The sequence below is a fragment of the Procambarus clarkii genome, chromosome 30, assembly GCF_040958095.1.
Source record: "Procambarus clarkii isolate CNS0578487 chromosome 30, FALCON_Pclarkii_2.0, whole genome shotgun sequence".
Lineage (NCBI taxonomy): Eukaryota > Metazoa > Arthropoda > Malacostraca > Decapoda > Cambaridae > Procambarus > Procambarus clarkii.
Window position 1 is genome coordinate 9,131,676 of NC_091179.1, and position 72,089 is coordinate 9,203,764.

General features: G+C 40.5%; 4 protein-coding genes across 9 annotated transcripts in view; 2 read left to right on the forward strand and 2 right to left on the reverse strand.

Moving 5' to 3' along the window:
- The window catches only part of LOC123765595 (nucleoprotein TPR), an 83,028-nt gene extending 65,944 nt beyond the window's left edge, over positions 1 to 17,084 (forward strand). Inside the window, exons 39-40 of one of the 2 annotated variants that reach the window (XM_069333858.1) lie at positions 13,988 to 14,203; positions 16,330 to 17,084. In XM_069333858.1, the coding sequence (XP_069189959.1) occupies positions 13,988 to 14,203; positions 16,330 to 16,502 (389 nt within the window). In that variant the 3' untranslated portion in view covers positions 16,503 to 17,084. Of the gene's footprint in view, positions 1 to 1,206; positions 1,405 to 13,987; positions 14,204 to 16,329 lie in introns of those variants that run through there. The other variant, XM_069333859.1, reaches the window with a different exon arrangement.
- A 14,120-nt stretch (positions 17,085 to 31,204) lies between these two features.
- Positions 31,205 to 45,469, reverse strand: LOC123765523 (beta-1,3-galactosyltransferase brn). Of its 2 annotated transcripts, XM_045754170.2 has the most exons (3): positions 44,825 to 45,469; positions 44,262 to 44,368; positions 31,205 to 35,189 (listed from the first exon to the last, which is right to left on the reverse strand). In XM_045754170.2, the coding sequence occupies exon 3, from the start codon at positions 35,167 to 35,169 to the stop codon at positions 34,141 to 34,143; it is 1,029 nt and encodes a 342-aa protein (XP_045610126.2). In that variant the 5' UTR covers positions 35,170 to 35,189; positions 44,262 to 44,368; positions 44,825 to 45,469; the 3' UTR covers positions 31,205 to 34,140. The 2 variants fall into 2 exon arrangements, with proteins under 2 accessions (XP_045610126.2, XP_045610125.2); XM_045754169.2 differs by lacking the exon at positions 44,262 to 44,368 and having other exon boundaries at positions 44,825 to 45,467.
- Positions 45,470 to 52,976: 7,507 nt separating this feature from the next.
- LOC138370073 (reactive oxygen species modulator 1) lies at positions 52,977 to 56,875 on the forward strand. Its single transcript, XM_069333861.1, has 3 exons — positions 52,977 to 53,130; positions 55,550 to 55,700; positions 56,298 to 56,875. The coding sequence occupies exons 1-3, from the start codon at positions 53,019 to 53,021 to the stop codon at positions 56,404 to 56,406; spliced, it is 372 nt and encodes a 123-aa protein (XP_069189962.1). The 5' UTR covers positions 52,977 to 53,018; the 3' UTR covers positions 56,407 to 56,875.
- A 6,334-nt stretch (positions 56,876 to 63,209) lies between these two features.
- Positions 63,210 to 72,089, reverse strand: part of LOC123765525 (uncharacterized) — a 9,776-nt gene continuing 896 nt past the window's right edge. Inside the window, exons 1-6 of one of the 4 annotated variants that reach the window (XM_045754171.2) lie at positions 71,482 to 71,888; positions 69,119 to 69,199; positions 68,610 to 68,745; positions 67,733 to 67,815; positions 64,064 to 64,264; positions 63,210 to 63,516 (exon numbers count right to left, since the gene is read on the reverse strand). In XM_045754171.2, the coding sequence (XP_045610127.2) occupies positions 63,454 to 63,516; positions 64,064 to 64,264; positions 67,733 to 67,815; positions 68,610 to 68,745; positions 69,119 to 69,199; positions 71,482 to 71,568 (651 nt within the window). In that variant the 5' untranslated portion in view covers positions 71,569 to 71,888 and the 3' untranslated portion in view covers positions 63,210 to 63,453. Of the gene's footprint in view, positions 64,265 to 67,732; positions 67,816 to 68,609; positions 68,746 to 69,118; positions 69,200 to 71,421; positions 71,889 to 72,089 lie in introns of those variants that run through there. The other 3 variants (XM_045754172.2, XM_045754174.2, XM_045754173.2) reach the window with 3 other exon arrangements.

The window sequence follows — 72,089 nt, forward strand, 5'->3', positions numbered from 1 at the left end:
GTGCTCCATCAACTATAATCTTCAAGTTATTTAGATAGAAAAAGTGGTGGTGGATGATGATAGTGTTGGGCTGACTGAAGTGGAGATTAATGGCAATCAGGTAATATCAGCAGATTGCTTTTTATCATGTACTCGAATGTACCTAATGCCATGGCTGAGTTGAAAGCTTCTGAGACATCCATTAGTGTATGAACACTGCTCAAGTGGTGCTGTGTGCAGTCACTGGGCAAACTTGTTCCAGCTTTATTGCAGTTTTATTTAGACTGCCTGTCCCACCAGATATTCAAACGTTTTTTATCTGAACCAAACCTCCCATCAAATAACAGGCAATTTCGTATAACAGGCTTTTGTAAAGCACGTGGCTGACTGTATTCAACTTCTGTGACAAAATTATAGAAGCATTAGAAGAAAAGCAAAATGCAGGTGTGGACTTTGCAAAGCACAGACTTTGCAAAGGCATTTGATAGATGTTATCATGTTGTTATAGCCCATAATTTGAGATCAATAGGATTAACAAGTAAAGTAGGGCAATAGATATTCAATTTCCTCCCAAACAAAACACAAAGAGGAACAATCTAACAAAATCAAGTCCTAGCACAGTTAGAAACTCTGTACCAGGGCACACACCACTATTTTTCCTTGTTCTCATATCGGATATAGAAAAAATACAAATCACGTCTTCATGTCATCACTCCACTTTTTCAAGCTTTTTTAAGCAAGCTCCTCTTTTTCAAGAACTCCGCGACTGATGGGTCGAAGTTGTATCGCACTTAATCAGTGTGTTAGCTAGCCTTTGGGGCTCACCCAGAAACTGGCATTTCATTACATCAACACTTGAGTTTTTTCCTCTTGTCTGTTGGCTTTGTGGTGGAGTCTTCACTGTTTAGAACCAGCCTTTTTTAGAGCCAGCTTGTGCATGTGTAGATTTAATGGGCATTGTACAGTGTTTTCCAGCTCAGATGAGCATTCGTGTGGGTTTCACTCTGGATATGTGTGATATATGTTGTTGCTGGCTTTGGCTCTAGCCAAGTCTCAACTTGGAGTGCATGGCAGGAGACTGGTATAACAGAGGCTAGATAGGGTGAAAATTAAAGCAGCAATGAGTAGGTTAAAGAGTGGTGGGTTTCCTGGTAAAGAGGGAATAACTGTAGATATGTTGAGGCATGGGTGTGAGGTGATGGTGTACATACGTAAAATGTTTTTCAGACAGCATGGTTGAGATGGCTGATGATTCAACCCATCCTCGGACCAAGTCCATTCTATCCAGCGGTCAACCCAAAAGACGCATACATCAATTTTAAAATTCTGTTCATTCAATAAAGAACTTTTCTCATATGTAAATTAATATTGTTATATATATTTGCATATTGTGCATATTTAGGCACTGCTTAGTTTAGGTTCTATTGGCAATTATCTCTATTTGTAGTACTTGGGTGAAGCATTTACAGCATTGTGGTTTGAATATAATTCGTCAGTGGAGCACTTGTTCCGGAAATGTTCGGACGTCATCAGTTGAGAGTCGTGTGTAAACCGATTTTCATTCATAAATGGGGTTTGGCGGGTACATGGAATGGACTTTGGGTCTTTGTTTGGAAGACGGGCTGGATGATTTCATTGTGGTATCTGTTTTTTAAGAAAAATTGTAGTAGGGGAATATTGTTAGAATAGTGCATGCAAAAGTGCAAATAGAAATAGACAACAGAAAGGATAGAGGAGGAATAATGTGGGTTTAGGAAAGGTAGGGGCTGTACAGATCAGATTGTTGGTGAATAGTTTATAGAAAAGGCAAGAAAATGTTATGTTACTTTTATGGATTGTTTGACTGGATTGATTGTCAAGCATTGTGAGAGGTTTTATTGATCTATGGAGTTTAACAGTGGTACTCCTTATTTATGAATAACAGATTAGGTTCAAGAGTAGGGGAGAAAAGTAACTGGTTTTTAATGTTTGGGTGGGCAGAAAACTGGTTTGTATAATGTCTCCATGGGTTTATTTTTAATATATGGATGAGTTAGTGCAAGAAATAAAGTCAAGAACACTTGAAATGTGAGCGTGAGTGAAAATGGATTGTGATAAAGATAAATTAATTGTTTTTATTGATGTGTCTTTGCAAGTGAAGTGGAATTTCAAAAGATTGTGATTGAGTTTGATAATGTGTGCAAGAGATGAAACTTTAAGATCAGCATTGACAAATGCAAGGTTTTTGTATTTGAGAGAAGGAATAAGGACACAGGAAATGGGCAAAATGCTAAAGAGTACAAGCATTGGAAATTGTAACATTAACTCTGTTAATGTTTGTGCTTCACTCACAGACATTAACAGAGTTAATGGAGAGAGTGAAGCACACACAATACACTGAGGCAGAATGTAAATGTTAATAAAATACTGAGAATTGTTAAGTAGTGTCCAAAGATGAAATATGGTAGAGGCAGATGACCAATACCTTGGGAATTGGAACAGTATATTAAAGTTATGAGGAAGCAGAGGGGGTAAGAAAGTTTGAAAGTTTGGTGGTGATAGAACCTCTTGGAGAACCTTCAGCTGTGGCCTGAAACGTGGATAAAGATTCTTTGTTCCTACATATACTTATTAGTACTTACCTATCAATAGTTATGGAGGAGAGAGATCTGGCTTTTTATGCTCTGCTGTCTAGATTTTAGGTGGTCAAGATTATGTGGTAACGGGATTGCATCTGGGCGTTTGTCTAGCACAAAAGTAATCCTATGGACTAATAAGAATCTTGGTTTTGGGTTTAACTTAATTTTTTGCCTATATAATTTATATTTTATTTTACTGTATTTATAAATACTATACAGGTATTTGTAGTTTATAATATTAATGAAGTATTAGCCATGATGGTAATACATCTGTCAACCTATTACAGGTGAGCACCCTTAACACTTTCGCGCTCCCTGGGAATAGGCTGACCGTAAGCCCCAAGTGGGCCGTTCGTGTCAGCCTACTGCGCGTCAGCACTAAAATGTTTATAATCTTTTCGGGGTGGGGAGCTTAATTTTGGCGGTATGTATTTAAATTTGGTATCATTGTGTTCGCGAGAGAATGCTCTAGAGGAATATATATATAAAATGTCACCAAAGACAACATGAGAACCACACCGAATAACAAACTGTGGCGTTCGTTAGCGGTGAGCGTAAAACCGGGCATCAATGTTTACGATGTTTTTATGTTTTCGAACCCCAGAATTGTTATTCGTGGTTTATTTTGGTATCATTGTGACCGCAATAAAATTCCCTACACGTACATATAAATATACACAATAAATAATGGTGTCGCCCCACCCACAGGAATGTGGGAAGTTGGCTTAGGGTTACCCGCTCCAGCGCGCCCAGCTGCACATGCGCTCAACCACAACTGAAAAGTTTATACTCTCCTCATGTCTGTGACCCTCATTTTCGATGTACGTGTTTTTTTTTGGTATCACTGTGTAGCTAATGAAATGTTCTATAAGAACATATGTATAACATTTCACCAAAGCTAACATTACGCGACCAGCAACCAAAGAACTGCGTGCTTTGTTTCGCGCTCACGCTAAACTCCGCTAAACTCTCCCTATATGTTGCTACTCTGATTGTGTTTATCAAGTCAAAACTTGTTGCATATGGTTTTGTTTGGTATCACGGTGATCGCAATAAAATTGCCTACACAGACATATGCATAAAAGTGGGTTACACGTGCGCGCCTCACCCCCAAACACCCCCAAACGCGTCGATGCCTCACCCGCCCAAACACCCGTTTCCACACCCGCTACACCCAATACACCCGACAAACAAAAATATTGTTCCAATGGAAGTTTTTGTGCTACATTGTTCATTTTGGTGTCAAAATACTCGCAATAAGATGCACTATGTAGACATACCAATCTGAGCACTAAGAACCGGAATATATATAGAGCTACCCACAGCAAAGTATGAAGAAGTAATAACCTCAAAATGTGTAATATAAATTATGTGTACTTACCCACGATGTGATGAAGGAAGGTCAACAAGTTGAGCATTTGATTATCCACTCCACCGGCTTCAGGAAAATGTCCCTGAAGTTGCTCAACAGATGTTACGTTAGGTGGAGTGGAAGCTTGCAGAAGAGTTATTTCTTTGCTTTCCAAAATATCCTCTTGCGGTGATATTTTGTGTAGCATGGTGTGGCACATAGAGCAACTCCACATGTCCTGCACTGCACATGTCTTTTCTAATTCCCGACTTCATACAAACTTGGCACCGTTTCCGTTTAGCAATTTTCACTAATGCATGAGTCAACTTCCTGTTTAGCCTGTCCTCTGAATCAACAATGCGTGGGTTTTTCACAGGTGGAGGAGTAGCTTCAGCTTGAGGTGCAGGCGTTTCAGTTTCAGGTTCAGTGTCTGATGAGGATGAGGCATGTGGTTGGCGTGGAAGACGATGAAATAAAGGACGCCTCGCTCCAGATGGGCCAGGTGTTGCCAAATCATGAGAAGGATCCTGGTAATCATCAGCATGTGGGAGAGGGCTTTCAGTAGCAGGCCACTCATCCATGTCCCACCTCAACAGGGCCCATATTGCTACTTCATGAAACTGGAGTAGGGTCAGTTTCTTGGCATCAGTTGTGTACATCTTGTACAACACATAGGCATTGTGTATAGCCATCTGAAGGAAGTAAAATGTGATCTTCTTAGTCCACTTATGCGACTTCCTGGTGAACCTGTAATATTTGACCATTTGGTCGAAGTGATCAACTCCCTTCATGTTGTTGTTGTAGTCGCAAATGGCTGTTGGTTTGTTTACAGTTACAATCTGAACAGATGATGTTCCGTCACGTTTCTTCACTCTCTTCCTTCTCTGTACTTCCTGTGTGTCAGCATTATGGCAGTTTGTGATCACTGACACCACTCTCTTGTCTTTCCAAAGGATAACAAAAGTGTTATCCTTGCGCCTGAAAATAGTCTGATCAACAGCGAATTTACCTTTGGCAAGTTGTTGCAGCTCTTTAGGGGCACCACGCTGCAATCTGAGTGTTCCACAAGTGTACACACCATTTTCCCTTAGCAATTCTGTGAGATGGACAGAGTTATAATAATTGTCCATATAAAGATGATAACCCTTGTTCAACAAGGGTCGCATAAGGCTGTTGAAGACGTCCTGCACGCCTCCTTACAGGTGCCTTGGGGCGGCCCACATCCGCTGCCTCATCCTCAATCCCCTCGCTACTCTCCTCACTCGATGATGAATCAAACTTATCAGACGACGCTGTCCCCTCATTATCACTACTGAAATCACTCTGACGCTCTTCCCCTTCAGCATCTGCCTCCACATCTGACAAACGATCCAACAAATCAGGAATTTTACTATGGGTAAGCTTCACATTGCTGAACCTTTTGTACAGCGCACTCAACTTATCTTCCGTGGTCATTTCACTATCCTTCTTGGGGGTAGAGGTGCTCTGTCCTTTACCACGATCCATGTTTGCAAGTAATAATGCGTTGTACAGAGACAGGAACGAATAAACACTGCTACACAGGGCAGAGAGTGGCACAGGTTCTGGACGCGGGAGCGCGGTAGTCCGGTCACGAGAGACTTAAACAAAGGACTACGCCGACCGCATGGCGTGACCCAGAATCCCATGCGGCCTACGGAGGATGGTGGGAAAACAATGGCGCTCATTTAAAAAAAAAAAAATTGAAGATCGCATAGAAACTTTTTTTTTTACAAATTTTTATATCAAGTGACGCACCGATGCGTCACTGGAACACATTCAGTAGAAAAATGAGTGACGAGATATTAAGTCTGTGGAACGCGAAAGTGTTAAGATGATCAGTTTCTTTGTGTTATTCTAGAGTCTATTTGCCATCATGAATTTTCTACAATATTAAAAAGCTCATCAGCTGTGCTTCAAAGATACACATAGGGTACATGGTGTCAGATAGCAGTAACTTTAAAGTATAAAACCATTAATGTTAAGGAGCAACACTCAACTAATGTGGGGAAATACATTCCTGCAAAAAAAAAAAAAACACCTCGATGAACAACTGCACAAATCAAACTTTCCAAAATCTTCCTAAAGTTGACTTTTCCACTCTCAACTCAATAAAATACTTCTTATTGTAAATATTTAATGGTTTCCATTTATTTGCCACAAATTAGGTAAATAATGAAGTCCATAAAGTTTGGTATATGCAATGATGCAGAAATGTAACCCCAAAAAGTTCATGAAATACAAAAGTATAGGGTGTGTGGGAACCAAATATTTTACAAACATAAGATATATCCCAGGATCAGCATGGATTATCCAAGTTAACTTATTCCCAACCAGCACACAGTATTGAAATTCACGCAGGTGCTTGATATAAATGTGCTTTACCATATAACTTTGAGTCTGTGTAATCCAGTATCACACAAATTGCTGGCTGCCTCTGTTGTATTTATAATTGAGTCTAATACATAATGCTCAAGTATGATATCTTTACAACAAGCACACGAAGTTGCCAATATCTACGCTTAGCACAGTAAGTAAAAAATATAATTTTGTATAACTTTTTATGATAATTTTTGTAATGTACTGCATTTGCCATTATATACAAAATAATTTTTGAGATTGGTGTGTAACACTGAAATCGCAAAATATAGCAATCTTCTAGATATCCATCCCTCAATTATGTGAACCTTTAGATTAACTGACTGGTGACTGGTTCAAATTAGGTCTCCTGATTATACAACCACCAGTTGGATAAACAGATCATAGCGAAAAACAAGGTCTATTTTCCAACCAGCAATTGTACAACAGAAGTAGACCAGAAAATCTTTAGACTGACTGACTGGAGGTCGTTTCCAATTAGTGGTTTGGATAAATGGGAAATCATAAATATGCTAAAATTTGCTGTGATACTATAGCAATAATGCATTATTTTTTATGCATTGAGCTTATTGCCTCTTGTAGAACAATTTCTTACCTTTAGACATGTTAAGTGGCATCAAATGCTGGTTTGGCAGTCACACATAAGGCATTTTTATTTTATTTGCATTAAAAAACAAGATAATGTGAAAAGAAAGAGCGTTTTGTAAACAGAAAATCACTGTATGGGGATACAAGTGAGATGTAAGATAATTTTATCAAAACTTGCAGGAAATCAGGAAATAGACAGACAGAAAAGCACATATATATGAAAAAAAACAGAACCTAAAAATGAGGACAAAATTAGTACACAGTGAGAAAGTGTAAGCCAGATTACAAGTGGTGGAGGTAGTAGCAAAAGGTTTGCTGGAGAAGGGAACCAAAAACATATACCTAGAGAGGGTCTTGGGAGTTGTTCTACTCCCTGAGCCCGGCCTGAGGCCAGGCTCGTATACAGAGACCCACTTTACATTTCCGACCCTGGTCAGTGGATCTGATGATAATTATAATATTAATAACGGTAACAATACCTTAGTACTAATATTTATGATATTCCAAGTTAATAATAAGCAAATACTGTATATTTTTTCAAAATTTGTTTTCATGTTCAGCTACACACAAATTTACAACCTTCTCTCTTGATCTGGTTACTCTTGCCACTCTTGTTTATTTTTCATTACCTCTTTTGTTTTATCATTATTTTCTGGGGGGAGCCCCGTCGGCTCCCCGGAGCTATCCCAGGCTGATATGCTAATGTCAGACTTTGGCATCAGTCATGTGTATGGAGTTCTTAGGCCTACCGGGGACCACGGCCAGAACCGGGCCCCCTCAGAGAGGCAAGGGGAGCAATGGCCTATAGAAGCCCCCGTGTAGTTGGAAGCATTCTATGTCTGCCATCGACCGGAACAGGCACCCAGAAAGGTAAGCGCCCCAAAACAAACCCCTATTCTGGTTAAAATTGCTACCTAATACCGAACTAGTGGATAGAACTCCCCAACCGAAAACAAGCAAATTAGTGTGACGTCACACACTGCCGCGCCGCTGTCTGCGCAGCTCCCCCCTCCCCGGGAGGGGGAAGGGGGAGCCCCAGACCCCCCGCGCCGGCTACCCACACCTCAGTTCTTGAGGCTGATGCTATAGGCGATGGTCGTGTGCTCTGGCTCCGGTGTCGCTACTGCACTGTGCTTTGAGTGTGGTGTTAGTTTTGTGGGTGCGAGAGCCAGGAGTTATCTTCAGTACTCGGGCTGCATGCGCCTAGGGCTGCCTTCCCTAGGTGCCCTGTAAGTACTGCCCTTGGGGCTTGGGGCCGCCTTCCACAGGCTCCTCGGGGTCTGCCTCTGCTGGTCCGTTTTACCTTTCGGTTTTTCGGCCGCCTGTTGGGCTCTTGGGTGTTCTGTTCTCCCTTGTTACCGGCAGGTAAGAGGCAGTTTGCACTGGTAGGGGCGCAGGGTGCTGCTCAGCTTGTATTTTCCGACATCGCGGCCGGCTCTGTTCCTTGGGGTTCGCTGTCCTCTTGCGGGGTTTTGTTTTTCATTTTGTTTTTGCCTGGTGGGGGGTTCTGTCATTTTATTCAGTTTGTTTTTGCCCTTCCACTGTTCTCCTCGGTGGCGCCCCCTGCTAGGTCCCCGTGAGTGTACACGTCCCTGGGGTTCAGCTTTAGAAGTTTGCTTGGTAGTTTTGGGCGCCGGTTTGCAGCTCCCTGCCTGGGACTACCTGAGCGCGAGTCCTCTTAAAGTAAACGCTCAGGACCCTGGGAATCCCCTAGGGGGCGCGTGGGTCCGATGGATGTGACCCCGGAGTCCCCACTCGCTGTGTGCGAGTTTGAGGGTTGCTCGGTCCCCTTGTCTCAGGGTGACCCTCATTGTTTTTGCCTCTGCCACGCTGCCTGTTGGGTCGGTGATACTTTCGACCCTGAGTCCTGTGAGTGTTGCTGCTTGCTTGTGACTCAATTTACCCAATCCTCTGATGATTCTATTCGGGTACAGGCGGCACGTGCGTTGCAGTCTAGGTTTCGTCTGTTGCAACGCGCTCGGTTGGTTGCTTCCCCGGATGCCCCGGGGCTGCCCCGCTTTGCTTTTCGAGACCCGGACTTGGGGGTGGGGGTCGCTTCGATCCTGGTTCAGTCCGCACCTCCTCGTCCTTCCCCTTCTGTTCGTTCTGGTCCCCCGCCCCTGCTTCCGGCCCCGAAGCGTCAGAGGGTTTCGGGGTCGGAGCAGGGGTTACTTGATCTCAAGACTCGGGCAGCTTCGGGGGTTGCCCCTTCCGGGGGGGCGGCAGAGGCATTCGAGTCTTGTCTCCCGGCCGAAGCTTCAGGGTCTGACCAGTGGGCCCCCCTTCCTCCAGCTTTTCCGGCTGCTCCGTCCTTGTCTTGTGGGGTCGGGGCTTGGGGAGAGGACTCGGCCTCGGGTCCTGTGGTGACGGACCTCGAGGCTGGGGAGGGGCTGACTTGGGGGCCTTGGGCCCTGCTGGACCCCGCCTGGGTTTTTCTTCCCACTGAGCGGGGCTTATTGTTACAAGGAGTGGGGTTTTCTTTCCCCCCCTCTGCGTACGAGTTGGATTTGGTGTCGGCCCCTCCCCGGGTACGGTTCCGTGTTCCCTCGGGTACGTCGGTTCCGTCCTTCCGGAGGTTTTCGGCTTATCGCATCCAGCCTGGTGTGGTGCGAGCGGCCTTTGCAGCTTACCTCCTGCGTGACCCGGATTATGCCTCGGAAATGGATCCGTCCACGTTCAGGTTTGGGACTTCGTTCCCTTTCTGGCTCCGTTACGAGGTTCCGGAGTCGTCCTGGCTAGCAGACTGCCCCTTGTTTGGTCTGGATTCCTGGCATTCCTTCTGTCGTTCCCGCACGCTGGAGTGGCGGGAAGCTTCCACGGTGCTTCAGGTTTTCCTGGGGGGTGAACTTGAGTACCTGAATGAGTGCTTGTTTGCCCCTGCCCTTCCCCGCGATGTGGGCGTTATTCAGCTCCATGTGCAGGTTCCCTCCCTTTCGGCGGCGCTCGTGGCGGAGGACTTGCGCGCTCGGGGCCTTTTGTGTTCGGCCTTGCGGTTCTTTTCCCTCCTGGAGCTGTCTTCGGATTGGCTCGTGGAGGATGTGGGGACGCTTGGGTCCGTCCCGGGGTCCGGCACCTTGTCCTCGGCTGCGCGTTCGTCGGCTGCCTTGTTGAAGCTGTTCACGCCGATTTTGCGGGATGCGGTTTCCCTGTTCTATGCTTCCCGTCTCGCGTGTCGGCAGGCGGTGCTGGGTTCCTCCGTGGAATCTGCTTGGGCTCTGGCTCTTAGGCGTTCTTCACCTTTTTGTCCTCTCCTGTTTGGGGAGTCGGCCGTGGCGCAGTTTATTCAGGCTGCGTCGGCGGCTTGTCGTCCGATGTCGGACTTGTTGGTTTTCCGGGGGTCCCGGGGTGGGTCTTCCCGGAAAGGTCGTGCCAGGGCTCGGGGTTCCTCTCGTCGTGGTAGGCCTCTGGTGTCAGGTTTGGGGTTGGCTCCTCCTGCGGACCCTCCCTCGTCTGGTCGGCGCGGTGTTCGCGCTGTGCGGGGTTCTGGGTCTCGTAAGGGTCGCCGGCCCTTTCGCGGTTTGCCCCTTTGACGGGGCGATGGGGGGGCGGCTTGCGCTGTTCGCCCGCGCCTGGTCCCACGATTCGTGGGCCTTTCGGGTCGTGTCTCGCGGCCTGCGGTGGCGTTGGGTGGCCCCTCCCCCCTTTGGGGGGTCGGGGCTGGCGGGGCAGGCTTCTTCTCCTGCGCTCTGTCGAGTCGTCTTGGAGTGGGTACGCTTGGGCGTCGTCGAAACGACGTCGTCCCTCAGATGGGTTTCCCGTCTGTTTCCGGTTCCGAAACGGGACTGCGCGGACCTGCGGTTCATTCTGGACTTGTCCCGTCTGAACCCCTGGGTTCATTGCCCCTCCTTTCGGATGACTACGCTGTCTCAGGTTCGGCTCCTCTTGGAGCCGGGTGCTTGGATGGTGTCCCTGGACCTCCGGGACGCTTATTGGCATGTCCCGATTCATCCGCGGTTCAGGGACTGGCTCGGTTTTGTAGTGGGGCGTCTGAGTTACCGCTTTCGTTGTCTCCCGTTCGGGTTGAACCTGGCACCTCGCGTGTTCACACGCCTTACACGGGTTGTCGTGGCTCGTTTGCGTCTCCTAGGTGTTCGGGTGTTGGCCTACCTCGACGACTGGCTGGTTTGGGCTCCCAGCCAGTCAGCTTGCTTGCTAGCCAGGGATTTGGTTCTTTCCCAGCTCGCCGGGTTCGGGTTCTTGGTGAACTGGAGGAAGTCCCATCTGGTTCCCTCTCAGGTTCGGACTTGGCTGGGTCTCGTGTGGGACTCTCGGACCGCCTCCTTGTCTCTCCCTCCGGAGTCTCTCCTGCGGCTGCGGTCCCGCCTTCGTCTGTTTCTGGAGGGCCCTCGGGTCACCCGGCGGTTGCTCGAGGGGCTGTGCGGGAGCCTGAACTTCGCGATGGTGGTCTACCCGCCGGGTCGGGTTTGGCTTCGACGGCTGTTCTGGTTCCTTCGGGGTTCCCCCTTCCGCCTCTCTCGCGATCGCAGAGTTCGACCCCCGGGGGACTTGCGTCGGTTGCTGCGTCACCGGCTTCCTCTTCGGGTTTTTCGGGGTTCAGTGCCTTGGCGCCTACCCGAGCCCTCGCTCGATGTGTACACGGATGCGTCGTCTCTCGGCTGGGGTTTTGTGACCAGTGCTCACCAGGCCGGCCAGGGGCGTTGGGATCCGTCCTTCCGTCGAGCTCACAGTACGGTGCGGGAGTTCGCGGCAGTGTGGTTTGCTCTGGGGAGGATTCGGGTGGCCCGCGGATCGACGATTCGGCTCCATTCGGACTGCTCTCCGGTGGTTCATTGCCTGAACCGCGGGGGTTCGATGCGGTCCTTGTCTCTTTGGGGTTGGTCGCTTCGGGTGACTCGTCTGCTGAGTTCTCGGGGTTTGGCTCTCCTGGCGGTTCACGTACGGGGCGTGTCCAACGTCTTGGCCGACGCCCTGTCTCGCTTCGTTCCCCTCTCCACGGAGTGGACGGTCGACGACGAGTCCTTCCGTTGGCTTTGCCAGACGTTCGGGCGCCCCGAGGTGGACCTCTTCGCGTCGGCGTGGTCGCGGCGTCTTCCCGTTTATGCGGCGCCCTTCCCCGATTGTGAGGCCGTCGGGGTCGATGCCTTTCGGCTCGACTGGTCGAGGTGGGGGTTCCTGTACCTCTTTCCCCCGGTTCGGCTGTTGCTCCAGGTCCTGACTCGCTTAGAGACTTACCGGGGGAGAGTTGTCCTTCTGGCCCCTTGGTGGCCGGCCCAGCCTTGGTTTCAGGCGCTGGTTGCTCGGTGTCCGAACCCGAGGGTTTTCCCGCGGCTCCGCCTCTTTCAGCAGATCGGGCCGGTACGTCACGTCGCTGGTTCGATCTTCTCCTCGAGTCTTCGCGTATGGTTTTTTTGACTCGAGTCTATCATCATCTCTATGGTGATCAGGTGGCCTCCTTGTTGGTGTCCCACCTGAGGGCTTCTTCTCGGCGGCAGTATGAAGTTTCCTGGCGGTCCTTCCGTTTCTTTTTGCGTCTTCGTCGTGTTAGCTCCTTGTCTGTTCGGGTGGTCTTGTCCTTCCTCTCGTGGTTGTTTCAGGACCGTCATCTTATGCCTAACACTGTCGCTTCGTATCGTGCGGCGCTGGCGGAGCCGCTTTCGCTTGCTTTCGGTATCGATGTTACGTCTGCGCCGTTTCGCAAGCTGTCTCGTGCATTGTTTCACCTCCGGCCTGCTCATGCGTCGCCTGAGCCGTCCTGGTCTTTGGACAGAGTGCTCGCTTTCCTTTCATCTCCTCGTTTCGTTGTGGCCCCTTCGGTCCAGGATTGTTTTTCCAAGGCACTTTTCTTGTTGGCTTTGGCCTCTGGGGGTCGGGTAGGGGAGCTTCATGCTCTCCTCCGGCGCAGGGGTTTCTGCTCTTTTGGTCGTGGTGATAGTTTTGTTCGTTTGCAGCCGTCTCCTTCTTTTCTGGCGAAGAATGAGACTGCTGCGTTCCGGAGGGGTCCATGGGTGGTTGATGCTTGGTTGGTCAGGCCGGGGGTGCATCATGTTTTGTGTCCGGTTGCGGCGCTTCGCCGTTATTTGCGCGCCACAGCTTCTGTGTCCGGGGACGCGCTGTGGGTTGATCCGGTTTCCCTTCTTCCCTGTTCGCGGGTTCGGGTCTCTCAGGTCGAACAGGGTCCTGGCTGCTCGTTACCTTGTGAATGTCCCTGGCCCTCGTCGGGCCTGTGTTGCTTTGGGTCGGCGGTTGCAGCCAGTTGTCTCGGCTTCGAGTTGAGGGGTGAGCGACGACCGCCTCCCGGGTAAGTCCATCTTTTTCTGACTGTGGGTAGTTAGCTCCGGGGAGCCGACGGGACTCCCCCCAGAAAACCAGCGTTGAATGTAATGAAACGCCATTTTCTGGGTGAGTCCCGGAGGCTCCCCGGCATCCCTCCCTCCCTCCGGTCGGCGGTTTTTCACGTTTTTGACATCCAGCCTCAAGAACTGAGGTGTGGGTAGCCGGCGCGGGGGGTCTGGGGCTCCCCCTTCCCCCTCCCGGGGAGGGGGGAGCTGCGCAGACAGTGGCGCGGCAGTGTGTGACGTCACACTAATTTGCTTGTTTTCGGTTGGGGAGTTCTATCCACTAGTTCGGTATTAGGTAGCAATTTTAACCAGAATAGGGGTTTGTTTTGGGGCGCTTACCTTTCTGGGTGCCTGTTCCGGTCGATGGCAGACATAGAATGCTTCCAACTACACGGGGGCTTCTATAGGCCATTGCTCCCCTTGCCTCTCTGAGGGGGGCCCGGTTCTGGCCGTGGTCCCCGGTAGGCCTAAGAACTCCATACACATGACTGATGCCAAAGTCTGACATTAGCATATCAGCCTGGGATAGCTCCGGGGAGCCTCCGGGACTCACCCAGAAAATGGCGTTTCATTACATTCAACGCTGGTTTTTTGCTCTGCATAAATTCATGTCTAACTGTTAATTTCAGTAAAATATAGTCTAGGGTTTGATGGTGGTGATCCACAGAATCATCTCTAGGTAGTCACTATTTGGGTAATTAAAGTAGCTCATTATTTTGTTTAATTAGAAAGCACATAAGTTTGGTAATTTGCAGTGATTGATTTGGAGGAAGAGGATGAAGGAGAAGAAGCAGAAGCTGACCAACAAGCAGGTGAAGCAGAGGAAAGAGTTGGTGATGAAAGTAGCAGCCAACCAGTTCAAGATGTTTCCAGTGTACCTTCTTCCACACCAAGTTCTTTACCATCCTCATCACAGCAGCGTAGAATTACACCCATTACTTGGGATGATTCACCTCAGAGAATTCACCGGGGTAAGTTGTAAAAATTTTTGCCTGCCTTAAAAGGTGTTGAGGAAGCTCTTTTGTGGTCCAGATTTTTTGTTTTAGAACAGCTACTAAGATTGCAGTCAATATGTTTAACATCTAAAGTACATACTATAAATAGGTTATTGTTGGCCATGACAATTATCGTTGTTTATTGTTGTTTTAGATTCAGCCAATTGGAACAAAAAGTTCCAAGCTGCATGGGCTATGGTGAGCCTGTCGTACTCACCTGGCACAGGAGATGTGCGTACACTTACCAATAGGAATTTCTTTATAGGCCAGCTAATTGAAGGATCCCTCATACTCTGCTTGCTGAAGTGAAGCTTTGAACAACTTATCGTTTCCCATTGTCGGGGTATTAGGTATTTGGCTTATTGAGATTGTCCTAGACCAATATCTGACCTAACAAAATCAAATCGTACTATTCAAATCACTTGTGCTGTCCCGTACTTGAGTACTGCTCGATACTCACTTTCCCTTCAGAGCAGGAGAGATTGTTGAAATAGAGGGAATACAGAGAACATATTCAGCATACAGTACATAGATACAATAATACACCTAAACTATTGGGATCATCTCAGAGCTCTCCAAATGTACTCTTTAGAAAGGAGACAAGAGAGGGACCTAATAATATATATACATGGAAAATACTGGAGGTCCAGGTCCCAAATTTACACAGTAAAATAACCACATACTGAAGTGAATAATATGGATGGAAATGTTGAATAGAGCCAGTGAAGAACAGAGGTGCCATAGGCACAATCAGAGAACACTGCATGAACATACAGTAGTTCACGGTTGCTCAACATCCTCCCAACAAGCATAAGAAATATTTCTCGAAAATAAAATTTATTCAAGAAGTACTGCACCAACCAGGCTGTTATGGATACATGGGGCCTGTGGGCACACTCAGCTGATGGCACCTATTAGTTTGGCACTAGATCAGCATTGTCATTTCACGGAGTAAGCTCGGGCTTACTTTAGGGAGCCGGTCGGCCGAGCGGACAGCACACTGGACTTGTGATCCTGTGGTCCCGGGTTCGATCCCGGGCGCCGGCGAGAAACAATGGGCAGAGTTTCTTTCACCCTATGCCTCTGTTACCTAGCAGTAAAATAGGTACCAGGGTGTTAGTCAGCTGTCACGGGCTGCTTCCTGGGGGGTGGAGGCCTGGTCGAGGACCGGGCCACGGGGACACTAAAGCCCCGAAATCATCTCAAGATAACCTCAAGAAGATACCCAGAAATTGGCATTTCATTACATTCAATGCTGGTGTTTGCCAGATTATTTATTTCCATTCTTTTCTCAGTGGTTTCTGTATGATAGCTTTTGAATACCTTTAAATATTAAGTTACTTTGTAACTTATTTAAACTTGGCAATAAATGATGTCATAACAAATTTGGAATATACATACCATCAGAATTTCTATAGTATATGCTCGATAGTTAAGCTATACAGTATAATAATTCTCACTACCGATTTGGTCTAGATTCGAGTCATGGCCGCAGAAGATTGACTAGTCACCAATCCTAAACTGTTTGCCTCTGTTTACTCAGAAGTAATTCAGTACCTATGGTAAAGCAAATGGCAGGTCATTTTCCATGAAAAACTAGTGAATAAAGATTACCATTGGCTATGGGAAATGAAAGCTCTAAGCCTGTTAACAGGAGTCAGAGGTCATCTGTTTCTGTTGTACACCCACCAATGTATTTCAGAATTCATCTCATTGAATTAGGTATTCTGACCCAAACAGGATTCGAACCCTCATCACCCAGGATCACCTGATGCGTACAGAGTACCATGACCATTAGACCAATGATTGTCTGTTCATTGGTCTAGTGTTTATGGTACTCTTTATGCCAAGGGGTGATCCTGGATGGTGGGGGTTCGAATCCAGTTTAGTTCAATTTTCATGTAGTAACAATTACTAAATATTTTCAGTGGAAACAGTAACATACTTCAGTACTGTATTGGAAAAATATCTGAATATTGAGGTTAGCAGTCTTGATACAAATTTAAAATATCTAAGTTCTTCTCAGTAATGGTTCTAAATATTTATTTTATTTTTAAATATCAGGTTCTAAATGTCAGTAATGGCATTTACCTCTATCCTAGGTCGTGGCTTTCATACGAGCCGTGGAGGAAGGGGATTTCAGCGAAACACAAACCTAGCTGGAAGAGGGTTTAATATTAATCCTATGATGCATGCACCATCTCTACTGCGTGGAGGTCCCCAACGTGCTAGAAGGTCCCGCCCAGGAGCTTTTCCGCGGGGCTCTCCCATGTAATATGCTTGAATAGATGTTTTCACGTGAAGAGGGAAGTTACTAATGTATATAGATTGTGCTTTAGACTAGTTCCAAATAATTTGTTGAAATACAGTAGTAGTCTTGCTATATTCTGATACAATTTTGACTGCAGCAAGATTTTGAAATAGTTTCATATGCTACTATAAATCTGACATGGTTTAGAATATTTACATTTAAATATTGATTAAAACTTAAATCTTCAGTGCTGCTTGTCATATCTCAAAGCTAGTTTTTATAAATAAGTTAATACTAAGTACTGTATTAATGTATGCAGGTACTTTTTTTTGTTAATATCTTAATACATTGATAATGAGAAATTAAATGTAGTTCATAAATAGGATTAGTGAGCATGTATTTGATTTCACATTTGTTCTTTATGCCTTTATAACTGGTGTTAGAAGATATTAATAGCTTATAAATGAAAATATTCATCTGTGGGTGCTCAGTTATATATAGTACTATAGAATTTTTAGCAACATCTCAGTGTTTTGTAATTTCATCTGTATTGTGTTTTTTATTTTCAACTTAAACAAAATATAATAGTAAAATTGTGAAATCTTTTGCTTCTTATTTATTTAACTTTCAAAGTACAGTCCCTGTACATATGTATCATATTATTTTAATGTAGGAATATTATATTTTTAAAATGTAATGCTTGAAAGTTTAATAGAGCACTTATGCATCAGTTTATTTTCATATAATATTTCTAGCATCTAGTTTCCTCACGTGCTCTCCTTGGGGCTGTAGCTATTAAAAACTGATGCCTATAAGATCTTTACCTTACAGGGTTCTAACTGCCTTCCCATCACCCTTAACAATCATTACTTGCCATTGACAAGGTTTTGACAGTATGGAAACAGTTGTTCTCAATAATGCTTTAATTACAATCAGTATAAGCAATAGTAGGATTAACAAATATTATAATTTCAGATTCTTCTATTTTACCTTTTGTGCAAGAGATTTTTGTATATATTAATTCCTATACAAAGAACTTGGACATTGGAAATACTCCTTTGTGTCCACTTTCTGCCCTGATAAGGTACTTCTGCCGTGACACCACATGTAAAAATCAGATTAGAAATTAAACTGGCAATTCCCTCCAAATTGCACGTGTCACTGCATACAAAACAAGATAACATAATCCTGACGTTCAGACAAATTATAGCCCTTAGGCAGTTTGTTGTCCCTTTTCTTCATTTAAAATATTACATTGCCTTTATTCACCACAAACCACAGATCTTAATTGTTATTATTTGGTGTGGGCTTTCACATTTAAGTCAAACTTATATATAAAGGCCATTCACAAGAGCAGTATGACATTACAGTATCATTTTTATTACATGTACTGTAGATGGATCATAAATATTAAATTAATGTATTGTTTTTAAAATATTAGTTTGTTAAATTTGAGAGATTTTCCTACAGTGCATTATAACAAGGTAAATCATTACTAGCAACAAAGGCAGGTAGAATATGATGGCATAAAAATCACACATGATTTATTTTAACTCTTAGAGAGCGGCTATTGAAAATGGTCATTCCTGTCTGTGAATAAATTTAAAAATTCCAAAAAATATTTTTTTCTTATCAAATTACTCGTCTGTAAAATGTAAGAAAAACGTAAAAACAAAAAAATACAGTACAGTACAATTGTACCTTCGTTTGCTAATTTAATCCATTCCCAGAGACTGCTCGTAACCCTAAAATTTGTAACCCGAAACGATTTTTCCCATAAGAAATAATGTAAACTGAATTAATCCATTCCACACTCCCAAAAATATTAACTTTAAAATACATATCATACCTAATAAACACAAATGTTTTGTACTGTAGTATATACAAGTTATAGCTTAACTTTATTGATGATGCTTGATGGCATATGGAAGACTGAGGAGGGGGGGGGTGAGGTGTCAGTGTTTGGAAGGGAAATCTCCTTCCATTATAACATCAGGCAGTGATGACTTCTCTGGGGTACTCTCTCTCCTACGTTTTGCCTGCATACCACTAGGACCTGGCTATGGCTCACTGCTTATTTGTCTCACTAAGAATCTTTCCATAGAGACTTGTTTTTCCTCAGTGGCCATCCACACATGTGTTTTCATAGGTTGAACCTTACCATTGACTTTATTGGAACCCATGGCATGGTATATAATAATTACTTTTATGTTTAAAAACCAAAAAAGCTGAAAAACAATTAAATTCTTTACAAATAATTAAAGCGCTATCATCACTACGCGGGAGGCACTGTTAAGCTTGTAATCCGAAAAATTAGTAAATATAGGCATTTGTAAGCCGAGGTCTCACTGTACAGTACAGTGGAACCCTGGGTTACGAGTGTCCCTGTTTACGAGTTTTTCGGGTTATGAGCCCGAATTGGTTGGAAAATTTGCATCGAAATACGAGCATTACATCGGCTAACGAGTTTGTTGATACACGTACAGGCCGACCTAGCGCGTGGTGGCACGGCGATTGCGCCTCAGTTTACCAGTACCTCGCGCCCAGTGACTATCCTGCCTGAATTCTTCACAAGGATTTACAGTTTTTTGTCGAATATTTGGCCATTTGAGCATAAAAGTTCTTTTAATATATCTTGCAATGGGTCCCAAGAAAGCTAGTGGTAAGGTTCAAGCCAAGAAATTGCATGTGAGGATGACACTAAAGGAAAAACAAGAGATCATACGGAAGCATGAAAATGGTACACGTGTTGTTGAACTTTGTAGGCAGTACAATAAATCCACGTCAACGGAATGCACTATACTTGCCAAGAAAAAAGGACATTATGAGTGCTAAAGTGGCAAAAGGTGTATCAGCAATCACGAAACAAAGACCACAGATACTTGAGGATGTAGAAAAGTTGTTATTAATTTGCATACACAAGGCATTAGCAAGTGATAGTGTTTCAGAGGCCATCATTTGTGAGAAAGCCAGGGTATTGCACGAAGACCTTGTAAAGAAAACTCCTGGAACGAGTGCAGATACGATAGACTTTAATGCAAGCAGGGGATGGTTTGAGAAATTTAAAAAAAAGGCGTGGTATTCATAGTGTTGTGAGGCATGGGGAGGCTGCCAAGACAAACAAGCGGCTGAAAGATTTATTGAAGAATTTAAAGAGTTTGTAGAGGCTGAGGGATATTTACCGCAACAAGTGTTTAATTGTGATGAGACAGGACTGTTCTGGAAAAAGAATGCCTAAGAGGACATACATTACCAAGGAGGAGAAATCATTGTCCGAACACAAGCCTATGAAAGATAGGTTTACGCTTGTGCTGTGTGGAAATGCGAGTGGCGATTTGAAAATTAAACTTGTTTGTGCATCATTCTGAAAATCCAAGGGTTTTCAAAAAGAATGGTGTGCAGAAAAACCAAATGTATGTGATGTGGAGGGCTAATAATAAGGCATGGGTGACTAGGATTTTTTTTATGTAGTGGGTGAATGATGTGGTGTGCCCTGCCATACAAAAATATCTGCAGGAGAACAATTTGCCACTCAAGGCCATGCTTCTCCTCGACAATGCTCCTGCTCATCCTCCAGGCTTGGAAGATGCATTGTTGAACAGATAGTTATTTTCTCACAGTAAAATTCCTTCCTCCTAACACCACCACTCTAATTCAGCCTATGGACCAGAAAATCATAGCGAATTTTAAGAAACTATATGAAAGGGCACTTTTCCGGAAATATTTTGCAGTGACTGAAGCCACAAACGTCACCCTCAAAGAGTTCTGGAAACACCATTTTAATTTTTGTATTGCTTTAAAACTCATTGACAAAACCTGGCAAGAAGTGACTCAAAGAACCCTGGTCTCTGGCTGGAGAAAACTGTGGCCTGAATGTATTCCAGAACTAGACTTTAAGGGGTTTGAGCCTGTAAATGAAGTGCCTATTGTTGAGGAAATTGTTACTCTGGGCCGAAGAATGAGCTTGGAATTGGATGATGCTGATGTGGAGGAGTTGGGAGCAGAACACAACTAAGAACTGACCACCGAACTCCAAGCCCTTCAAAAGGAGCAGCAAGAAGAGGCAGCTGAGGATATTTCTCCAGTGAAGGAGGATAGGCAGAAGAGGATGTCCCTTCTGCAACCATTAGGAAGTGGTGTCAGATGTGGGAAGAAATGCAAACTTTTATTGAAACAACTCGCCCAGAGAAAGCTGTTGTAGGCCGTTGCATTAATCTTTTCAATGACAATGTGATGCCTCACTACAGACAAATGTTGCGAAGAAGGGAAAAACAATCTTCAATGGATCGTTTCGTTGTGAAAAAATCAAGCATTGAGCCACAACCAGGACCTAGTGGTATACAGGCAAAACGTGCCAGAGTGTGCACCCCAGAGAGGTCCTCACCGCCTGATATTATAATGGAAGGAGACTCCCCTTCCAAACAGTAACACCTCCTCCTCCTCCCCCTCCTCACCATCTTCCATACGCCAACAGCAGTCATCAGCAAGGGTAAGTAATAAATTGAACATTCTTTTGCAGTGTAGATTTTGATGAATTAGGTATAAAATTTAGTTTGAAGTGAGGTTTTTGAGTAGTCAGGAATGGATTAATTCATTTCCCATTATTTATTATGGGGAAATTAGCTTCGGTTTACGAGTTTTCGGGTTACAAGCTGTCTCCAGGAATGGATTAAACTCTTAAACCGAGGTACCCCTGTATATACATTTTACTGGTTGAAAGGTTGCGGTGTAGCGAGGTGCAGTCATCTATTGACCTGATGGTAATTTTGCTGACAGTCTATATAAGATACGCCTCTAGTGTTTGCCTTAGATGTTTCTTTGATCGTTTATCACTTGTTTTCATGTATAGTATTTACAATAGTATGAATATTCAATAACTTGGTTTATGAGCACATAATTCATAAAAACTAAAATTGCATACATTATTATCTAATAAGGATAATGATTCTAGGCCTGCAATGTTTATATATGTACACACTTCACAATGTTTCAGTACTCTTATATACTTCAGTACGTTTTCAACATGTGGTATACTTTATTACAACCATGTACATTATAAGTATGTATAAGTGTATCTAAGTGTAGTTACAGGTAATATAGGTGAGCAAGGTAATCTTCATTACATCAACATAGAGCTATGCTGATGTCCTTATTTGCATCACATAGCTATGTGATGTGGGCCTGACGGCTAAGTGGACAGTACTCGGGGCTCGTAGTCATAAGGGTCCAGGTTCGATCCCCGGCGGAGGCGGAAACAGATGGGCAGAGTTTCTTTCACCCTAATGCACCTGTTACCTAGTAGTAAATAGGTACCTGGGAGTTAGACAGCTGCTATGGGCGGTTTTCTGGGGGTGTGTATGAGAAAAATTACGATTAAGGATATGCCCGAAATGCCATGCGTGCCATTGGCTGTACAAGAGTGTAAGAACTCTTGTATATATAAATAAAATAAAAAACATGTGTAAACCCCAGATAATAATAGTTTAAATAAAAAATATAGCGATAACCGCATTACTTGTGCATCGCCATATGATGATAACCGCTGTTTAAGGGTTAAGGAAAATTGCCCTAATTGCCACTTTATACTGTGATGATCAGGGCCAGGGGCCCCATATATATACTGTAATGACAAGGGCCAGGGGCCCTATATATATACTGTGATGACCAGGGCCAGGGGGCCCCATATATATACTGTGATGACCAGGGCCAGGGGCCCCATATATGCTGTGATGATATGATACATATACTATGATGATATGATACATATACTATGATGATATGACATATGATGCTTGTCATTTCTGTGTAGTGTATTTAATGTGAAAATATATTTGGGGCACCTGTATACAGCTACTCATTACAGGTGATCACTACGGCATTTAATTTTTTAATCTTAATATAACTTTTAACAGATTATAAAGCAATTTCACTCACATAATTGTGATAACTTACTAATATCAAAGATATTTATAAGTGTTGCTAATTCATCTATTTTCAGCAATAAAAGCCTTAAAAATAGTGGAAAAGTGATACTCTATTGGCAAATACAAAAGTTTTGTTCTGTATTTAAAATGTTATAAATGTCAAATAGTAGATGCCATTAAAATTACATATTTGAACAATTAGTGCTCATACAGAACTAAGCAACAATGAAAATTAAATACAGTACACTATTCACAATACTGATGTTATTCTACCCAGTCAAAAGGCTCTGTGACACTATATGAGGCAGTTACCAGTATTATATATTAAATTATCTCTATAGAGATCATTAATCACTCTGAAGAAAATATCACAGAATTTGAATGCAACTTATTTAAATACAATATAACCATACCAACAGTACATAGTGTGATGTCTTTACTTACTCACCCCATACAGCCTACCTTGGGGTGTATAGGGTGTCAGGAAGGGGAATTTCCTGGTGGTCTACAAAAATTTTCGACTGAATCATGTAACTGCTACATGATTCAGGCGCTACAGTATATTGTTGCGGTGTGGTCGTACTCTCACTACACTGTATGAGAGTGTGAACTTACTCCACCATCTCCTCCTCCTCCATGCAGACGTGAGGTAGATATCAAGAGGAAGGGTTCTTGCATGCCTTTTCCAACTGAGGGAAGACGTAAAGAAGTTTCTGCAACAGCGAAAATCTGACCTGACGAGAGCCTTTATTGAATTAGGACTGGATGGCTAAGCCTGCATATATGGCAGACATATTTAGCCTTCTTAATGCATTTAATATTTATCTTCAGGGGTCTTATAAAAATATTTTTACACTGAGAAAAATAATTGATGCGTTCAAAAAGAAGCTGGCCTTTTGGGATAGTCACGTACAAGAGGAAGATATAAAAATGGTTCCACTTTTGGAAGGATTTTTAATTGCTGCTGATGTCAACCAGAAAGTCATATTCAACATTTAACCCTTCAACAGCTCAATACATATACGATTTGACAAAAAATAATTTAACATATGTTTTTAAAACTTGCACAAACACTTTCCAATTTTTTTTGCATAATCAACTAGGCAAATGCTTCAACTTTGTATAAATGTTCACAGCGTAACTTGAAAAACAAGAGAATCAAAATTAATTTTAAAATTGAATATTGAAAACTTCAGATTTTCAATTCAGAATTAAAAATATGAACTGTTACCAATTGTTCATTTAATGTTATTTTTTTCTCAGAATAGCATATGATCTTTATTTTCATCAAACTAGAATGTAGGTTTTTAGTATAGTTTGCTGTAAAAAAAATCGTCAATAAGGCATTTGAAATATGCGGTAAATTTAGACCAAAAAAATTATAACTCCAAATGTATAAAGTTTATGAAAAATCCATTCTGAAGGGATTGTAAGACAGACAACTGAGCACACAATATGTTAAAATAGTGAGAATCGGTCAAAAACTGGAATTTTAGAAGCCACTCAAAGATGAAACTCTAGTTTCAGAGATAATTGAAGTTGAAGTTATCAACAATGAATAAAGGTAGTTTTAATTTGTTAATTTAATTGTATGTTTTAATAAACATTGTTTGGCATTCTTACTCGAATATGTGAAAGTTGTAGGTCAATATGTGTTGAAATGAAGTAAAGAAACAATCCTCTCCCCCCCCCCCCCCCAAAAAAAAATAGGGATAATTATAATGATTTAGGGGATATATTTAGGGTATACTTTATATAAGTGAAAAAGCTCTAATATGGTCCCTAATCATCAAAACAACCTAAAGAGACAAAGAAAATAGTTTGAAATAAAAAAAAATCTGCCCAAAAAAAATTAAAAGTTCCAAGTTTTGTGAGTTGTGACTGACTTATTTGTTGACCAATTTCATTCTATCTTCACATAGGAACATATATGCATTCTCCAGGATGTAAAGGTTATAGCAAAATCAGATAATAAACAAAGGAGAAAAAACTAAAATCTTAAAAAAAAAAAATTATTCCCCTCCAAAAAATATTTTTGGGACATTGATGAAAGTAACATACATTAACATTGGACAATGTATTTATATGATATATAACAAAATAGAGCATAATAACCTAGTTACTCATTATTATTTGTTATTATGTATTACTCAGCAATGATATAAAGGCACCAACTGCATATCCACTTTGTGGTCACTTCTTATTACTATTCTTCTTTGAGTGCCGGACAGGTGGTTGCATCTCTTTATTACTGCATTATCCTTCAGTTTCAGTTATTAGGAGCTGTTCTCCTTATCAACAAAACGTTCTTTTTTTTTAAATTTATCTAAAATCAATTTCTGAAAATATTTTGATGAAAGTTTCATGACACTGAAGCCAATAAATTGGAGATTTGTTTAACATTTTTAAGTTATTTTGCATAATTTGAATATTTTTTGCTACCAGGCCAACAATATGTGCAGTCTAAGGGTTAAGGGCATTAGCTGAAAACTTTAATCAATATTTCCCTGAAAATGAAGATCCTTGTAGAGGTAATCTCTAGATTAATAATCACTTCTTGGAAGATATAAAATAATGCACACTTGATCCTTGTCAAAAAGAAAAGTTGATAAGAGTTGTTTTCTGATGTCACTCTGGTATCCAGACATAAAATGCAATTATTGTCTCAATTTTTTATATCACGCGAAAAAGAATATCGCGTTATAGTTGTAAACCTCTCAAATTGTTGGTTGTTTTTTCGACTTCCTATATGTGTGAAGACTTTTTCATTTAATGTTAGTAGTAATAAGCAACCAGAGAAATCGAATGGATGTTAATACAGCACTTTGTCGCCCAGAAAAATGCTGCAGCAGCAGCATCAGATGGCGCACTGACTAAAAATGTTCATTTTATAACATTAAATATAATAAATAAAATACTATCTGCATAGTATTTTATTTATTAAAACCAATCTATATTGGTTTTTATTTATGTCTTAGCTGTCAGCCGGTTGGCAAAATATTTATCTTATTTTCACCAGTGTTAAAAGGTTGAAGAATGCTGGTCTACAGCAGACACGCCAAACAGCTCGATCACTTTCACTTGAGTTGTCTGCACAGACTCCTCTGCTTCAAGTGGCAGGACAAAATCCCAGACACGGAGGACCTGCAATTAACAACATCTACACCCTCCTGAAGAAATTTCAGACCAGATGGGCAGGTCATGTTGTCAGAATGCCTGATAGATTACCAAAGCAGCTAATGTATGGAGTATTATGTCAGGGCATATGTTTAGTTAGGGGGCAGAAGAAAAGATTCAGGGACTGCCTCAAGAAACCTTGACATCAACCCCAGCACTTAGGAGTTGCTTGCTCAGGACTGTCCAACTTGGAGAAACAATGTTACCTGTGTGGCAGAAAGTACAGGTAGATGGATTGAGGAGGCCCAGAGGAAATGCACCATGCACAAAGCTAGAGCATCCTCCACGTTTACAGCAGTACCCACCCCACATATGTCCCATGTATGGATGAGCCTTCTGAGCCTGAATTGGTCTCATTAGCCATCTTCAAACACAGCCACCGATCTTCAACTTGATATTGAAGTCATGGTCATCGTCGACTCCAAAGGACAAACATCATCACTGTGAAGTCTTAGTCTCATACAATACTGTATTTGCACTAATGGTGGATGATAGAAAATTAAATTGCACTATAATATACATAATGAAGTTAAAGGTTTATGATCATTTATTTTAATGCTGTATATGGCAGCAAACAACTGAACATTTTTCTAGTACAGGTACAGTAAATATCATTAGGGAGAATTCTTTTCCTAAACACAAGTTTATGAGTAGTCTTATCCTATTAAAAAGAAAGTTACAGTAATTCCTTAAGGCACCCAACCCACACATCTGAAAATTGAGTGAGTGATGACATTTCAGTCCATTCTGGACCATTATAAAGTTATGTGGCTCAATATATGAGGTCAAATTTGTTTTCAAGGTCTGGTAGGAATGAATAGCCATTGCTGCTTATTAACAGTAAGTAGGGCATTCAGTCACTCATTTCCCACATTTAACTACATCAGCTTGCCTGAAATGCTATGCAAAATAGTGGCTTTAGGTTTTGTATATACTGTACTAGCTCTATCTACAAATCCAACATTATGTTTGTAACTCTTCATCAATGTATGTACTTTTACCCAACAAAAAATTTGAATATGAATTTTGAGCTTGTCTGATGGGCTGGAAACTTACATTTGTTAAGTTTTTAACTACTTAAACAATGACTATGCATTGCTGTGCATTGCTGTCATGCACAGTAATACCATAATCTTATTTTTCTTCAAGTTACATTGGTATTTGCAGTCAAGAAATATCCAAGCAGTTTCATTGGGCAAACAAAGGACCATATTTCCCTGAGTAGAAATTTAAAAATAAAATTAAGATAAAATGATACACCTAGAGTATTGAGGGCCATTGCATGTTACTAAATAACAGTGAAACTATAGTAAAGTTTACAAATCAACTTATTTATGTAATTGCTCATAGTGTTGTATTTTACTATGTAACAAAACTAAAATTGAATATTCTATTCCTAGAGAAGAACCATTTATTTGATCCTTATATTGTAACAAATGTTACAGTAGTACTGTACTGTACAGTACAGTAATAAGTTGCACAATACTGCTGTAAATAATCATAATCATTCTGATTTGCTTTGGTGTCAATTTGTAAGTCGCAACTCCCTGTACTGCAGAGGAGACTACCAAAAAATTAGAGAATTGCTAGAGAATAATGAGAAAGTGAACTCTGATAAATATTCAATCATGCACAGACCAATTTTGTACTACCCCTATATAAACCAAAAGAAAAAAGCACAACACTAATCCACAGTTCAACAGACAGTGCATAGTAGCAACAGGCACTGGAGGCAATTATCAGAAGAAAATGCTTAACCAAAACACCTGTATAGCACATGGAAAAAGACATTAGGATAAGATATGAGGATAAAATGAAGGTGTCACTTGGATCATCAATAAATACCAACCCTGCAAAAGCAAGGCTGCTAGTGTATGTGGATACACAACTGTGGAGGTAGAGCACAGAAGAGAGCCAGAACAACTACAAGAGGGAGTATATAAGAATTAGAAAAGTAGAAAAATAATGAGGATGATATAGCATACAAGATAAGACTAATATAAACTCCTACATAGACACAAGGAGGAAAATTGCTGGTTACCATTTGACCAGTTCAGCTCCATGCCTAGTAGTATATGGCTAGGCCCTCTTTGAGACCCGCTCAATGATGTGTAAAATTTTTATATACTGTACTTTAAAAAAGTTTTCTAAGTACTGTGCATTTATTATTTTGGGTTATAACCACCTCTGCAAGTAGTTCCTTGACGAGGTGAGGGGGGTTTTCTGCACCACATGTGGGGAAGATTGGAGTGGCTTCTGCTCCCCTCTAGCCTGCTTTGGTGGTGCACAAGCAAATTGCCCTCCTGTGTGTTAGCCATGCATGGTAACCCATACATTCCCTTATGTTCCCTCAATTGGTAGTTGAGCTTATCAAACGGCTAAGCCCCAAAGGGCTGACATGCTGCTTTGGTTTGGGGACCATGGTAAAACAGGAGGTTCAGTGTGGCCCACCTTAACTAAATGCCTCATCTAGTTAGACAATGGCTCGAGTGACCAGTGTGGGGTTGGTATCCCCATCGGTCCCTGGGATACCAATCTGATCCTTCAATGGTGACCTTACGTATACTATCCAGTTACCTCTGAGGTGGTTTATTTCCACCCTCTACTCTTCATCCTAGTATCACCCGCTCTTGTTCGGTTTGTGCATCAGCCACGCCCGCCTATCTCATGGTTATCTTGAGATGATTTCTGGGCTTTAGTGTTCCCTCGACTAGGTCTCCACCCCCAGGAAGCAGCCCGTGACAGCTGACTAACCAGTCAGGTGTCACAGGCTATAGGTACCTATTTACTGCTAGGTAACAGGGGCATCAAGGTGAAAGAAACTTTGCCCATTGTTTCTCGCTGGCGCTCGGGATCGAACCCGAGACCACAGGATCACACTTCCAGTGTTCTGTCCGCTCAGCCGCCGGCTCCCTAAACTTTATGATTCTGCTCCCTTTTGTTCAAACTACATTGTCCCACTTACAGCCATGCACCTCTTTGTAGATTGCCCTGATTTTCAGGATTGAGTGTTTTGTTTTCTTAAGTGTCCCTAGGGACAATCCCTAGGACTAAGGGACATGGACAATTGTCCCTTAATGTCCCTCATTAGAATCTTGGTTGAATATGATACCTTTTATATCATTCGCCTTACGACCTCTAGTTCTTGTATTGGCATATTCATTGATATTTAGTGCCTTTCGAGTATCTAGCAACACAGAATGAATCTTCAGCCATATAATTGTGATATCGTCTTCATGTTACATAAGACTTTCTGGCTTATCGCTTTTGATAATTACTTTGGGTTATAACTACGGTATAAATTTTTTCGAATTTGAGTACTATTTTTCATAAAAAGCCACCACCTGACAATACAGTGTCAGCCTTCAGTTAGTTGTTGTGAATTCAGATATGGTGTGTTATTCTGCGAGTTTTTACTTCTATTATTTAGTTTTGTTATTTAAGAATATAAAATGTCTTATTATGGTGAATAGGTACCTGTATATTATTATATGATAAAAAGCACAGAGCAGTGAAAGAATGTCAATTTTGCCTTGTAAATTTTAGCACCTTGTTCATTGTGCTGAGTTTAAAAAGGTTAAAATCACTAAAGCAGAGTATAGAATATACATGAACTAAAAATAACGTATATATTACAGTACAGTACTGTATATGCATGGTATTGCAGAATATACTAGAGTTTATAGAAATTTAAATATTCCTAGTTAAATCATAAATTATAAAATATTGATATGTTCACAAATTATCGATCTATACATCTGTAAAAATAAAAATATTACTTGCATAAATTTTCGTCAGGTAATTTGCATCTAAAGGTTTGGGGTGTTGATGAGGGTTATTCCTGGTTGGTCCCTTGGTCAACTTTGCCGACGGTGTACTGTACTTGTATATTTCAAGAGTTTCATTACGTAAACACAAATAGAACTGTTAAGAAAGTGTTTTTTTAAATTCTGAGATTGGACCGATTACAGTACTGGTACTGTACATGAAAAGACAGAATGACATTTGAACCTCTGAAGTATTAATCAGCAAGTAATCAGATTAAAAGGTAAGTGATCATAAGAATTTTTACATGAACTAGAACTGCCAGTGAAACATTAAGAGCAGAATTTACCCAATGAAGGGGACTAAATAATTATCAAAAGAAGGCACCAAGTCGGGGAGACTATGTAGCACCAACCTATGAGGTGAGGAGACAACTGAATCAACTGGATAAGATAAAGTGTGTAATTAGAAGGGGGCTCTTGAAGCATTTAGAAAACTTGGGCTTTGTCTCTAAACACCAAAATGGGTTTAGTGAAGGAAGACCATTCTTAATGACTCAATTTCTTACCATGGTAGTCATGTGTAGCAGGTGGAAGAATGTAGCTATCCCTGTGTCATGTGTTGCAATTTCTTTCCAATTCTTTGCAGTGAAGTGGAAAGTGGTTGTTCCAGTGGAGTGCAAGTTCTCTCCAGTACTGTATAGCTGATGGATGGTACATATTAGGTTGTGGGCTTGAGGCATCACAAATTTGTTCTACTGGGACAAATTGTTGGCCAGGGATTTTTTATGTAATTTTTTAAAACCTTCAGAGAAGCAGTGCAAATGAATCCATGATTTACTGTTTGATGTGAGACAGACTACTGGTGCACCAGACCATCATAAAATATGCATTGCACTCTTCCAGTGATGGTTTTTCTTTACATCCACTTTCTACGAGGTATTTGCCGAGTTAACTATGTCTTGTCACACAATTTATTAATGCAAGTCACATATTATTCAACAGCTAAGCCAATATATACAATTTTACAAACAATATTTTGAAACCAGTTAAGCCATAAATCCTAAAGGTTTGCAAAAGTTGACAAATCAAATTTGAATATTAAATTAATGCCCATTTCTATCCCAGGAAAAGAACAATATACTGTATACAGTCCAGAAAATACAAATGTTATAATGATTAATAATCAGATTGGTAAAAAGGTTAACAAGCACACATTTGATAGGAAAAAGGGGGGTATATCAATGATAAACAGAGCACAAAAAAGTGGAAATATATAACAGTACAATACTGTATGTACGTTTATTAATTATGAAACAGCAACTACGCACATAAACAACAAATCTCTACACACATAACAAATCTATACATATGATTTATTCATTTTAAAACCATGAAAATAACATATTACAATACATAGCAGGTTGATGATTGACAGACTTTTTTGTACCAAGGAGCTTAAAAAAAATTAAAGTGTATAAAATGGGTAAAAAAATTAGGATTTTTTTTTATACAAATCTAACTTTATTGTATTCTGTAATAATACATACAAATTCAAAACCATTGAGTTGAATGTTGTAAAGATAAATATTTACACTACAAAATTTTAACCCAAAAGCAGAGACCATAACACCAACAATACTAATGAGATATTAAATTGAGATAACTGTATTAATGATCTTACTAAATCATTTTTTAATTTATCAATTAAAAATGGATCCAAGCTATACAAAGCATTACTGTACTTATGTTCACATTGTATGGCTTTGTGGATTTAATAATGTTTCTATTGACAATACTTTTACAATTCATTATTGAAGAAGACCTCTTCTAATCAATTTGGTGCAAATTTTCTGACAAATGAACACACAGAGCATTAGATAATTGACCATTTTTTACATAACAATACAATTGGAAAATTATTAGATGATTATTGGCACTGCTGGCCAGTCACATAGGTAAATATTTTCAAAAACTTTTCAAACAAAATTTTCTTATACCGTAGTAATATACACCATTATTAACTGATAATGGGAAAATTAACATAAATTTCCTGTTGTCAATAATTTGCCCATATTTGCATAAAACATCCATATCTTTCACAGCATCAAAGTTTTTTCAAGCCATGGCTCTTTACCAGAGTAAGGGGTAACTATTCTCTTCTTAGTACAATATTTCACTCCACTGAGCTCCTCTCACTGCTGACCACCCACACATTTGACAATTATATTTGTTATAAGAGAGACAGGGGCAGATAAAGACAGAGGTTGAGAGAAACACAGACAGGGGGACTGACAGAGACAAAGAGGCAGACAGACAATAGATAGATGGATGGATAGGGGAATGGACAGATTGATGGATAGACAGACGAGTAGATGGATGGATAGATGAAAAGATAGTTGGATGGATAGATAGATGAATTAGGTGCATGGGTAGATAGATGGCTGCACAGGTGGATGGATGGACAGATAGAGGGCAAGATAGGAAGATGAATATGATGATACTGAGAGATGAATCGGTGGATAAATAAACATATATATGTGGATGGCTAGATGGATGTATGGATAAATGAATAGGTAGATTTTTAAATAGATGGATGGATATAGTTGGACAGATGGGAGACAGACCCCTGGGCAATGCCAGGTACCCAGCATTGCCTAAGTGTCTGTCTCCCATCTGTCTATAATGTATCTATAGTGTGTATATGTATATGTATATACAGTACAGTATATACGTGTACATATACCGTGTTTAGTAAATGGTTTGCAATTCCTCTCTCATTCCTTGATAGTCACCTTGCTGGTAGTCTAGAAATTCATCATCTTTGACCTTTATGTGGGTTTCTATATTCGTAGTCCATCTTAAAATATGATGGTCGTATGAGGAGGGGTGGTTAGCTTTTCCCCCCACAAGAATTTGATCAATCATACCCTCTTCTGTTGTTAGCACTAGATCTAGTATACTGTTACAAGTATACTGTTACAACGTGTGGGCTCTACCACATGCTGTATGAGGAAAGAGTCCTGCACAAGGTCAAGAAATTGCTCACCTTCTGCTCGAGATGTTAGGTTGATCCAATCCATGGTCTCATGGTTAGTCCCCCATTATTAGGGTTTCGGTTTCAGATTCTATATTGATCACATTATGCAGATCCACAATTTCCTCTGCCGCTGCTGTGTCAACCCTGTAGCATACTCCCACAGTAATTTTGCTATCATCTTTAGTATGTTGCACCATGCAGACTCTGAGGAACCCCATGATGTTCCGTTCCTCATTGTTATTTATTTTATTTGTATATATACAAGAGTCTTATATTCTTGCACAGCCAATAGCATGCATAGCATTTTAGGCATGTTTTTAATCCTATATTCCCTGGAATACGACCCTGCTAAATCTTTTAACAATCACGTGACCAACCGTTGTTGGATGCATCCATGTCCCCCTTCACATACAGCATCACCCCACCTGCTCTTATTGTTCTGATCTTTCTGAATGGTGGGTAGTAACGAGAGAGAATTCCCTTTCTATTATGTCCTCTCGGCCCCATGTTTCACTGATGTCAAGTAAGTAAAGTAATCATCAAAGAAGGCACCAAGCTGGGAAGGCTATGTAGCATCACTGATGTCAATGATGTCAGGATTTTCAGCCTCAGCATATGCACATAATGATTCAAATTTATTTACTAGGCTTCTGGCATTTGTGTAGAAACAATTTAAACACCTGACATTATTCCTGGGGGCTGAGAGATTGCTCCTGTATTTAGTGCATTACAACTCTGTACATTTCCACTCTGGTTCTGAACTTGTTTGTCATCCAAGATATATAGATTCTGCCTGACTGGGTAAAGGGTTTGGTAAAGTAATTTCTCTTATGATTCCTTTAAGGCCATCTCTTTTGTCATCGAGCTCTTCCTTAGTCCCTGTATTGCTTGTTGGTGGACTGTATGCAGTAATGATTATTAGGTTGGTGTTATTAGATTATTGTTAGATTACTGTATTAGTATTATTAGTGTGTGTAATATTACCTAAGCGTACATGTATGTGTGCTTGTATTGAGGTCCTTCCAAAGTCGAACTATAATACTGACCCTTTCCAGGATGCAACCCCACAACAGTTGCATAACTTCTGGGTACCTATGTACTGCTAGGAAAACAGTGGCATTAGATGAAAGGAGACATGTCCATTATTGTTCTGGCCAGGAATTGAAACCTGGATTCCTCAATTGTGAGTCGACAATGAAGCAAATTGTACTACGATACCTTATAAATAAACAGTGCAAACCTAAAAATGCAAAAAACTAAATCATTAAAATTTTATTGTACTGTATTTATATTTTTAATTGTCAGGGACAGGATGCCTATTAGGCTTATTGTGGTCCTCGTAGGCCAATAACTGACTTTACCCAGGATGTGACGTGCAACATTTGGCTAAAATCCAGGTACCTATATACAGTACTGTTAGGTGAACACAGAATTAAACTGGAACCTTTAAAGTAAGGCAGCACACACAGTATTTTAAAAGTTGAGATACATACTAAAATATACAAGATATGCAAAATATACAATATAAGAAAAATACATTTGGCCTCGGGCCCAAATTCAATCATAATACTGTACTGTTATAATAATAATACTGTATAAATGTATTATTATTATTATTATTATTATTAGAAAAAAAAGAGCCAATTATAACAATCAATTCCTAATATAGCACATACTAGAGGTAGAGAAGCCTGAATTACATCAAGTTTCTGGTAAAGGTATCATGATGAAAAAGGGCAAGTAATACAGCAATTATATTATGCATTTCCGGCAGATCTTTGTTCACTCCAGACCTCTTGTAATTCTTTTGGATCATCAAAACCATGGGAGGCAATCACCCACTTATATCCCTCCAGATCATATAGTTTACGATAGAAGTAAAATTCCTTGTGGTGATAAGGCTTAATGCCTGCATATTTAGCTGCCATACCAAGGAACACATCATCAAAACGGAATTTGTAGGTATTGGTACTACCGTGATATAAATCTTCCAAACTTTTTCTTGACAAAACATAAGCACCAGCTGTCACATATGGTGGCCACTCAGAATATGGATATTCATCAAGTGAAATATACCATTTGCTAAAGACCCACCTGATGGGGCGTGAATGTTCAAAAACATAACCTGCATACAGATGTTCTTTGTACTCATTAACAGCTGTTACAATATATTTTTCAAGATATTGAGGATAGTTAGCAGGATCCCTCAAAAAGCGAAGCATATTTCTTGTAGACACATAATAGTCATCATCTACAAAAAGAAAATATTTGACTTTCTGGCAATTGTGGTATGTCCAATGTAAGCCCATCATGGTTTTTATAGTGTTGTTGAAGTATGAGTCTATGAAATCTGCCTGTATTATATCTTTATGTTCCTGAACTTCCTTTTCCAGCAATTTTTGCAACTGAGGTTTGTCTGGATTCATTCCTAACAAGAAGACCGTTTTGATTTCCACATCAGAAAATCGGCTTTCGAAACCCCAAGAATTCCGAATTCCCATTCTTTTATCAAAATTTGGAAGAGCTGACTTTACAACATACATCAAGCGTATGGAATCTTTTATTTCACATTTTTCCACATTTGAAAATGAATAAGAGTGCTGAAATTCATTGATACGTTTAACTGCAACATCTTCTGCAGGCCTCAATGAGTGAAATGGCCCCCAGTGTGTGTAGTGTTTTGAATAGGACCACGCTATGAAGTACTGATAAATTCCTGTTAGGTACACGAACCCTACGAAGATTAAAATCCAAGCCGATGAAAGGGAACATCTTCGTCTAGACATTTCGTCTTAGTGCAATATGTCTGTAAAGGGAGAAAACAATATTAAAAATTAAAAATTAAAAGCTTGTATGTAAAGAACATTTCAGACCAAGTAATTTAGTTCCTCCTTTTAGTAAGCTTCAACTATCTAAGTGATTAATGTGGAATGGACAATCAGAGTAACATTCTGATTTTGGTAAAAGATATAGAACTTTTTCATGTAAGCCCTGCATAGTCATATAGGTACTAAGGAGCACTGGGGAAACCATCTGACTGGAATAAACCTTTGAAAGGCATAGTTCAAATAAAATCTAAGCCCTTCCAGATACTAGATCCTGGAGAAGCCAAAGTATATCAGCCTCCAGAAGGAAAAATCCATGACAAAAGGGTCATCAAAATGAAGGCTAGATCACAAGAAGCATGTAAAGGCATAAGGAAAACTTAACAAAAATTCTTGGACTATGCAGCATGATCCTGACCAACATCACAGAATGGCAATGGTAATTTGACTAATGTAAACTGTCAGAGCAGTGTAGTCCTGAATGAAGAGAAGACAACAGACCAGTGGCCTACTTCTGTGGGCTGTAGACACAGCAGTTGGCTCCAGGAAGATGAAACAGTCCTGGAGCAGAAAAACCAAGCACTGAATATAATGCAACACCTTTTTGTGGGGCCCCAGTGGCTCCCCATGTTAGTTATCATCAAACTTTAGTACAACACACCAGGCTGTTGAGGCCAATTTGTCACCTACCAGAGATCAGGACCAGAATCTCTCTCACCTTTCAAGGCGAGAGGAACAGGGAAGCAAAAAATATAAAACAACGTTGACTATAACGAAACGCCAATTTCTGGGTGAGCCCTGGTTAGTTATTGTACAGTACTAATATAGTGCCAGACTACAAAGTGGAGTTCCAAAGTGGAACTACAGTTGTGGAGTTCCTACTGACCTACTGGAGACCACGAGCCAGAACCTGGCCCCCTCAGAGAGGCGCAGAGAGCAGGGGCACTATGAACAATTTTATTTAAATTTATTCAGGGAGCCACAAGGGGCTGCCCCCTCCGAAATTAACTACAAAATTTGGGAAAACCCACCAGAAAGCATAAAAAAAATGTAAGTGACTGCTTAAAAGACATTAAACATCCCAAAGTAATTAAGCCAAACACTCATGCTACTGTACAATATATAATGGATTCTCGCTCTAATTTATTTTTAAAGCGATGCTCTAGCGAGACCCTATAGAGCTATTTTTTTTATTTTTTTAATGAACTGCACTAATGAATTTCTGCATGATTTAAACAGTTTGTGTCGAGGGGAAATGGCTTAACAGAATATACAAATGTTTAATTAAGTAAGTAAGTAAGTAATTATCAAAAGAAGGCACCAAACCGGGAAGGCTATGTAGCACCATCAAATACGCAAAATAATCAGAGGGCGCTAAATATCACCAAGGATGCCAATACGAGAACAAAAACGCATAAGGCGAACGATATCAAAAGTATCCGAGTCACCAAGAATTCTATCGAGGGACAGGTGACCGCGAGGGGCGGTCGGAAAGCAAGACACACGCTCGTCCCGGAAGTCAGGACATTCAAGAAGGACATGCACGACCGTAAGAGGGACAATGCAACTAGGACAATAAGGAGCAGGGCGGCGCTCCATCAAGTGACCATGGGTTAAGCGAGTATGGCCAATACGCAACCTCGCTAGAGCTGTTTCCCACCGCCGGTTACGGTGGAAGGAGGACGGCCACGAGGAAACACAACATTTAAGAGTACGTAGCTTGTTACCAGTAACAGACAACCAAGAAGCCTGCCAACGGGTAAGGACTGAGGAATGGATAACCGGGTAAAAGTCGGAATACGGAATGCCTTTACGAGAGATGGGACAAGAGCGGACAGCTTCCTTAGCGGCAGCATCCGCACGCTCATTTAAAGACACGCCAATATGGCTGGGAACCCAACAAAACTCAACCGACTTAAATTTACTGTGAACGAGAAACAGCCAATGCTGGATCTCGACAACTACCAGATGAACTGGATTAAAGCACCCGAGAGCCATGAGGGCACTACGAGAGTCAACAACAACCACAAAGGAAGACTGACAACGAGAAAGCAGGAGACGAAGAGCATAGAGAATAGCATAAAGTTCCGCTGTAAAGATGCTAGTCTCCGGAGGCAAGCGACACATATAAGTGCGATCAGGAAAAACAACAGAGTAGCCAACACCGTCCGCTGACTTAGACCCATCGGTGAAGACAGAAACGGAGCGGGAGTGAGAAGAAAAGTGCTCGAGGAAAAGGCGTTTTAGAACTGTAGGAGGGGTAAAAGCTTTAGTGATACGAGTCAAGGATGTACAAAACCGCGGAAGAGGGACCCTCCACGGGGGCAAAGAAGGAACAACACGAGGAGAAACATCAGAAATACGAACGGAAAGAGAATCCTGCAGGCGAGATAACCGGACAGAAAGAGGGAGGTGGTGAAGAGGAACAGGAACCGCAGGAGGGGTAAAAGTTAAAGCACGACAGAGACGAGAGGAAGGATGTTGCAAGGACCGCGCAAGATAGCGAAGACAGTAGCGATCACGGCGGTCCTGGAGAGACAGGAAGCCAGTGTCAACATACAAGCTAAGGACGGGAGTCGAACGAAAGGCACCAGAACTGAGGCGCAACCCAGTATGGTGCAAAGCATCAAGACGGCGAAGAGTAGAAGGAGAAGCAGACGAGTAAGCAGGGCAACCATAATCGAGCTTAGACAGGACGAGAGAGGAATGTAAAGCAAGGAGAGTGCGCCTATCTGCCCCCCAAGAAGTATGGGACAAGACCCGAAGGAGGGTAAGGGACTTAGAGCACTCAACACGGAGGTAAGAGATATGGGGAGACCAAGACAAACGAGTGTCAAGGAATAACCCCAAAAGCTTCGCGGAATCTTTGTATTCAAGGGGATGACCATAAAGTGACAAAGAGGGACGAAGAACAACCCGTTTCCGCGTAAAAGTCATGGCACAAGTCTTAGAAGTAGAGAACTTGAAGCCATGACCTGTGGCCCAAGACGACACGGCATCAATCGCAAGTTGAAGCCGGCGTTGAAGGAGAGGCGAATCATCACCCTGACAACAAAGGGTAAGATCATCGACATAGAGAGCGGAGAAGACACCAGAAGGAAGAGAGGAAAGAAGACCATTGAGGGCAACCAGAAAAAGAGTAGTGCTCAGAACACTACCCTGGGGCACACCTTCGTATTGCTGAAAAGAGGGAGAGAGAGCGGTACCAAGGCGCACCCGAAAGGAACGACGAGAGAGAAAGCTGCGGAGAAAGAGAGGGAGATGACCACGAAGGCCAAAAGAATGAAGTTGAGATAGGATATGATAACGCCAAGTGGTGTCGTAAGCCTTTTCTAGGTCAAAAAGGACGGCAACAACGGAGGTCTTCGCAGCAAAAGCAGTACGTACATAGACCTCCAAGTTCACCAGGACATCTGTCGTGCTGCGGCACTTGCGGAAACCAAATTGAGAAGGGGGAGAGGAGGTGATGGTGTTCCAGGAACCACATCAGACGAACGTTAACCATACGTTCAAAGAGTTTGCAGACACAACTTGTGAGAGCAATAGGGCGAAAGTCCTTAGGGGAAGTACCCAGAGACCCCGGTTTGCGAACAGGGAGGACAACGGCATCGAGCCAGTCCTCAGGGACTGACGACGACTCCCAGATCCGATTATACAGACTCAGGAAATACTTAGACGTGCTCGGAGGGAGATGGCGAAGCATCTCATAATGAATACCATCGGAGCCCGCCGCCGTAGAACCGCAGAGGGCCAGGGCAGAACGAAGTTCAGAGAGAGAGAAGGGATCATTATAGGGAAGCTGAAGATGAGTGCAGAAATCTAAAGGACGAGACTCAAGGACAGGTTTACGAAGAAGGAAAGATTGGGGAAGATGAAGACCAGAGCTAACAGAAGAAAAGTGGGAACCCAGTTCGGAAGCGACCTGCAACGGGTCCGCCACAAGAGTATCATGGAGGTGAAGGACCGGTGAAACATCGGGAACGAACTTACCCGCTATCTTGCGGATACGCTTCCAGATCTGGGCCAGAGGGGTTTCGGACGTAATTGTTGAGACATAAGATGCCCAACATTCACGTTTAGCCGTACGGATGGCCCTACGGGCCACCGCACTCGCTTTCCGAAAGAAAAGAAAAGAATCGGTCGTCTGCCTACGGCGGTGCTTCTTCCAGGCTGCACGCTTACAGCGGACAGCCCGAGCACAGTCCGCATTCCACCAGGGAACGCACTTCCGTGGACCCCGAGAGGAAGAGCGAGGAATAGAGCGGAGGGCAGCGTCGAAGACAGTGTCATGAAAAAGGAGGAGAGCGCGAGAGAGGGGCAGAAGGGAGAGGTCAGAGAGAGTAGCACTGAGGGAAAATAGGGTCCAGTCCGCCTTAGCAAACTGCCACCTAGGGAAAGAGAGGGAAGGGCGAAAAGAGAAAAAGGAAACAAGGATGGGGAAATGATCACTTCCATGGAGGTCATCAAGAACCTGCCATGTGAAATCTAAGTAAAGAGAAGAAGAGCAGAGAGAAAGATCAAGACAAGAAAGGGTGCGAGTTCGAGAGTCCAAATGAGTGGGCTCACCAGAATTCAGAAGAGACAGGGAAGAAGAGAGGAGAAACGGCTCAAGGAGGCGACCCCGGGTATTCGTCAGAACGTCACCCCAAAGAGAATGACGACAATTGAAGTCACCCAGCAGGAGCACAGGCTCCGGCAAGGAGTCTAGGAGGTGTTTCAAATCAGGAAGAGAGAGCGGGACACTCGGGGGGAGATAAATGGAACAAACTGTGTACCATTTCCCCACAAAGATACGAGCAGCAGAACAATGGAGAGGCGAAGGAAAAAGTAAAGGAACAAAGGGAACATCAGCCCGAATCAAGAGAGCAGAAGAATTAGAAGCCCCAGCAATGGCTGGGGGGGGGGAGAGAAAGGAATAGCCACGAAAACGACCAGGACGAGCACCAAGCATCGGCTCCTGGAGACAGACACAAAGGGGCGAAAACCGCGAAACCAGAAGTTGGAGTTCGAGGAAATTGGCGTAATAACCTCGAACGTTCCATTGAAGAATGGACAACGACGAGAAGAGAAAGGACAAAAACAGAGAACAAGGAAGAAACAAAGGCGAAAGACCAACAGAGCACGTTAAAGAATATCAGGGTCGGGATCAGGGTCAGCAAAGTCAGGGTTAGGGGGCATGGGTAAACTGAGCAAAGACGGAGGGAAGGAAACGGGAGAACAGATCAGAGGTGGGCGGGCAGGGTCCGGAGGAGGAGGAGGAGGAGGAGACAACGGAGAGGAGCAGTCAAGGACAGCAGCAGGAAGAGGGGGAGTAGAAAGAGAGGAGCGCACCCCAGCAAGAGCAGCAACCGAAAGGGAAGCAGGGGCCAAAGAAACCTCCATAGCAGGAACAGGGGGCGCAAGCACTGAAACGGGAGGGGAAGGAGCAACAGAGCCAGAAGGAGGAGCTGAGGAAGAAAGCGAAGCCTTCTTACCCGCCGGGGAAGAGGAAGGAGAGGAGCCAGGCTTACGCTTCTGACTTAAAGAGACCGGTGTCCCAGCAACTACGTACCGGGCAACTGATTCCAGTGTCTCAACAGGAGAAGCCGAACGAGAGCACACACGACGGCCGTTAGGAGAGCGATGGACATCCGCCCGCACCGACAGGCGGCGGGGAGAGCCGATAGATGGAGGAAGAGGATGGGAAGGAGGATCGGAGGGGGACGAGGAAGGAGACACAGAAGACACGACAGACCGGGTAGAAGGAAGGGGAACCCCAGACAGAGGACCAGGAGGAGGATCCTTCGGGAGAGAACCAAAAGGGACAGAGGAGGGGGCAGTGGGCGCATCAGGGTCCAAGGCCTGGAAACGGTTGTGAGTCTGAGGAAGGCGGGAAGGACGAGGAGAGGAAGAGCGCAACACGCGAGCATAAGAGATATTAGCATAAGGCGGGAGCCGGCGAACCTGGCGCCTCGCCTCAGGAAAAGATAAACGCTCCCGGTGCTTCAAGTTGAGGACGGCTGCCTCAAGCTTGTAATGGACACACGCACGGGAGAAGGTAGGATGGGCCTCACCGCAGTTGAGGCAACGAGCCTGGGGAGAAGCGCACTCCGACTTAGAGTGACCTTCGCCACCACACAAAGGACAGAGAGAGACAGTCCCGGAGCAGCGGAGGGCACCATGCCCAAACCTCCAGCACTTGTTGCAGAGCCGAGGAGAAGGAATGTACTCCTGGACAGAGCACCTGGCACCAGCAAGAATGACAGAGGGTGGAAGGGTCCTACCATCAAAGGTAATCTTCACAACCCGGAGGGGTTGACGGCGACTACCACGAGGGGGACGAGTAAACGTGTCCACCTGGAGAATAGAATGGCCCTGGGCAGCGAGGATATGTCGAATATCGTCGTGGCAGTCGCGTAGGTCCCGAACACCGGTCACAACATGGGGCGGGAGCAAAATAGTGCCAACACTGGCATTCAACTGAACGTTCTTCGAGACCCGAAACGGGGGTCTCGCCAAGGCAGGATAAGGCAGCCAAGCGGGAAGCAGCATCCTGAGAAGGAGCAGCAACGACACGTGTACCGAGACGAGTGGGGTTGAAAGTAATGGAGGCATCCACGGAATCAATGAGATGTCGATGGAGGGAGAAATCGTCAGGAGGCGCAGAATCAAGAGGGAGGAGATCAAAATATTTGGCCCACGAAGCGGGACCAAACAAGGCTTGATAGGTAGCAGAACTGGAAGGAATCGAGCGAGGGCGGCCGTGACGAAGACGGCGGTGAGAACCCCCAGAGAGAGAGGGGTTAAAAGGCGCAGTAGTTACAACTAGAGAAGGAGCCACGCCAGGGGACGAGGTAGTCACCACTGGGGGCTTGGGGCTCGACCCAACCACAGAGGAGGGAGGGGAGCCAGAGGAAGGAGTCAGAGAGGCCAAAGGAGGAGCAAGGTCGGGGCCCAATGCAGCGGAGGCTACAGAGCCCGGTCTTCCAATACGGACCGACTCGGGGGCTTGGTCGCCCACCCCACGAGCCTGAGAAGGTAAACCAGAAGAAGCCGAAGCAGGGGTAATCATCTTGACGAAAGAAAGAATTCACTCACGAATGTGCCCCCACACCCACCATGGAGCCACAATTAGAGGCAGGACACCCAACAAGAAGCTATCGCCGATCTTGTCGGGGCCTCCTAGGGGTGTGTCGCGAGTATACGCCCCACAAACGCCACCTTAAGAAACCGACAGTCCGTCGAGATCGGGTTCAGTGACGAAGTGGGGATTGACAATAAAAGGTTCCCCTCGCTCTCGACGTCGGGTACTGCAGTTCTACGGGTGCATGAGTATGCCTCCTCAAGCACCCGGGCGTCAAAATAGAAGAAGTCCAAGGGAAGAACCAGAACGAGCAAAAGGTCGGTAGGAAACGGCAAGCAGATAGGAGAAGAGGGGGGAGAAAAACGAAACAGAAGGAAAAGGAAAAGATGCCCAGCAGAATTGGAGAGGACGGCAGCAGGAGCACAAGGCTAGAAAAGGACAGAGGACCGTCCCAAGGAGCATCACACTCCGGCAGCCGCCCACTAAGCCCCCACACGGCGACAACGAGCTGAGCGGGGAGGGGGAATGTTTAATTAAGTGAGGACTGATTGCCTAAGCTGCTGAGGGCCAGGTATTTAGAAGTGGCTGTGTTACAGCATTCACCTAATCCAAGTGTAAACTATTGTATAGTGTTTAAAACCTTTTAAAGAAACTCAAATACGGTAAGCTATATTACTTTACAAATTATGTTACAGTATTAAATACTAATATTTACACTGAATTATACACAGAACAATGAAAAGTGAATTTATTACAGTATTACACCACAAGGGGGATTAATGTTCATCCTTGCCCAAAGAAACTTAAGCTCACGTATTAATATGTAAAATCTTAAAGAAAAATACCAAAATACAACAAAATTATTATACAGGTATTATTGTCAGACAATAACAACTCAAAATTATACACAAAATTACAAAAAACATACAAAAAAGCTTCCAAGCCACGAGTCTATACATGTATTTGAACATCAGTGTTGTTGTTTGGCTTAGTCAAAGATGTTACTTGTAATTATTGTATTATCTGCACTGGAATTTGCCTTTTTTTTTTATTGACAAGACATATTGCTGCAGTAATTATGATGCTGAAGATAGTAAGAAAAAGTAGAAATACATTTCCATTGGGAAGAAACTGATGACATAGGGGTGTACTCATCTAGTTGTACTTGAGGGGGTTTAAGCTTTGGCTCTTTGGTCCCACCTCTCAACTAGTCTAAACACGTCTGCAAGTATGGTGTAAGCCACTGGGATGACAAGGCAAGAGCTCATCAGTTAACTCTCAAGTGTACTGTATATAGCAAGAGAGGGTGGGAGTCAATACCCTTCATCTCTTCTTCCCTCCCTCAAAACAGTTTATTGAGAAAGTTCCTAATAATTTTTCCTTACTAGTTTCAATATTGATAGTGTATATAATTTTCATATTAATTTGTTCCTCGATGACCGCTGTATCATATGCCTTTTCAAAATGAAGATTGCCTAATAAATTAATTTTATGATATTTGTTGTTTAATAGTGTGTTTGAGAAAGAAGTGTTTATGGTAGATTTGTACTTACCTAAATGAACTACAACGTTATTATGAAGTTATTTGACTACATTACTCTCCTGATAAGTAACAAACCCATACATGCATTTATAGCAAATGTAAGCCAACAATTATTTTGTTTTTTTATGTACGGAAAAGGTTTGCCTTTGGTCTGATAGATCAAACAACATCCCATATAAAATGCATTGGCCTTGCTCCATATAATTCATTCATGTGAATTCACACTGTCCCCAAAATGTGATGTGTCTGACCCCTAGATTTTTTTAAGTTCTTTTTGTCAAATCTTGCCCAAATTGCTGTGCTTATTAGTGGCTTTAGCCATAGTATAGTATATACTAGCTCTGTCTAGAAAGCCAACATTCTGCTTGTAACTTATTTTATATGTATGTACTTTTACCTAAATAAAGAATTATTATTATTATTATTATAGATGGCAAACCAAGTCACCTGAGGTCTCGGCCAGCTTACTCCCTCACTCTTCCACCTGTCATCAGGCCAGCTTCTGGAGTTTCTGGAGGACCATCTCCTACACGACTAACTGGTACTGGCGTTCCCTGGAACATCACATTCCACCGTTGACCATTCCGTTGAAGATTGGTAGAAAAAACAAATAGAGCTTCAGAAAAGGAAATGACTGGACAAACTACCATGGGTCAGTAGTTTGGCTCCTGGACACATGAGAAGTTCCCTGTGGAGTCGTTCTACAATACTGTGCTGCATTACTGCAAATTAGAGTTCAAATTGAGGCAGCGGAATCTTACCTTTGGAAGAAACCGAGCAAGACTTTATTTTTCATATAGAAAAATTTAATTCCATAATGTGAAAAGAAATGTGAATAGAATTGTTTACTCTGGGAAGGAAGAGTGTAGATATGGTACAATATACAGCACATACTCTACTGGTTTACAATGCCACCACGTCAAGTTTTGCCAGTGAGGGCTTTAGCATATCTAAATATACATTATATGTTTCTCTAATAAAAGCAAGTGTTAACATTCAATATACATTACCTTTCACAAAATTGTGCATCAGTGTATCTGTAGTTGCTAGTACTGAGGTCTACAGTACGTGTGTACTGTGACACAGTCCTCAAGAGTTCTCTCAATGGCTGATGCTGGTGTAGAGTTAATATGCCAGCCCTCACCCCTACGTCTCGCTTGATGAGAGTCCTGACATGTGAAAGGTCACTCTTCGTAAAGTATACTCTTAACTTTGGTGTTTCTCTACTTCAAGTCCATGTGAGAATTATTATAAAGCAAACCAGCCCGCCACACGCCGCCTGCACAAGAGGCAATAATATACACTGTAGCCTCACTCTGACATTCGCTACGTGTGTAATTTTATGGTAGTAGAGACAGTTATCCCAACGCCTACAGGTCCTCACGGGATTTATGAGATAATTTGTTGTTAATTTGAGGTAATTACTGGAGCCACTGACGGCGGATACTAGTCCCTTGGTACACAGGTCGGCTCGCACATTGTTTACCATTTCGGACACAAAACTAGTACGTTTCGTATACATATATATATATTATTGTTCAATATTAAAACCACAATATAATGCTATTAACAAATTAAAATCTTCTACTTAACAGGCATATAGTTATCAAATGAAGTTGAGTGATGTGATGGACATATTCCGGGCTTCATAAGAACGACGCCCGCCAGTGTTAACACCTTACATCTCAAGGACCACAAACATGGTCGAACGCACAAAACACTTGACTGTATTTACGGGCTATTCATGCCCGTGTCACCTTTTAGGTGGCTTAATCTTTAGCAATCAATCAATCACTTGACTGTGGCCAGTTTTGAGTAGACTCCTATAACATTTACTTTGTGATAGTTATACTTATATATAATAATTTGTATTAAGGGTAAACGCCTAACATGTAATATTAATTAATTAATATTAATTAATTACTGCCCGAAACGCTGTGCGTACTAGTGGCTTTACAAGAATGTAAATACTGTACTATCCAATGTATTCTCACAAACCCAATGTACCTTCTTGTATATATATAAATAAATAAATAAATAAATTAATAAAAAATATTGTGTAAAAGTAAAGTTGATGTAAAAAGTACTGTATAAGTAAAGTTAAAGTTGTCTTCTTCTGGCCGAAACGCTACGCGTGTTAGTGGTTTTACAAGAATGTATAAACATCAATGCTATGTACTCTCATAAACCCATTGTACCTTCTTGTATATATATAAATAAATAAATAAAGTATTTTGGGCGCTCATGTACTTGTGCGCTAGCTGGCGTTTGTAGCGAGTAGATTATCCCAATAATATACTCGCTCCAAATATAGTGTTAATGTTCCTGTCAACCTTTGGAGATGAATGAGGTGAGGCGTTGCCCGGGCAACACGGTGAGATGCCCGGGCATATAAGCAGCAATAGCAAACATTAACCAGAGTCTACTTTCAAGTGTGGTCTAGAGCAGACACTTGCGAGATACTGTACCAACGCTCAGTGCGCTCAACTCACACCAACGTATCACCTGTGTACTTCTGTATATTCGACCAAATATATATATAGTATCTTAGTGTCTGTGTTTATTTGTCACCATACTTTACATAACAATAGAACCGTTACATTGGTGACCCCGGAGTGACCCGAACACCCAGCCTTCTGATCTGGAGTCAACGACACTAAGATACTATATATATATTTGGTCGAATATACAGAAGTACACAGGTGACTACTTTGGTGTGAGTTGAGCGCACTGAGCGTCGGTACAGTATCTCGCAAGTGTCTGCTCTAGACCACTTGAAAGTAGACTAGTTAATGTTTGCTATTCTGCTGCTTATATGCTCGGGCAACACCTCACCGTGTTGCCCGGGCAACGCCTCACCTCCTTCATCTCCAAAGGTTGACAGGAATATTAACAATGCATTTGGAGCGAGTATATTATTGGGATAATCTACTCGCTACACGTTCATAACTGATCTAGTCTTCAAGGACTAGATTTAGTCACTCATAATGATAATAATGTTTATTTATTTAGAGGGAATAAATTTCTGGGCACACTGATTAATAATGGGCATCATTAATAATCGTAACATTATATTAATTCATTTTTTGTTGTATTAAAAATATAAAATACGAATCAACGTTTCACTTGGAGATACCTGAGTTTACCTGAGAGCCACTAATACTAGCGGCTTCGACGAGAACAAGAAGCCGACGCGCGCGGCTTGTCGAAGGTCCCCTCTATTTGCCTTGGTGATCTTTTCCAGCTGTACTTTAAAAGTTAACAGAGTTTTGGCATTTACGGCTTCGGCGGGTAGGCGGTTCCAAGGGTTAATAACCCTTCTTGTTGATAGTAGGTGCAGTTTTTTTTTTTTTTTTTTTGAGATATATACAAGAGATGTTACATTCATGTACAGCCACTAGTACGCGTAGCGTTTCGGGCAGGTCCCTGGAATACGATCCCCTGCCGCGAAGAATCGTTTTTTCATCCAAGTACACATTTTACTGTTGCGTTAAACAGAGGCTACAGTTAAGGAATTGCGCCCAGTAAATCCTCCCCGGCCAGGATACGAACCCATGACATAGCGCTCGCGGAACGCCAGGCGAGTATCTTACCACTACACCACGGAGACTGTCAAGTAAAGAAAGTTTGCATGAAGGGTTTGTCCTCCCGATGACTGCACCAGTACTGATGTTGTTGGACGCGTTTATGTTGAAGATGATCGGAGCTACCAAGGTGCTTGTTGCTTTGTGCTGTAGATAGAGGAACGGTGATTAAAACAGAGGTGTGTGTTAGAGGGAGACTAGCCGCACCGTAGGGCGGTGTGTTGTGTTTATGGCTTCTGTGGATATATAGTATCTTAGTGTCTGTGTTTATTTGTCACCATACTTTACGTAACAATAGAACCGTTACATTGGTGACCCCGGAGTGACCCGAACACCCAGCCTTCTGATCTGGAGTCAACGACACTAAGATACTATATATATATTTGGTCGAATATACAGAAGTACACAGGTGATACTTTGGTGTGAGTTGAGCGCACTGAGCGTCGGTACAGTATCTCGCAAGTGTCTGCTCTAGACCACACTTGAAAGTAGACTAGTTAATGTTTGCTATTCTGCTGCTTATATGCTCGGGCAACACCTCACCGTGTTGCCCGGGCAACGCCTCACCTCCTTCATCTCCAAAGGTTGACAGGAATATTAACAATGCATTTGGAGCGAGTATATTATTGGGATAATCTACTCGCTACACTGGTAATGGCTGAAAAGGGCCACCACTTACAGGCTATTCATGCTCGTGCCACCTTTCGGGTGGCTTAATCTTCATCAATCAATCAATCAGGATACGGATTTGGGATAGAACGGGGGAAAGGAATGGTGCCCAACCTCTTGGGAGGTCGGGGATTGAACGCTGACCTGTAGGAAACGAGACCGTCGCTCTACCGTCCAGCCCAAGTAGTTAAGCGTAATATTAAAACAATAATTTATGCATATAATAACAGCATTTCACACTAAAAATACTTGAATATATTGAAATTTGGTAGTGAATTCCAATGTATGAATCTCCTATGACTAAACTGTACTTTTTAATGATTTTTATGTACTTACTACATATTATTAAATTATTAAGTACTTACTATAATAATTAAATGAATTGTTTTATTTAATATTTAAATTAAATGATAAAATAATAGGTAATAATAAATTATTGTGTAGGGGGACAGGCAGCCAGTGTATTTATATATATATACATGTTAGATTACTTTTTTTTTAGGTTTTTTCTTCCCTTTTTGGCTCGTGTGTGTGTGAGAAAGAAGTTTGGAAAAAAAGCACAAAAAGTATGTAGCGAGTAGATTATCCCAATAATATACTCGCTCCAAATATAGTGTTAATGTTCCTGTCAACCTTTGGAGATGAATGAGGTGAGGCGTTGCCCGGGCAACACGGTGAGATGCCCGAGCAATATAAGCAGCGGTGTAGCGAACATTAACTAGTCTACTTTCAAGTGTGGTCTAGAGCAGACACTTGCGAGATACTGTACCGACGCTCAGTGCGCTCAACTCACACCAAAGTATCACCTGTGTACTTCTGTATATTCGACCAAATATATATATAGTATCTTAGTGTCTGTGTTTATTTGTCACCATACTTTACGTAACAATAGAACCGTTACATTGGTGACCCCAGAGAGTTTCGACGATACCCAGCCACGATTGACTACAACATGGACTCTCACTGGACCTCCACTGCTGCTGCTTGCTGTGGACCGCAGCCACCTGTCATGGAACGTTGCCAACACCCTTGCCATAGCTATGATTTTCATCGCGATCGTCTCTGCACTTTCATCTACTACGGCTTGCTGCTCCACGATCACTACTCACTCATCTGGCAGCTTCATCAGTAACTACATAATGTGGGATCTACAGCCTGTCCTGCCGACTCTCCGTCGCTGCCAGGGCACTGCTTGTTCTACAGGGGCGCCCACGAAAGCTGCTCTTTCGTCAGATTCATCTACACGTTCACTGCATTCTGATACTCTGCCGACTCAAGCACTTTGCGCAGTACAGGACTTACAGCTTGCGTTTCCGACTCTTCGTCGCCTCCAGGACAATTCAGCTCTAGCAGTGATTACCTCGTTGTCCTAACTACGTGCCTACATTACCTCCTAATGTCCTGGTGCCCGAGCCCATCCGCCCCGGATCTAAATGCTCCACCAGCGACCCAAGGACGCAACAATTATGCACATTCTTCTCTCCTGCTACACCGAGCTTGTCCACACACTGCCTACATCTTTTGGTACCAGACTACAATTTCCACAGTCAACAATGTAGTACTCGGCGTGTACAGTCCTAATCAACCCAAGACGTTACAGCTTCGACACAGAGCAGACAGCAGACTACGACCGCATCGAGCCGCCACGCTCTCGCTCCCCGAGTTTAGACACTCACAAATCTCAATCGAGCCGCCACGCTCTCCCACATAGAGCTCCACGACTCCGGCCTCACTCAGCTCTCTGCTCTGCTCCAGGCTTCGTCTCAACGTCTGCAACACTGCTAAATCCAGAGACACATCCGCCGACTACGCAGTTCACTTTTCGACCACAGTTACCAGCAGCACCGCCACCTACGACAACGGACGATCCTGTACGACCTCCCACCCTACAACCCCAGTTACCAGCCGCACCACAACCTGATCCTACGGCGACGGACGATCCTGTGCGACCTCCCACCCTACGACCCCAGTTAGATGACATCAGCGAAGAGGAGGAAGTTAACTTTGATGGTTATGTAACGCGAGCAGGGCGTACAATTCACCGACCAGCTAAGTTCCTTGATCAAGTATTTTTCCTTTCATCCCCTGGGAGGGGGAGTTCTGTAGCGAGTAGATTATCCCAATAATATACTCGCTCCAAATATAGTGTTAATGTTCCTGTCAACCTTTGGAGATGAATGAGGTGAGGCGTTGCCCGGGCAACACGGTGAGATGCCCGAGCAATATAAGCAGCGGTGTAGCGAACATTAACTAGTCTACTTTCAAGTGTGGTCTAGAGCAGACACTTGCGAGATACTGTACCGACGCTCAGTGCGCTCAACTCACACCAAAGTATCACCTGTGTACTTCTGTATATTCGACCAAATATATATATAGTATCTTAGTGTCTGTGTTTATTTGTCACCATACTTTACGTAACAATAGAACTGTTACAAGTATTTCTCTCAGTAATGGAGTCAAACTCCCCTTGCCTCCTGGGGACAGAAAAAGAGAGTCTTCCTACCAGAAGACTTAGCGAAAAAGCCTTTTGTGTCCCGGTATTTCGCCTTTCGATATCCCCCCTGGTTAGAGAAGAGGGAGTATCGTTAGGAGAAAATGCTACAACGGGTACAGCCGACTGTTTCGTAGGACCTTGAACCTTTACTCTTCAGCCCGTGAAGTAGAATTGTGTGTTTGGTCCATGATTGATTGATTGATGAAGATTAAGCCACCCAAAAGGTGGCACGGGCATGAATAGCCCGTAAGTGGTGGCCCCTTTGAGCTATTACCAGTATCAAGAGCTGACTACTGGAGATCTGTGGAGGTGCGACTTGTAGCGAGTAGATTATCCCAATAATATACTCGCTCCAAATGCATTGTTAATATTCCTGTCAAACCTTTGGAGATGAAGGAGGTGAGGCGTTGCCCGGGCAACACGGTGAGGTGTTGCCCGAGCATATAAGCAGCAGAATAACAAACATTAACCAGAGTCTACTTTCAAGTGTGGTCTAGAGCAGACACTTGCGAGATACTGTACCGACGCTCAGTGCGCTCAACTCACACCAAAGTATCACCTGTGTACTTCTGTATATTCGACCAAATATATATATAGTATCTTAGTGTCTGTGCTTATTTGTCACCATACTTTACGTAACAATAGAACCGTTACAGACTACACCCTGCGTGACGGGATATGTCTCCCTTGTTAATGTGTTAAGATGAAGCCACCCAAAAGGTGGCACGGGCATGAATAGCCCGTAAGTGGTGGCCCTTTTGAACCATCACCAGTATCAATAGATGATACTGGAGATCTGTGGAGGTGCGACTACACCCTGCGTGACGGGAGATGTCTCCAGTGTGAATGTGTTAAGTGAAGATTAAGCCACCCAAAAGGTGGCACGGGCATGAATAGCTCGTAAGTGGTGGCCTTTTTGAGCCATCTACCAGTATCAGTAGATGATACTAGAGATCTGTGGAGGTGCAACTGCACCCTGCGTGACGGGAGATGTCTCCCATGAATGTGTCCAAGATGAAGATTAACCCATCCAAAAGGTGGCACGGGCATGAATAGCCCGTAAGTAATGGCCCTTTTGAGCCATTACCAGTATCAATAGCTGATACTGGAGATCTGTGGAGGTGCAACTGCACCCTGCGTGACGGGAGATCTGTGAGCTCCTGTGAGCTGCTTCTTGGGCCATGGTTGTTGTTGTTTCAGATTTAGCTACTCAGAACGAAGTGTCCACGTAGCACGGGCTATGGTGAGCCCGTAGTTGGGCCATGGTTGTTGTTGTTGTTTTAGATTCAGCTACTCGGAATAATAAGTTCCAGTAGCACGGGCTATGGTGAGCCCGTAAGTGGAGGCTCTTTGGAGCCATTAGCTAATGGCTCTTTGGAGCCATTAGCTAATGGCTCTTTGGAGCCATTAGCTGTATCTCTAGTATCAGCCAGTGGCTGATACTAGAGATCTGGCAATGGATGGGGGTCTTCATGATGGTTTTCAGCCTGGAGGACTGGCTATATATATACCAGTTATGGAGCTGGTGCAGTTAGTGTAGACCTCTAGGTTTTTCGTTTTTTCTTTGTGGGCCATGGGTCGATTTTTTAATTTATAATCCAGATACAGGTGATGAGTGAGGTACATAGATATTATTTTCGGAACGTAAAAATTACCTAATACATAATAGCTAAATATAAAGATAGCCTCATTAAAATGCAGGGTTTGATGAGTATATCCTTGGAGATGCATCGTCTGTGAGTTAATAGTTTGTTTATCTTCCATACATTGAGGTCTCCTTGGTTATATAAGAAAATAAGACCATAAGAATTATCGCAACTCCAGAAGGCCTATGTTTCTTTATGAAGGCCTATTGCCTTTCCAGTGAATGCAACTTAAGCTTTGTTAATCTTTCTTCCTATGAAAGATTTCTAATTTGGGGAATTAACTTAGTCATCCTACGCTGGACACGTTCAAGTGAATTTATATCTATTCTATAGTACGGCGACCAAAACTGAACTGCATAATCTAAATGGGGCCTATAACCAGAGCAAGATATAGCTGAAGAACCACACCAGAGGTACACAACATCACAATCCTTAAAACTATCAACTGCCTCAACTATGCTGGAATAAAAAGATAGCAAATTTGTTAAACATGAACGGCCATTTGTAAAACCATGTTGCGACTCATTTATTAATTTATGTTTTTCAAGATGAAGACGAATTGTATTTGCAATTATCGATTCAATATAATATTAGCCACTAATAAGCACAGCGTTTTGGGCAAATCCAAAACATGGATAACTATAGAACACGGAACTATTGGTAGAATATATAATACAGTAAATGGATTTAAACTATTTTATACAGATAGACACAGTAAACAAGGAGGGGCAGTAGCATATATGCCAGGGGAAAAATATAAATGTAGTGTTAAAGAGGAATAAGAACAGAACAGCAGTCATATGGCCATTTTATGATCAGCATGGTCCTATATGGTCGCTCAGTATTTTGGCTGCTCAATGACTGGTCGCTGGCACAGTTCACTGCCACAACAACCTTGCAGTCTCACACGGTCGACAGTACAGGCGAGTCTTTAGTCCATTTATTAGATTTATTTAATAAATGGACACTTATTTATTCAATATTTGTAATCATTATAATTTAGAGCAATTTAATATGATAATGTGTTTATGTTAATGTATATTTAACAGTATATCTAACATAATTGTTCAAAATTGGACATTAGGAAGTGCAAAACGTGGTGGTCGTGAAGTGCTCGATCATGGAACACTTCTTTGACTACACTTATTCCTGAATTGAAGAAATCTGTGACTGCTGTCCCAATTCAAACGAGGCCACAGGCGATTAATTTACACAAGGAATTTGTGCATCAGTTTCCACCCTTTTCCCATAATCCAAAAAGAGGCACTTCCATCCTATGAAAGAGAGAAAAAGGCTTGAGGTGGAAAGACGTTACAATGGCCAGAAAAAGGATTGTGTATTTTCCAACCCATCCTCCCGTTCAGATAGTAGCTTTTGTAACTGTGTGCACCATAGTACAAAGATTGATGTTCTAAACAATTAGATAGTAGAACTTGTACTTTTCACTTTTAGTCATAAAAATGAAGCTAAAAAACAAACTTAAATATTCCTAGGCCTAGTATAGCACACACATGTACTATATTAGGCCTTAGATAGCATGTATTAAGCCTAGGAACATTAGGTTAGTTTATTCTACTACTACTTAACAGTAGTTTAGTTTGTTTTTCCAACATCGGTAGTAAATCGTTTTCCAGTTTGTCCAACTGAATAGTGGAGATTTCTACTTTTTAATTGCATTGTACATCTATGTTGGTTGTTGGTACATCTGATAACTGCTCTACAGGAGCCTGGCTGGAAGAGCCAGATAGTTGAGCAGTATCATGATTTCTTTAGCTAAAGAACTTGTTACCACAGGAGTCTTATTGGGTTGCATTTTACAGGCCTTGAGGGCTGGCTTGGAAGCTGATTTGTTTTCTTTTGGTGTGGACAAATAATGCCTAGAGGGGAGGGGGGGCACAGATGGAAAACCCTCCTACATGTAGTAAAAATTAAGGAACATAGTATGTAGTGTATGTAGGTTGCATAAACTTTAATGCTCTTTGGCCATCATTTAATTCTACTATCCAGCACTGTTTGAGCCAGTTCCCTAAGGTTAGTAGAGCTGTCTAAAATATTAGTCCTTCTCATGTACTATTTCAGCCTAATAGGTGTTTTGATACTACCATACTTTACTTTGAATTTTTTCTCTTAAGAGCATTTTAGCCACCATTTTTTTATAATCTCACCTTAAAGCTCCTCGACTTACACAATCCTGGCTTTGGATACAGTTATAGTTATTGAGCCCTGCTCTATTATTCAAGTTTAGGGGTTCAACTCTTTTGATCAGGGTAAAGCCTTCATTAAGATTCATTCAAATCTTCAGTTGTCTTGAATAAGCCGAGCCTACATTTTTTCATCGTTGTCCAATTCTTATTAAAGCCTGGCTTTTAACTTCTGGTGTATATCATACACTTTGGCTAGTGGCTGCTTTTTGGCATTATTTAGTGGTTTCCAAGTACTCTACCAATTGCTTCTGAACCTCACTGCACTATTCCCCTGCTCCAAGATTTGGGCATCCTGGTTGATTCAACACTTAGTAAATCTTCAAAATTCAACATCTTTCTCTGCTACCTGCAAGTAGATTTGGTTCAGAAAGATCTGGACCTTGAATCAAATATTTTCTGCCCATGAATGTGTAGATTGGATGTGTGTAGTTATGCCTCAATGTGATGCCTCTAGACACTAGGTGCATCAGTGCCGTATATTATTGTGACTGAATGGTCTTGTACCATCTAGGCACACAGGATGGGTATAATGTATCATTAGAAGTAGTCTGATTTTATGCTCCGAAAACTATTCCACAAATTCAAAGTGTAATTACCCAAGTGCAGTTACGGGATGAGAGCTGCGCTCGTGTTGTCCCGTCTACCCAGCACTCTTTGTCATATAACACTTTGAACACAAAGTGTATGTGGCTGTAGTGCTTACAAAGTGTGCAAGCAACAGCCTGGTGGACCAAACTCTCACAAGTCAAGTCTGGCCTCGGGCCGGGCTTGGGGAGTAGAAGAACTCCCAGAACCCCTTCAACCAGGCTTTTTATGATGTGTACAATTTTGTGCTCTCAACTTACATTTATGCTGGCTTAAATATTTTGCAGGATCATATCACCTGTGTGATATGCTGTACATGTATTTCATAGATAGTGTACCTTTTTTAAGAAATAATTAAATGCAAATATTTTTGCATTTTTATTGTACTGTAATGTTGTTATACTATTTTTTTTTTTTTTATTGACTGTAATGTTGTTATACTATTTTTTTTTTTTTTATTGACTGTAATGTTTTTATACTGTAATATTTATTTAGCTTTAAAATTGTTTTGTTGCTATAAGCATTTTAATTTTTCTTTTCCTTTGGTGAGCAGGTGGTGTAAATATGCCAGCTGTACCAGCAGGAAACTACTATCAGCAAGGTCAAGGTCCTAGCTGTTGGGACCGGGTCAAATTGGGATTTATGATGGGATTTTCTGTTGGTATGGCAACTGGGGCACTCTTTGGAGGTTTTACAGCTCTTAGGTATGTAATAGATGTTGAACATGGTTAGTATATTTAAACAAAAATTCCTTCACTTGAAGGTCAGTACAGTCAGTATAGGTAGAAAATGCAACTTGTTTAAATTGAGATATAGATTTTGTATACAGTAATTTATTTCTCGTGTGTAAAATAATACTAATTATATATATATAATATATATATATATATATATATATATATATATATATATATATATATATATATATATATATATATATATATATATATATATATATATATATATATAATTGTGTGAAGTGAGGTACTGCGGTTATAATTCATTGATACCCAGCTATATAATTCAGTTATACCCATCTGATGTTATGCTCATTCAGCCTAAAAAAAGACAAACTAACTGCAGTGTGAATATGGGGAACAGGAGTAGTCAAAAAACCACATTTAAAAATAAAAGTTAATAAAGCAGATAAAAGTTACTTTTAACATATGCTATACAACTGTGTACACTTTGATATAACAACATTAACAGGAAAATAAATAAATTATATATAATTTATTTATATATGTGTGTGTGTGTGTGTGCGCGCGCATGCCATTATATACCTTTTTGTTCTTTTCCAGATATGGGCTCAGAGGCAGAGAGCTTGTGAACAATGTTGGGAAGGTAATGCTACAATCAGGTGGTACTTTTGGAACCTTTATGTCCATTGGTGCAGGAATTCGATGTTGAAGATGCACATATTAAACTTCAAGTATAAATGTGTCGATTGATAATAATACTGTTTTCAAGGGAAATTTGCAATTCATATTTGGTGTTAGCAATGTTGGAATTTGTTTCCCTAATTCTTGTGAATATGATATGATATATGGTTTGTGGTCTTAACAGTTATTTGTATGGGCTGGTGTCACACTGCACTGCCTGAAATATAATTCATTGCCAGATGGTATGGATATGTTTAAACTTGATATATATTCAGACTGTACATGCATTACCAACTCTTGATTTTGATATCCTTCATTAATGGTAGGTTTCTGCATTCATAAATCAGATGTATTATAGTGTATTATTCCTTCTAAATGCTTTACAGTAATAAGATGTTAGTAACCTTAAGATTATTATAGTGAGAAACTTTGTGAATACTGTATTTGTAAAATGTACATTTAATCTATGTCAGGATGATATAAAAATAATTTATATAGCTTTGTTTTTACATTAATTTTCCTAGTTGCTAGAATTAAGGAACACCTTATTTTGGAATTGTAGGTAATCATATGGGCAAAATGTGTTCTGATATGCAAATCATTTGTTGCTTGCACCAACCCAAAGGATCATGAAACTAACTGCTTGACATATGTGAGGAATTATTTTTACCTTGGCAAACATGTATAACTTACTTTTTACTCGGTGGGCAGTCAAGGAAAACAAGTATACTATACATCTCTTGGAATTTCTTGAAGCCAGTCCAGGAAAACACTAAAATTTCATTTAATATATACATTATCTTCAGTAAAAAAGTTCTCGACTTCAATCTTATTTCAACTTCCCAACTAGAAGGCTAATGATATAAACTTTAAATTTATGAATTTAATACAAATTTTAGCACTGTGTGCAACATTTCATTAGTTAATGAGTGATATGTTAATTTGGACTTTAAATACAGTATTGTATGCATGAATGGAAGAAATGCTTTAACTACACATTGGTTATCTTCTAGTACTCGTGCTCTGCTAATAGTTATGCATCTTCCCGTAGAATGTCCCAATATCCAGAAATGGGAAAGTTTCTTGTCCCACTGTTCTCTTAGTCAATTATCCTTTATAAAATATTCAGTAAGTGCTTCTTTGTGACATCAATGCTCTTATGCCCCTTTTGCTCTCGTATTGGCATCCTGAGTGATATCCAGGACCTCTTGAATATTCTGTAACAAAGTGCTGTATAGCCATCCTGGCTTGGCACTTTCTCTCTAATAATACCTTATTACAGTATATAATAAGTATATATAATAATAATAAATACAGTACTTTTTCCTCATACTATTAATGGTTTATTATATGAGGAGACACCTGCTTACTCCTCTGTCTAATAACACAACCCGTCCTCGACTCAAGTCCATCACATCCAGCAGTCGACCCCATAGAAGCATTCATAAATGTTTACATGCTGTTCATTCAAAATGGGACTTTTTCTCAAATATAAATTTGAGAAATGATATATTATGATATATAAGCATATTGTGCATATACAGGTATAGGTTAGGTTAGGTGTTTAGATTCTGCTGGCAATTATTTGTAGTACGTGGGTGAAGCATTTACAGCGTTGTGGTTCAAACAAAATTCATCAGTGAAGCACTTGTTCCGGAAGGGTTCGAACGAAATCAGTTGAGTCGTGTGTAAACCGTTTTTCATTCATAAACAGGGTGCACGGAATCACTTTTGGGTCTTTGTTTGGAGGACAGGCTGAATAACAACAATTCAGATTAGAATGTTGTCTTTTTGCAGTAAAGTAGCGAGTCATTCAGTCAGAACTATATGATGCTTTTTTATCAATTCATGACCGAAATTCAATATTTTTCATGACATGTTTATTCTGGATAAATACAGTTTAATTTATTACAACTGTTTAAACTGAGAAATAATCCATCTGGTGGCCAAATCACACATCAGAAAATGAAGAAATGACATTTTATCCTATTTGGACCTCTCTTCTTATTCTTACCTTCCTTCTCTTTCATGCTTCTTGCCTTTTACCTCACTTTCTTACCTTATTTATTTGACTCTTTCCAGTCTCTTTTACACAACTTGATAATGGACCAGTATGGACCAAAAAGTAGTTTCTTCGTTTTCTGATGTGTGGTTTGGGCATCATATATTCAGCCACGTTATCTTGAGGTTATCTTGAGATGCTTTCGGGGCTTTAGTGTCCCCGCGGCCCGGTCCTCGACCAGGCCTCCACCCCCAGGAAGCAGCCCGTGACAGCTGACTAACTCCCAGGTACCTATTTACTGCTAGGTAACAGGGGCGTTCAGGGTGAAAGAAACTTTTGCCCATTTGTTTCTGCCTCGTGCGGGAATCGAACCCGCGCCACAGAATTACGAGTCCTGCGCGCTATCCACCAGGCTACGAGGCCCTCTTCATGAGTCACGTTAGTGACTCATTGTCTCCAATCCATCTGGCCACAAACATACAAAGCTCATTTATTGATGCAGAAGAAACTTTTGAAGGATGACCTAATTAGTTGAAGAGTGAGGAATGGCCACTGCAGATTTAATTTGTCGTGAAATAGATATTCTGTCACATTACTATGAACATTATGTACATTGCTCCTGTTATATCAGTTTTGTTATGTCTTTTTTTTGTTATATTTTTTAATTCTGTATCACTTAAAACAACGAATATATTATATTATAACTTTAATCATACATAATGCATTAACATTTTGAAAATAATTGCTATTAATAACACTTTCGCACTAACCGGACGCACCGCTGCGTCCTGTTTCGCCTAACGCTACCGCATAGTGGACATAAAGTTATGTCCTCTTTTAAAATATTTGTATAAAATTCAATTTTTATCCGATTTACTTTGGGTTTGTTTCAAACTGCGCGCCATGAGGCTCTCTTTCTCACCACTAGGCTGCATGGTACAATAAGTTCATGAAAGGTGTGGACCACTTCGATCAAATGGTATTATGTCCCAAACGGGTTGCAGGTGGGTGACTTTAGCCGTTTATACTGGTAATGCTTCCCCCATATCATGTATTATATGCATATGTCTGTTTAGGGAATTTTATTCCGATCAATGTACAACCAAAAATAACTGTGTGCAACAAGTATAAACTTGACAAACATAAAAGTAAAAACATTTCGTGTGTGTTTGACACTCACTGATATGTTCCAGCGTTGTTTTATATTTGGCGCTATTCTATCTTACGCTTTGTTGATCTTTTTTACCTATGGGCTCATAGAACATTCTATTGCGAACACATTGACACAAAAATGAATGACGTACATAGAAAATTAATGTCATGAGAGTGAAATAAGTATAAACTTTCAAAGCGCCGTGCGTCGTCCCGTCACCAATACCGGGTAACAATTTCACCACTTCCCACACTCTTGCGGGTGGGCCGCAATCATTATTCTATGCTTATATTCATATCACCGTGTTGGGAATTTCATTGCGAGTCCATTGATACCAAAATTAACGCTGTAGGACAAGTGTGGAGGTGATGATAATCCCAAGAGTAAAAACATTTTGTTGCTGTTGGGCGCTCACGGCGAGTCATCTTCGTAGTTATTTATTTGGTGCTGGTATCCCTATACGTTTCGTGACTTTTTTTACTTATGTTCTTCTAGAGAATTTTATTGCGAACACGTTGGTACCAAAATGAAATACGTATCTCAAGAACTAAGGTAAGGAGAGTAAAAAGAGTATACACATTTTTGTTTTTACGCTTACTCAGCAAAAACGCTCCGCGCACATACCGCTTTTTTTTTTTACCATCGAAGGGGGCGCAAAAGTGTTAAGTTAATTTACTATGTTCAAATTTTTGTTAAAATGCAAACAGTAATAATCATTACTTTTATTATGAAAACATATGTGCTTGTATTTTGTGAGTGAAACTACAGTTTTGAATTGTATTTATACCAGTATAAGAGCTAAATACTATTTGCAAAATTTATGCACAGTCCCAAGTTCTGCCAGTTATAACTTATTTATTTGTTCACCAATTTAATTCTTTCTTCACATAGTTAGGGACGGATATGCATTTGCCAGGATGTAGAGGTTACAGCAAAATCAAATAATAAACCAACAAGATAAAAAAAAATATAAAAATCTCCCCTAAAAAAAATTTTTTGGGACATTGTGAAAGTAATAGATATTACAATTGGACAATGTATTTGTATGATATATAACAAAATAGAGCCTAATAACATACTCATTGTTATTGGTGTTATTATGTATTACTCAGTAATGCAATCAAGGCACCAGCTGCATATCCACTTTGTGGACACTTCTAACTACTATTCTTCTTTGTGCATCGGACAGGTGCTTGCATCTCTTTATTACTGCATTATCCCTCAGTTCCAATTAATAGGAGCTGTTCTCCTTATTAATAAAACATTCTTCTTCTTAACAAAAATTTGTCATCCATTTCTGAAAATATTGGGATGAAACTTTCACAATGCTGAAGCCAATAAGTTGGAGATTTGTTTAACATTTAATATTAATTTTCACATAATTCAAATATTTTTTTGCCCAGCCCCAGCTTATACTCCCATTTACAGCCCAGGCTATAGTAGTGTAAGGGTTAAGAGATAGAATGCATCGTGATTTTCTATAGAAAACGAGAATATTAAATTGCTTGTCGATTACATCTCGTTCCAAAATTATATTAATCAATTAATATTAAAATCTACAGTCAGATGACTGTATTTAATAAAAAATGCTTCCCTGTAACAGTTATTAGTAATCAAATACACTAAATAAAACTACTTCACCCGAACTGAAAAATTAGGAATTTTTGGACGTATCCAGAGCAGGAGAGGAGGAGGAGGAACCATTACACTAGAAAGAGAACGCCATTAAGTTTGACCTCTCGTAAGACATGCTACATAGTATAGTGTACTAAAAATTCTCGAGATTTCCGAGATATCTTTGAGCTATTTTTCATAGCATTCTCACCAAGTATTGGGAAATACTGTACCTTGTTTATGGTTCTGCTACTTTATAATTATTATCTGTCCATTTAATACCATGTAATATTCAGCCGGTTATGAGGTAGGACAAACCACCCAGAACAGGTAAGTATCCACCATTAATTTAATACATCTCATTGTCATATCTGTCATATAAATGTTTTACATTAGTTATAATGTAACATTCCGGCAGGTGAAATTGTGACTGCATGAAACATTAGCAGCAAATTAACTGGTTTATCACACTACACGCGACAACGCCATAATCACATGATCAACAAGGAGACCGAGTTTACGTGATCCAGACATGTCTATTGCTTGTTAAACAAGCTTCATTCTACAAAGACAGCTAAGCTTGTCCATATTCATATTATTAACCATTCTTGAAATCGTAGAATAACCAGTACTGTAGTAACAAATTTTATCAATTAGTTTTGATTTGGTAGAACATATTGAAATAACCCTTCCAAGTTTGTGAAGGAGGTTACTAGTGGAATAAAGTTGAAACTATACAAGTCCACTCTCTAAATATATTATTTATCAAATTAAATATAATTAATTTAATAAATAAATAATGATAATTAAAATAAATATCCTACTAGTAATTTTCCCCCCACATTGGGCAAAATATGACCAATTGCCGTTTTTGCTAATTTGCATATTTTCTTTATAACATAGTTTAAAACTACGAATGTGTGCAATGAGCCAGAATTCGGCTAAAAAATAACGTTTAAGAGTCTTATTTCTGATAAGCATCGTATTTTGAAAACTGCTGGGGGATTTGACCAAATTTTGACCAATCGCCGTTTTCACTAATTTTCATATTTTCGGTATAAAAAGTTGTAATTTAAAACTCCAAGTGTGTGCAATCACCTTGAATTCTGAAAAAAAAAACCAAAAAACTCAAGAGTCATATTTCTGATAGGCATTGTATTTTGAAAATTGCTGATCAATTTGGGCAAAATCTAACCAATCCCTTTTTTTTCATTAATTTGCCTTTTTTCTGTATACTGTATATAATCATAATTTAAAACTCAATATACCTTATGTGCAATCACCCTGAATTCCAGTCAAAAGTACGCTCAAGAGTCATATTTCTGATTGGCATTGTATTTTAAAAACTACAGGGAGATTTGGGCAAAATTTGACCAATCGTCATTTTCATCAATTTGCATATTTTCGGTATAAAAATTTACAATTCAAAACTCCAAATATGTGCAATCACCTTGAATTCCACTCTGAAATAATACTCAAGAGTCCTGTTTCTGATAGGCATTGTATTTTGAAAACTGCAGGGTGATTTGTACAAAATATTACCAATAGCTATTTTCACTAATTTGCATATTTTCGGTATAAAAGTTGTAATTTAAAACTCCAAACATGTGCACATATCAGTTCGGATATCTTCAGGGAGCTGACAGGGCTTTCCACAGAAATTCTGCTTATCCAGTGTAGGGTCCTTCCCATATAGTCTGGATAAGTGAGCTTGGTATTAATATCAATCTTTCAGTCTTATGGTACATAACTTAGGTGATCTAATCCATCCATTCACAACAACTTTCTACACAAGAACTAAATTATGCTCTATTCTTCCCTTTCATAAATTACATACCATGAATATTTTTGTACGCTCTTTAGTACGTGTTCTAGTACAGGTATGTATCTCGGTTTGCAGCTGGTGTCACTTATTCCCTGCAGGACATGCATGACAGTCTTGGGGTTCTATACCCACTTTACTCATTAAAACACCTGTAGCTCTTAATTTCTTGGTACAGTATAATGGTAATTTCACTTTGTGAACATTACTGCAAAATTCTTTAAAGATACAAAAACAAACTTTTGAAGTTTTATATATTTGTCAAAGTTTTAAATGAAAGATTGTGTACATAAATTACATAATTATTTTTTAAATGTAACAATTTTGGCAAACATAATGCATGAAACTAAAAACTATTACAAAACTAAATTCACACTTTATAGTGTGATTTATTATATTTTAAATCTCCAACATAAAAAATATTAAAAGTACAGTATATTTCTTTACATGACCATATTTTTTTTATTGTACGTACTGTATATTATTAAATATCAATATCAGTAATCTCATCCAGTAATCTTTCCATCTGTTCATCTTCTCTCTTGATCTAAAAAAAAAATATATATATATAAAACAGTAATGAAGACAGGTTATTTAAAGTACACATTAGAACAATACATCATTGCTTTTGTATGTTTAATCTCTTCCACCAAGTCATGGCAATACAGGTATTGTACTGTACTTTATTTGCCTGAACAAAAAGATTTATTCAGCTGGTCTTCTGTCCTAATCTGCCTTGGCTGCATCAATATTCTTTCTTCATAAATTAATTATCACAAGTTCAAGTAACCAGAAATTGAGAATTCAATAGCAGCAATCAAATTTAATTTAAGTAAGAATGTTGCAGATTGTTGAAATTGGTAACAAATGCAACAATGTCAAACTACTGTAGTATATAATGTAGATCGAAATAAAAAATAAGGCTACTAGAATGGTGTGTAGTAATAAGTAGAAAAATTCCCAATGAAGAAAAATGCATGCATTTGTAAAGTTTAGTAGTAATCATCTTTGATTAAAATACAAAAGGGCAGCTATATACCTATAGTAAAATTATTATTCCAAGTATGAATGAAAAATAGACTTAACACACTAACCTGCATGTAGTAGGCACGGAAAACAAGCAGCAAGTAAGTTTCAAAGAATACCACCAGACCAATAACAACAGCTATTTCGACAACAGCTTTTCCAGTGCCAATTGTGGCAAGTAAAATAATTATCACTGTGCCTGTTAGTAACGAGAGTACTAGCTCGGTGAAGACCATAATCATTAAAGGAATCATCAGCTTTATCTTCTTCTGGAAATGAGAAAACAGATTTTACATCTGTATTGTATATCACTAATCACTACTGTAACCATTTAATGCTTACTAATCACACAAAGAGAACTAAGGATCCTGTCAATAGAAATATTCTATAAAAGTAAATACCAGAATTTTAAAGGTGTGATAGGGTTTCCACAAAATTCAAAGGGACACTGTTCATAATGTGCAGTGTGCTTTATTTTAATTTGAAAACGTTCTCAATATGACATTAGGTATGCAATTTATGATTTTAATTATGTATAGGCCATAAACTAATATAAAAGAAATTTACATCAATTACATGCCAACAGTAAAAGGGTGCTTAGAACAACGAAAGATTTTAACATAATATACTTCAGATATTAACTTTAACCACAACCAAGGAAAGAATCCCAAGTGGTGTTTGGAAAATTAATTAAAAGTAGCTGGTCTAAGCTTAGAACACCTGTAAGTTTGACTCAGTCTCTGCCAGTCAACAAAAACAAGTCTTGCCATTAAATGGATGCGAATCTGTGAAACTTCAACTGTAATCTTCAAAATTTACAATAGTTTCATTGTGAAAACTAGAGTTACCATCAGTGTAGTCAAATAATAATGACATTTAAAGCAGCTTTACTTTGGCTGTTAAAATAATATATGATACATTACAATCATTTGGTAATACTGTATGTAGTTGATCTTTAGATTAAAAATCTATCAAATATTTGGTTTAACATTGCTGTATGCCAGATGCCTGATAAGCTTAATCCCTAGCCAACAACTGCACTTAATCAGGATGCAACCTGCAACAGTATACCAACTCCCAGCAGGTACCTACTGACAATTAAAATGAACAGATTAATATGGTGTTGAGCATTCTAACTAAAGGCCAATTGCTTGTGAGCCAACTAAGATGGCCATTTGTTTACTTTAATTTTTTTTTAATAACTACGAAGCTATATAAATATGTGCCGTGTAGATGAACAGCAAGTCTCAAGCACTATAGAACATGATAACCATGAACAATGCACATTAGGAATGGATAGATTGAATTTAATAAACTAATGCTTAGCTTTAGACCTAATCAACATTATCCGGTAAATTTATGTTTAGGGATGAGTCTTGGTTCTCTTACATACTGTACTGTATTTCCATAAGTCAAGCTTTTAAATATTATCACAGTATCATTAGGTATTCCTTATTTAGACCTTATAGTTTGTCATGTTCTATTTAAATGTTTTTCCGTGCCTTCCCCCAATACATTTTTTTGTTCAGTTTGATAATGCACTGACTTAATGCATTAAATTCAGTCAAATTGGCAGCTCACTCCTTATATTAAAACTTTCTTTTATTATGCACTGATAAAAAGTGCAAGTGTGTGTCATCCTCTTTAATAATAAAATGTTTATTATTATTATCATCATCATTATTCAGGTAAAAGTACTGTGCATACATACAAAACGAGTTACAATATTGGATTTCCAAGTAAAGCTAGTACTTTATATACTATGCCTAAAGCCATTAATACGCACAGTGTTTCGGGCAAGCAACGCTGCCCGATTTACTTTAAAACTTATTATAATTTCTTGTTCTCAAAGAAACTTGGTGAACGAGGGCAGTATTATTTTTTAACGTGGTACACCAGTGTTGGGAACAGACTTAGTAAGTAAGGTATACTGAGGTTCACACAGGTTAGAGTGAAGCTGTCTGTGCAATCTTGTCATCCACTGTTGGACTGTGCAACTGACAGTGTGATGCACACATTCTCTAGTCTTTTTATTTGTTCCCTAGTTTCCATGTTAATGCTCATAAAAAATGGTAATTCAACTATTTTCTGTCCATTACTACATTACATTCATGTTAGTTATTTTCTCTTCATTATTTTATTGTTCATAACTCTGATTGTCCAATATTTTCATGTCATTCTATAAACTACTTTATCACAACTAATTAAAGAAAAATATATATATAATATTTTACTATTATTCTTAAGTTTGTAATTTTTTTTTTATTTATTCAACCATTTATATTCCAGTTCTTCTGTTGTCAACCACTTATTTGGTTATTACACTTATTCCATTACAATTAATCACTCGTACTGTTATGTTGCACTTAATCTCCCTAACCATTTTATAATTTGAATATTTATTTAAATTGTTCCTAGATTTAGTACTCTAGTTCCTAGTTAATTAGTTTGAATTATAATTACATTATCAGATTTTTAATTTTGTCTACCTCATTTTCATTTTACCAGTTTACACTGCATACCTAGTCCAGCTGCATTATTATCTGTTCAGATTATTATTTTGTACTTACACTTAACTACCTCCGCCTGTATCAGTTATAAGCTCACGTGATTTATATTTACTCATTTCACAGAGTAATCACAATAATGTGACTGTACAAACCTATTGTACCTTGTGAATAAAATAAAATAACAAAATAAAATAACAAAAACAAATATAATAAGCAGCTACAGGGTGGTGCCAATGAGAATGGCTGATAATGGCTCAGTGAAAAATGCTCTGTTAATTAATTTTGTTGGGGAGAGGCAGCCTGTATATCTATACAAGTTAGGTTAATTTTGAGGTCCTCACAAGATTGAACTACTGACTTGTTCCAAGATGCAACCCTATAATGAGCTGACTAACTTCTGGGTATCCATTTACTGCAAGGTGAGTAGAAGCATTAGGCGATAGGAAATGCGCTCGACCATTTCTGTCCTGTCTGGGATTCCCAATTAAGATTTGAGGATGAACCCAACTGTATTACTAAGACCCCATTTTTAAAGAATAAAGAGTTTTAATGAGCTTAATGGGTAAAGAAGCATCAGTCAAGAATTTTTTGTATTTGTATTGCATATAATTCTACTGTATTGCACTGTATATCCACATTCTGCTTGCATAGATTAACAAGGATTAATGGGCTTTTCAAGGCAAGTACAAATTGCAGTTTTTTTTTTTTTTTGGGGGGGGGCTTATAAATACACAATTTGCCTATTTTACCTTTCAAACATTTCAAATGTACTGTTTATATGTTTTCTTATATATGTACAAAGATGTGCTCTGTGATTTGGGGGTCAGAAAAATATAAAAAATTCTAATATAAATAATATAAATCAAATCAATAAATTTTTATTTAGGTAAAAGTACATGCATACAAATCGAGTTACAAGCAAAATGTTTGATTTCTAGATCAAAAATGTTTTGATTTCTAGAACTAGTATATACTATGTCTAAAGCCACTAATACACACGGCATTTCAGGCAAAATGTGGGGAAAAAAAAAATTTAACCCAAGACTTAATAGATAGCCAAAGATGGTAAAAAGCTCTGTGGGCCTGAATCCTTGATAAAGCAGAACAGGTCTGGTTTCAATTAGTCCATTCTATCGAGGTGCCACTGTACAGAATACGAATAGCTTTGAAGATGCTATGAGAAATATCAATATTAAGAATACTGTACATCAAAATGAGAAAATTCACCTTTAAGATACTCAGGATCATTAGTGTTGAGAGCGTCAGTTTTAGGAAGTCGACAATCACCCGGAAAGACACCACACCAGTAACTGCATATTAAATGAGCATTACTGTACAGTATATATAAAAACAAACTGATAATTTAGACAACGCTAAATAAAAGTATTTTCTCAGAAGTCTAGCTTAGTAATATGAAGATTTGAACAGTAGAACCTTAATAGAATGAAATCAGATAGGCTGCAAAGAATTTCAATTGGACACTTATTGTACAGATGGGGTTCAAATATTGAGGCAGCCTCAAATTGTTATTGATTTGTAAAAATTAATACTGTAGTTAGAAATTTTAGATTAAAATTTTAAATTCTTATTAGTTTATATTCAAAATGCAATTTAGTCTGTATATTAATTATGTATTCAGGTATTTTCAAAAGAGGAAACTACCCAAAAAATTTGTCAATTCAGTAAATAGCAAAACAAATTATAAAAACTGGATAGAACAAATCTAAATCCTGTACTGTGTTGCAATTCTTAACAGGTTCAGTCCCAATTTCAATCGTCCATTTTTTGAAGTTCCACAATGTAGACAATTTTGACCACATTTAGTGGTCTCAACACTATTTAATAGCTTTCTGGGCTTAGTTTTATATTTTTCTTTTACTTTGTGGTCTAAAAAATAAATATCAGTTTTGGGAACAAGAATGATGTATTGCATTTTACTTAACATTTTTAATGGTCGGCTAGTTTACATTCCTATGCTGTACTTTGTATTAAACAGTATTAGTTTTGTTTAACTTGACTACAAGATGCATAATCCCCATCCATGAAGCCTCAATCTGCATGGTTCATCAAGATCTTGTTAAATACAATCAACTGGCTAACTTACTAATGGATTGTACATGAACTTGGCAGTCAGATTCATACGAGAATTTATCCTCGCACATTGTTTCAATTTCTTTCTCCACAACATGACCTTTGAAGAATACCTTGATCATGCATGTGACATCCAAAAGACTTATTACCTGGAAATACAAAAATTTAATTACTATGCAACAGGCATACTACAGGGTTGTCAAATCCTATTTATGGGTAAATAACCTTGTTCATTAAAAAGCATTCTATAAACGCATGTTATGAAAGGGTCTACCGTGTTTCTTATCAGCATAAGAGCATGTGCCTTCTTGGCAAATCAACAAAATAGAGGACACTTAATGGAACATTAGATTTGACCAATTATGCGACTATTTTCAATGACGAACTTCAGAAATTACAAGGCACCAATTTCTTTGCTATTAAATACTGAAATTACAATAATGATTTCTCGTAGCCTCACTGACTTAACTGAAATATGCAACTGTGTGTTCCTCAAATGACCGCTTTATTAAAATGTCTTACCACAAACAGGCTGCACAGGAAAATGCTCCCAGTTCGAAGGCTGCAACAAAAGCAGCATCCCTGAGGCTCCCACATGTTTACCTGAAAAATGAAAGAATTGTTACATCTTTAAGGTCCTTACCACCAGTAGTGACTCATGGCAACATAGAATGGGGGGGACTATCACTACCATACAGCATGGTACTTCAATTTTTAAATGAACATATGATCTTGTTACTGGGTGGTAATGAGCCTGAGATAATTTGCAGTGCTTGAACCCCATGCACATATACAATCTGTAAGATAGAGATAGATTAGCAAATAGTACAATAAGAGGAGAGCAGAATGGAAACATGATTTTAAAGTACTGTATACCGACAGTTTTTTATATTTTTTTGGCTGTGTTGTATGTGGATGTGGAAGTTTAATCTTTTTGTGTAAGGCCAAGGAATTTTCCATCATTTTTATTGCTAATGTTAACATTGTCTATCTGACAATGAAGGCAAAAGGAAGGCACCAAGCCAGGAAGGCTATGTAGTACCATCAAATGTGCAGAATAATCTGAGGGCGCTAAAAATCACCAAGGATGCCAATACGAGAACAGAAACGCACAAGGCGAACGATATCAAAAGTATCCGATTTACCAAGAATCCTATCGAGAAATAAAGTGACTGAGGGATGGTGGGGAAGCAAGACATGTTCGTCCTGGAAGTCGGGACATTCAACAAGGATATGCACTACCATAAGAGGGACAATGCAGTTTGGACAATAAGGAGCAGGGCGGCACTCCATTAATTGCCCGTGAGTTAAGCGTGTATGACCAATATGCAACCTCGCCAGAGCCGTTTTCCACTGCCGGTTACAGTGGTAGGGGGATGGCCATGGGGGATACTACACTTAAGAACACTTAGTTTGTTACCAGTAACAGAAGACCAAGAAACCTGCCAACAAGCAAGAATGGAAGAATGAATAACTGGGTAAAAGTCAATAAGGAATACCTTTACAGGAGATGGGACAAATACAGATAGCTTCCTTAGTGGCAGCATCTGCACGCTCATTTACAAAGACCCCAATATGGCTGGGAACCCAGCAGAACTCCATCTTAAATCTACCGGAGATGATAAACAGCCAATGCCGAATCTCTATTACCACCGGATGGACTGGATTAAAGGACTCCAGAGTCATGAGGGCACTGCTAGTCAACTACAACAACAAAGGAGGATTGACAGCAAGAAAGCAGTTGACGAAGAGCATAGAGAATAGCATAAATTTCTGCCATGAAGATGCTAGTCTCCGGAGGCAGGTAACATAGGTGTGATCAAGAAAAACAACAGTAGCCTACACCATCTGCAGACTTAGACCCATTTGGCAGCTTGTCAAAAATCCTCCCCCCCCCCATGCCTTGATCACTTCCAACACTTAAAAATTTAAGTTTTGGCATTTATGGCTGGATAGGCACTGTTCCATGGGTTTATAATCCTATGGGTGAAAAATCATCTGTTCTCAGTCCTACATTGTAACTTGAGCTTGAAACCATGGCTTCTTTTTTGTTATATCTGACTTTTTGAAGAAAGTGACTAAATTTTCACAATCTACTTTAGAATGGTTCAGGACAGACCGAAACATCGTCGTCCCTTCACTTTCTAGTGTGTGGTTTGGTCAATGAAGTATTTAAAATTAAAGATCTGATAATGTTTATAAGCATGTAATGTACAAGAATTTTACAATAAAAAAATAGTCATAAATATACTGTACTTTTAATATTTTTATGTTGGAGATTTAAATTATAACAAATCACACTTTAAATTGTGAATTTAGTTTTGTAATAGTTTTTAATTTCTTGCATTATATTTGCCAAGACAGTTACACTTAAAATTAATTGTAGTACCTGTATGTAATTTATTCTTTAAATCTTCCATTTTAAAACACTGACAAATATATAAGACTTCAAAAGTTTGTTTTTGTATCTAAAGAATTTTGTTGTAATATTTACAAGTGAAATTACCATTGTATTACTGTACCAAGAAATTAAGAGCAACGGGTGTTTTGAAGAGTAAAGTGGGAATGGAACACCAAGACTGTCATGCATGTCCTGCAAGGAATAAGTGACACCAGCTGCAAACTGAGATACATACTAGAACATGTACTAAAGAGCTGTACAAAAATATTCATGGTATGTAACTTATGAAAGGGAAGAATGGAGCGTAATGGAGTGCTTGTGTAAAAAGTTATTTAAAAAAGGTGTTGAAATGAAGAGTTGGTGGATTAGATCACCTACGTCATGTACCATATTACTGAATGGTTCATATTAAAACTAAGCTCACTTATCCAGACTATATAGGAAGGACCCTTCACTGGATAAGCAAGGAAATCAAAGGGAGCACCATGAACGGCGACATACGAGGTCCTGCCGCTCCAGTCAGAAATAGTGACTGAACCACCATTATTAGGCAGCTGGAAGGTGCGCCCATTATAGCGCCCGATGAAATCCTGGTAGGCAGCCTCGGGGCCGAACTTCACCAAGGCCCGGCGGCGTGTGTGAAGCTGAATTCCATAAACCACTGCCACATCCACTCCCAGTAGGTCAAGCAGGGCCACCTGCACCGCAGGGTAAGTCGCTCGGCGGGTGAAATCCAGGCCAATCGTCGATACCCGACGGATTGGGGCAATAGGGGTACCAGGGTGGGAAAAGGAGTTGGAGAGCCCCATCACATCAGCTGACACAGCCACACCAACAACCTCACGCAACGCCTGTCAGGCAACAACTAGATTGCACCCGCACCCTCTCACGGTCACGGGTGGGACCCGTCATTTTCTTACTATAGTCTTTCATGTAGTACCTTATGAAAAGCTTTGATAAGGTACCACATGAGTTAAGGGTTGAAATGCTTCACGGAAAATACAAATAATTGTCATCATAACAAAAACACTCCAGTCTAGGCATAACTATAAACATTCATTAATCATTATATAGATTTATATATATTTTGGT

Excerpts from the sequence above, each read along its gene's own strand:
- LOC123765523 (XM_045754170.2), bottom strand. The coding sequence starts at position 35,169 with ATGTCTAGACGAAGATGTTCCCTTTCATCGGCTTGGATTTTAATCTTC.
- LOC138370073 (XM_069333861.1), top strand. The coding sequence starts at position 53,019 with ATGATCAGCATGGTCCTATATGGTCGCTCAGTATTTTGGCTGCTCAAT. Across the intron at positions 53,131-55,549 it reads TCACACGGTCGACAGTACAG|GTGGTGTAAATATGCCAGCT; the intron begins GCGAGTCTTTAG and ends TTTGGTGAGCAG. Across the intron at positions 55,701-56,297 it reads GGAGGTTTTACAGCTCTTAG|ATATGGGCTCAGAGGCAGAG; the intron begins GTATGTAATAGA and ends GTTCTTTTCCAG.